General features: G+C 39.1%; 4 protein-coding genes across 10 annotated transcripts; 3 read left to right on the top strand and 1 right to left on the bottom strand.

The window, feature by feature from the left end:
- Positions 1-18,303: 18,303 nt before the first annotated feature.
- On the bottom strand, positions 18,304-21,711 carry sub1b (SUB1 regulator of transcription b). Its single transcript, XM_027028944.3, has 5 exons — positions 21,561-21,711; positions 19,727-19,796; positions 19,440-19,559; positions 19,033-19,141; positions 18,304-18,733 (listed from the first exon to the last, which is right to left on the bottom strand). The coding sequence occupies exons 2-5, from the start codon at positions 19,793-19,795 to the stop codon at positions 18,654-18,656; spliced, it is 378 nt and encodes a 125-aa protein (XP_026884745.1). The 5' UTR covers position 19,796; positions 21,561-21,711; the 3' UTR covers positions 18,304-18,653.
- A 300-nt stretch (positions 21,712-22,011) lies between these two features.
- Positions 22,012-40,389, top strand: zfr (zinc finger RNA binding protein). Of its 5 annotated transcripts, XM_027028934.3 has the most exons (20): positions 22,013-22,113; positions 22,340-22,421; positions 27,149-27,431; positions 27,812-27,956; positions 28,206-28,445; positions 28,566-28,810; positions 28,988-29,188; positions 29,554-29,860; positions 30,195-30,388; positions 30,485-30,604; positions 31,049-31,194; positions 31,304-31,469; positions 31,744-31,946; positions 32,046-32,196; positions 32,522-32,663; positions 35,464-35,561; positions 36,452-36,547; positions 36,920-37,031; positions 38,403-38,500; positions 38,676-40,389. In XM_027028934.3, exons 1-20 carry the CDS (start codon positions 22,044-22,046, stop codon positions 38,856-38,858), a joined length of 3,282 nt encoding a protein of 1,093 aa, XP_026884735.2. In that variant the 5' UTR covers positions 22,013-22,043; the 3' UTR covers positions 38,859-40,389. The 5 variants fall into 5 exon arrangements, 2 of the variants coding, with proteins under 2 accessions (XP_026884735.2, XP_081570275.1); XR_014123751.1 differs by lacking the exon at positions 36,920-37,031 and having other exon boundaries at positions 22,012-22,113; positions 38,676-38,814; XR_014123753.1 differs by lacking the exons at positions 35,464-35,561; positions 36,920-37,031; positions 38,676-40,389 and having other exon boundaries at positions 38,403-38,420.
- Positions 40,390-41,266: 877 nt separating this feature from the next.
- On the top strand, positions 41,267-56,535 carry mtmr12 (myotubularin related protein 12). Of its 2 annotated transcripts, XM_027029744.3 has the most exons (16): positions 41,267-41,538; positions 42,713-42,770; positions 43,246-43,385; positions 46,376-46,448; positions 46,650-46,786; positions 46,863-46,950; positions 48,971-49,094; positions 50,977-51,052; positions 51,618-51,715; positions 52,130-52,254; positions 52,379-52,457; positions 52,557-52,627; positions 52,732-52,901; positions 53,046-53,222; positions 53,654-53,812; positions 54,047-56,535. In XM_027029744.3, exons 1-16 carry the CDS (start codon positions 41,470-41,472, stop codon positions 54,635-54,637), a joined length of 2,235 nt encoding a protein of 744 aa, XP_026885545.1. In that variant the 5' UTR covers positions 41,267-41,469; the 3' UTR covers positions 54,638-56,535. The 2 variants fall into 2 exon arrangements, with proteins under 2 accessions (XP_026885545.1, XP_081570274.1); XM_081714148.1 differs by lacking the exons at positions 41,267-41,538; positions 42,713-42,770 and having other exon boundaries at positions 43,264-43,395.
- A 2,803-nt stretch (positions 56,536-59,338) lies between these two features.
- On the top strand, positions 59,339-68,415 carry golph3a (golgi phosphoprotein 3a). Of its 2 annotated transcripts, XM_027029058.3 has the most exons (5): positions 59,339-59,428; positions 59,534-59,804; positions 63,156-63,287; positions 63,836-63,950; positions 65,625-68,415. In XM_027029058.3, exons 2-5 carry the CDS (start codon positions 59,595-59,597, stop codon positions 66,047-66,049), a joined length of 882 nt encoding a protein of 293 aa, XP_026884859.1. In that variant the 5' UTR covers positions 59,339-59,428; positions 59,534-59,594; the 3' UTR covers positions 66,050-68,415. The 2 variants fall into 2 exon arrangements, with proteins under 2 accessions (XP_026884859.1, XP_035385755.1); XM_035529862.2 differs by having other exon boundaries at positions 59,351-59,804.
- The last annotated feature ends 2,939 nt before the right edge of the window (positions 68,416-71,354 follow it).

Here is a 71,354-nt window from a genome sequence, read left to right as displayed (position 1 = left end):
CTTGTGTTTATTTGTTATTTGTGATTTTTGTTATTGATATTCTATATTGTATCTCTAAGGAACTGTGGTATTAGGAAATGCCTGGTAATGTTGCGTTTTTATTGTGTTGACAGCTCTACTGTAGAAATAGGAAAATTAGAAACTGTGTTTAATGTATATTTTGAAACACATTGAAATTTTAACTTATATTTATTACTGAGTACAAGTTGACGGTTAAGGTTTTTGCTTAGGGGCACAGCAGTGGCAACTTGAACTGGCAACCTACTGACTTCTAGGCATGTACTTTAATAACCAAGCTACCACTGCCCCTCTTAAAATGTTTATAATCACTGAGCTACCATCCCCCCTTTAAACAAAAAAAAAAAAAAAAAAAAAAAAAAATATATATATATATATATATATATATATATATATATATATATATATATATATATATATATATAAAATTTTGTTTGTGTCTTTAGATTTTTTTGTAATTAATATTATTAGACACTGAAAGTTTCTTTTTCTTCTTTCAGAAAAACATTTTCCCCTCATGATGTTTTCTCAGTCATAATGTCAACACATACATAGGGCAACTCATTTCCCAGCACTTAGAGGCAAAGTGTGTGCATGAGGGGACGGAAAAGACCCCTATTCAAGAGTCTTATCTCAATTGCTTCCTGAAAACATGCCTGTAGACTAGTCACTATGGAGCTAGGAGGCCAGCTTGTTACCATTTAATATAGGAAGCACATACATAACAAAAGCCTAGGACCAAACAGCTTTAGACTGCATCCTCAGTGCACAGGTTTCCTCAGCATTCCCATGTGCAATGAGCCAACAATCCATTAGCTCCATCACAATCTCACTTCCTCTTTGACGTTCAGGACAAATCCTGTTGTTTTAACACAACAAAGAAGCATTGATCATGGAACGGTATTGTATGATAGAATCTTTAGCAAAGGACTTACCATTATGCAAGATTTCTGATGTTAAATGAACAGAGGCCATGGGAGAGTCAAAGCATAAAAAATAAAAACAGAGGAAATAATCTTGTCCTGAACCAATATATACTTTTCCTCTCAGCATCTGTAGTTTGTTTTGTATTCCTTTGACCTCTCTGTGATGTTCTTTGAGGGAGCATCTCACCACAAACTACTGATCTTTCAAAAAGTGAATATTGGCAGTGACATCGGAAATAACAACATTATTTCACAGAAAACAACATTTCTTGTCTGGTCACAAGTTCCAGCTGGGAAGCTGTAGAGAAATGAATTTTTACATGTCTGCCAAGAAATAACAAGCAGATGAAATACAGGAGTAATTCTGCAGGTACTTGGCCTGTATCCACACCAGCAGTACTCATGTTTAATTTACAGCCTCTGCCAGCTTTTTTCAAATACAGTCAGATTGCAAGTACTCAAACTCGCTTTGCAAATTAATTCAGCTCTGAGTGCCCTCCAGATTCAAAAGTGGTAGCTAGTTCCAGGAAACGTTGGTGATTACATATGGTGCTGAAATGCTCTTCTGAAGTTTTATTCAAAACATATAGGAGCCCTTTAAATCTTTTTGTTTACATATTATAAACTGGTGGAAAAACATGGCATTGACAGAATTATGAAAATTAGAGAAAGAAGTAAGTATTTGCAAATGAAATGTCAAACTAGTCTCCTGGGACTCTACTGGGAATTGTTTAAAATATATTTTATAAAAGATTTTTCTGTGAAGATGGGTTTTTATAATTTAATCAAATTATAATACTTTGTTTTAATCAGTAAATGTCTAATAAGTATTGTATAGGACACAAACATGTTATCTGTGAAAATAGAAAAGAGTAAATTTGTGTGACTTCATAAATGACTCTCATTGATGTAGTAAAAAAAGATATTGCAGCATGAAACACTGCAGCATGCAAATTAACTATTTACCTCGTAGTATCACTTGGCACAATCAAACAATTTTTATAAAACCATCACAACACTTGGACTGACAGGTTTGTGTGAAACCTGTTATATTTAAATGGGTATAGACACTGAATAACACTAAAGGATAGACACTATAAATAACACTAAAGGACTGACACTATGAATAACACTAAAGCTGCAGGTTCCAGGTTATGCTCCCTTTAAAAAATGATTGATATTGATATTTACCATCAAAATGGGAAACATATTGCATAAATACGGACAACATATACAAAATATAGTAAATAGTATTTATGTAGTAATACAATAGTATAGTAATACAGTATAGTAAGTTTTTTAAGCCATAAGTGTATTTAAGCCATAACTGTCTTTTGCCCATGAAATTACTGATCACCAGTTTTATTTGCTTATTTGAGTAATGATTAACTACTATAGTAGATGTCTCTCATTAGAATGCTTAATATTATCTGTGAATTTATAGGGAATTTGAATTTTGGCACTGTGAAGATTGGATAGTGATTGGATTTCTGACTACAAATATATTTGGAAAGAAAAAACAATTTGTTTATGAAATAAAGTAGTAACATGTTACGAGTAAGATAATGCCATACATTTCATATCCAGTCACAAATCAAGATTAATAATCCTCCAGCATGAAAATGTGTAGTTTTTGGACACAGCCCATAATGCCCTCAGCAACAAAGGAACTTTGATTTCTTTGACATGAACACCCTGAGCCATCTGCAGAATGTCAAGTGGTCACACTTCATCAGCAACGAGACCATGTGGCAGCTCAGCAACCAGACTCAGAGTTCCGGTTCCTGCCACACAGTAATGTCTCAACTTGTCCAACCATGCTGTTCAGCTGGCACCTGGCACTACTAAGGGCTCTTCCACTTCCACCCTCAGACCAGCAAAAGAAAACACAGAAATAACCACACTGTTGAAATCACTCACCATGCACAGCAAAAAAAGTTCAATGTTAAATTAACACCTATGGTGTTTATATGGGTCTATGGGGCTCAAAGAAAGACTGGACTCTAGGCTTTTTGCAGTGTGGCCTACTTAGGTCAGTAATGTTGTATGCAGATATATGAAACGTCTTTATCCACATGATAGGAAGTGGAGTTATAATCCAGAACTGTTTATATTGAGCTTGTCTTGTTTAGCCCTGAGTCTTGTCATGCAGTTACTTAAGAATTAAGATTTCTTAATTTTTGGAGCCATGTCCCCCAGTTGGAACACTTAGATTTAATTTTATTTTAAATGGACATTATTGTGAATAGTCCTTTTTCTATAACAGGAGATTATGTCCTTTAACTATTGAGACAATCTTATGTATTACATAAAAAATCCACTTACATATGTTGTTGAACATCAAGAACAAACACTATGGGTATATTGTCTGTGTACTAAAACAAGAATCCATTTCCTTCATCACAGGACAAATGTGTACGGCCAGCATTAAAGCTAACTCCAAAACTATAATTTAAACTCTTTTTTATTTATATGTGCCCTGATTTTTTGTTCATGGTTTTCACATCACCCTTAGAGTTATTACATGAAGTAGAGGAGCCTAGTCAATGGAATAGTTTTGTTATTCTCTTCTAAGAGAACTGATTGCATACCAGGTTGCTGCTAATAAGATGTAAGAAAACAAATTATTTTTCTTATGCCTATAGCCATGTAAGGTATGTGGCTCAAGGACCACTTAATTCTTGTCTATGTAATCACAATATGAGAGGCAGAAACAGATACTAGCACTTTTATTCTGAGAAGTGACATATTCTAGGTCATATTTTGTCAATCATGCATTGCGCATTAAATTCATAAGTGGTTAAGTTGTATAAGTTGTAATTAAAGAATTTTATTTTTCGTAGTGGACATGGAAGAAATGGCAAAATTCTTATAATTCTTTTTGCAGTGTCACAAAAATCACATTTATGGTTTTCAACATTCCAAAAGGTGACTGCTACTTTGAAGAGTTCCTTTACTGCTCTCTTCTCTGTCTGTTGCCAAGGATACAGTAGAGAATGTTAAAATGCTGAGCTTTACTCTGCTGACTGGTTACCTAGTCAACAAGAAAGACAATTATCTGTGAACTGACAAAGAGTCCAGTAATGGTCTAAGATTTTTAACCTTTGACAATTTACTTAACTTAATTCCAGTAATATTATATTGGCCAGATTAATGTATCTAATTTATTTTAATTAATGTAAGATTTAATTAAGATTCATTTAACTAAAACTAATACTGATGGGAATACTTTTTCATTACTATTCAAGCCTTTCTTGAATATGGTTTCCTAGGAACATATTACTATGGCCATGGTATGTGTATCCTTCTGTAATAAACCAGCAGGTGATTGATTATGTATGCTTGAAGAATGATGTTAGGAACTAATCAACCTGGGAAATCTCAAGAATCCTCTCAATTATGGGAAACACGCATATGAGAGTCTGAACTGTTTAGTTAAGGTACTTCATCTTTCAAAAATGAGATCAAGCCATAAAAATTTCAAAGCATTTCTATCCACTATATTTATAATCACCATCTGATTGGATGATGTGAGATGCAGATTCAGAGCCAAAGCATATGTCCTTGTTTCAAAAAACTTGCTTCCCATAAAACCACAGGGAGCTTTGAATGAGTGCTGTGCTATGGAGCATCTACTGTGTCCCATAAAAAGGAATACTCTGGTGTCTATTAGATGATTTAAAGGGTAAACTTGGGAAGTGGACATGAGACCTTATGAGACTTTATGACCCTTTTGCAAACATTATTCCTTTATATGGGCCACTTACTGATCCTCAGCCACATTAGATCACAGGTGGATGAGAGAAGCGTCAGAGTGATGTTATCGCAGTCGTGGATCAGTTCCAGGTGGGCACACTTTGCCTATATAAATGGCCTGCGGGCAAACTTGCATTATTATACTGATGATCTCCATGAGGAAGTAATTTGTATCCCCAATAATTAGTTAGAAACAGTAATTATCAAAACAAATAACAGCAACATAGGTAGCAACAGAAAGTGTTTATGCTTAAGCCCCCCCCCCCCCCCCGACTTGCAGTACTGTGCTGCGTGTATAAAATATTTGCGGCAAGCTCTATGGTCAGCTATCAGCTGAAGCCACATGTTTCTGCTAGATTGTAGCCCAGGTTGCCAAAGACTTTCTTCAATAAAACACTTGACTAGATGCAAAATAACAGAATGTGTTAGTACCACACTTACTACATTGTTTTGTTTTGTTTTTTGCTTGGTTTTTGAATGTTCCAAAGGGTGCTGTACTAAGGCACATGGCCCCATTAGGTAAGCCAATGCTGGCCGTTGCCCTGCCTTTACCTCATCAAGAAAATCATGACCACATGTTTATAATTTTTATTTTTATTATCCATTGAACATAGGGATATAAAAGAGAATACTGAAAGATTACCATCACCATCTCACATAGAGGCCTGTCATGCTTGCATGTGCAAGCCCTGCTATTCTACACAAGTACAGTGCACAGCTGGAACTACTGAACAGCCTCAAAGAAACCTCAAACAGATCAAGGAGGTAACTAAAGGATAGAAGAGTAACAAGCATTAAAGGAAGCTAGCACCAGTTACTATGTTAGGCAAACAAACTGGGGCTTTGTCCCTTTCTTGCAACGGATGGTAAACATTCAGGCAAAGTAATTGATGTTGGAAGACAGAGGACTAGACAGTCAATTACCACATGTAACTGTGGAATTGCATGGCATTCGATTGACATCAAGCAACAGTACAGGTGCTGTTGGGGTTAGCTGAATAGTGTGCATTTGTTGCATGCCAAAAGCATGCATGGTCACCAAGGAAATAAACAACTGAAAATACTGATTTGATGGCATTACCTGTTTTAAGAAGTCATATGAATTTTATTAAAGGTCCTTTGAAAGGAAATAATAACAATAATTATAATCAAAAAAAGATGTTTGCTGCCCTATGGTGCGTCATTCACACTGAAAGCTGAAACAATCTGCTTTCTGCAAAGCTCTTGAAAGTCAAGGCTGGTCATAACTTTCCTTTATAATGAAACTTACATGACATTCCTTAAGGGAAACCTCTGGCTGTACTTGTGCTTGGGATGGTAGGGTTCCTCATACTCTCTTGGTGTTAGTGATACAAAAGACAATCTAGACAACAAGCCATGTAGTCAGTTCCAAGTTGAATAACAAAACTCTTGAAACATCACCTCTTAAAAAAGTTCATTTTACTTACTTAATTTTACCACAATATTTGCATGAATTTAAAGGATGCGATGTATGTGTATTATGTTTTTTCTTTCTACGGAAGCAGCAAAAGTGGCAAGCAAACACAAACACAAAAGATTTCACTTTATTCTAAAGTCCCCCCATGCAGACTGTTGCCAGGAACTTTATTTATGTTCCAATTTCCTACAATAGTCCTGTTGCTTCTTTTCTCAGGAGTCTTTCCCACAGTTTATGTCTGGGGGGTGAGGGTGTCAAAGTGTGAGCATTTTCTTCTTTTTCCCCTACTTTAAAACAGAAATGAAATTTCTGAAAGAACAACAAAAGAAAAAAAACATAAAACCTTTAAGGATCCTCTTCAGTATTATCTTAGCTAATGGGGTACCATTTAACAAAAAGGCAACCAAACCGTTGTACCAAGTCTTGCACTGTGACTGACTGTATAAATGAGCACAAGGTGAATTTTACAAGATGCATTATCCTTTGATGCCCTTCTACGTGGACCATAAAATGACAACATTCTTCTTTGATTAAGCATGTTAAAACATCCTAATACTGTTACAAAGTGAATATGGAAATTGTTATCTGATAAACTATGTATTATGTACTGCAGATTTTTTTTTTTTGCATATTTTGCATCTCAATGGCAGATTTACTGCTACATTTTATAATTCAATTTGAATTTTGGAAAACAGTGACGAACCCTTTTTTGTATATTCATAACATCCCTGGCCTAAAATTCACCTTTTGTCATTAAAGTAAAAAATTTAAACTGTTCCGCTCCGTCATCCATTTCATGGAGGTACCTGCTTCTAATCCATCGACATGTTCAGACTGCTCAGGGTGGAGGGTTCTTGGACTTGGCAGAGTCAGTGAGTGCATTTATCAGGCACATTCCTGGCCTTTGGCAACAGCAGACACTGTCCAGTGGGTGAGCTGAAAATAGTTTGTTTTCATAGTAAATGTTTGGGGATATACCAAATCACAGAAGCCCAGTAATGGCAGTTTTTGTTTGTTTGATGCATTTGTTTGAATCTGAGGAGTTCATGAGAAAAAAAATAATTCTGTTTCAAGAGATGTGTAGATAGTGAGATTCTTTAGCATGTGTTTGGTAAAAAATGTTACATGGTTCAAAGTTTCAGAATTTAATAAAGTGTCTTAATGAGACATTTAATTCACATGTGCGTAAGTTATGGCTCTAAGTTATCATATATCAGGTTTTCAGTCATGTAAACCTCATGATCATGTAATTGAAATGTAATGCACACCTATAATAATCATTTAAAAAGAAGTCCATGGTCAAAATTAGCTCAACATAGTTGAAATTATTTATCATGAATCAACTAGATGAATGCAGAATAAAGAACATTATGCAAAGGGTTGGTTACTCAGAGGAGAATGCTCTAGTTGTAAGGTGTCTGGCTAATAATACAAAGACAGGACTGATTCAAGGAGACATTTGTTCTTAGTGAATCATCCAGGTTGCGGCACTTTTATTTGCCTGTCCAGTAGATGATACATTTACTTCAACTATGATTAATATAGAACAAATCGTTGGATGCATCCAATGAAGGTTTACAGGGAAATGTGCAAAAATGAGTGTGCAACAGCTGTTTTTTGTTTTTTTTTGTCAACAACTTGCTGAGTTTCTCTTTTAAGTGATGTTTAGCCAAAACTCCCACACGCCTGGCATACTGAGTTTTTCTAAAAAGGATACCTCATTAAATCTGTGCAGTGATGCTCAGATGTTGGCAATGGTTACTTCCCTCTTTAATTAATTCCATCTTATTTGAAACATAAAGAAAGAAAGCTGAAACTCCTGGCAGTTATCAACAAGGGAAACCCATGTTTTTAGTAATGGTTAACTCCTCAAGGTATTGACTAACATGACAGACAATCAGAGTCTAAACCTGAAGGGAATTTTCTTTGAACTTAAAATTTTCTTTCTTGGTTTCTCTCACATGCTGATACCCAGAAAAAAGATCCACATTTTATATCAAAGTAGATATGTGTTCTACTGGCATACAAATAATTGCTCTACTACTCTCAAACTGACTACCTAGAAATATTTTATAAACTTTGAAGATAAGTAAATAAAGAAGTAAAAATGTGTTATAAACAGAAAAAAGCATTAGATCACATTGTTAGCTTTGCCTGTTCAACCTGGCAAAAGATGAATAGCATGAATGTTGATTTAGTGACTGTAAATAGAGATTACCACTTCTAGAACTTCAACTTTTGAAGCACCAATGAAATCAAATCACCACCTACTAATGGACACCAAGAGTCTTGTCTGGTTTTCGTACCTTTATTGGACAAGCACTGCCTCGCATACATCCCACAAAGTAAAAGTGTGGGAAATGTCAACAAACACTGGACTTCTCACTGGTTTCTGGAAAGACCACCACTAAAGAGACAAGGCCAGGCGTTTCAATGTGTCAGTGTCACACTTCGCAGCTAAGCACTTTCAAAATATTCTGGTCTCAACAGCCAAATACCAGTCTTGTGTAATGGGTAAATACTGAGAGGAAAGGTTTGCTGGCTGAAATAAAAAGAAGATACATTACTATCATGATATTTGTAAAGCACTTTATTTTTAAGTTGTTTTTTTTCTTATTCTTATTTTTTTCTTATTTTTCTTATTCTTTCTTATTCTTTTTTCTTTTTAACACCATTTTGATTTTAAAAGGTAATGAAAGAACAGAGGCTTAATTTTAACTCAGCTGGAAACAGATGTTGACTTGAGACCATGACAGCTAAGTACACCACTTTCTGAAACTTACTGGGTACATTGTTTTGACAACAAAGAGTCATATAACATTGCATGTGAAATGGATTCGATTTGTACTTGCTTGACTGCTATCAGAAGCAACTGAATGCTGGCTCATTGGTAGTTGGTAAGATCATTTTTACATGTGGGTCAAACAAACAATAGGTTGCCATGATGGCCTGACATGTTTCCTGAATGCCAAGAGCACTGATGAAACTTTTTTGCTTTTGACACCATCTGATTCACACCCTGTCTCTGGACTTAGTGAGGAAATTGGGCAAAATAAATGAGCAATGGCCAATAACATTTATTAATAATTTCGTTTCACCAATTACCTTTTTTTTTTCTTTGCTCCTTTATAATAATTGATTAAAAATGTAATTAATTTCATTACAGTTACTATGTTCTTTAGTATTCAAAACATTTCCTCTTCTTACATCCTTGTTTTTGGGCAGTTAATAATATTACATTGTTTAAATTCTTATTTTTAAAAAATTCAAACCTAGTTGGTGTTGAATGACTAACTGGTTTCAGTTGAGATATGTCATGTCAATTACAGCATGTCTGTAAAATTGCACATGTCCTTTGTTTTCCCAAGCGCTGTTTTGCTGGCAGAATACCCCTATTGTCAGACCCTTCTGGAGATAAACCAAGTATATGAGATTCACTCTTTCTGATTCACATTCCTCATTTTATAACAAATACTGCAGATAAGAGGATCCCCCATTATTCTAGTGCAGGTTGAACCATGAAAAGCCCATTAGTGAAACACTAGTATTTCCAGTGCTCCAAATCGTTGACTGAGGTAGCTTTTGAGGTAGCTATTCTCCCAGGGTAATGTGATAGCAAAATATTTATACAGTGCCTTGGTCTGTCTGAACTGATTTTCTTATCAAATATAGTCCCAGAAAGCATTTGCCCCCACTTATCATATTATCATGTGTTTGTGTCAGTTGAATGTTTATTGACAAATATATTCCCCTGGGTAGCTAAGATCAAAATCATAGTTTTAATAGTTTAAATAGGATGATGCAAAAACTTGAAGTTGGGTTTTTATCTAACTCTCTGATGAATTATTAATAGTGCAGTATATAATGGATTAAACTTTGTTTTGGAGAATTTACTTCTAATTTAAAAATGTTAGTCTTTAAAGTGTTAATTGCATGGACAATAAGATAAGAGTAATTGAAATAATCCCCATTCTTAAATCCCCCACCCAGTAATGCCCTGTTCTTGGGACAACATCGTGTTCTCTCCAAATCCCCGATCTGCACTGTATCAGTAATGTTTGTTTCAGTCACTCAACGCTGTTTATATTCCAAGATGGGTCCAAAGAAATCAAATCTCCACTCATTAGACAACAGGCAACTACATCTCTTCTCCAAAGAAAACAGTATGAAGATAGTTTGTAGCAGTCATATACAGTTATCCCTGTGGCCTCTCTAAGTATGTTTTGTTGTGTCACTGTATGACAGGAAAAATACATTTGCCTTGTGTATGACAGACAGAAGAAAATACACCTGGTCCAATTTGAAATGGTACATTTACTGTTGTCAGATACCATTAACCAAATGAGATACACAGTGTGCATGCTTAGACATTCAACAAAGGATGCCTTAAGATTATATCTGATGTAAACATTCGTTTATTAGTGAGCATTATTGATCAATAACAAGTGAGAATTAGTGAGCGTTGGTGATCAATAAACACTTAACACCTTTGTCTAACCCCCAAAATCACATTTGTCAACAGCCATAGGCTAAATAAAAGGTGTCACCACAGTTAGGTCAGCAGATTTTTTTTTTGTCATTTCAGAACTATCATGAGATACATGCATACCTACATACTTATGCATGTTTATATATTCAGTGACATACACAAGGTTTTCAGAGAAACAGGATGTTTCAGTCAGAGGTTCCTACTCCCTAGAATTTTCTTCATATACAAGCAGTTAGTGTGTAGTGTGCCTGTGTCTGTCAAAGAGACAACGCTGTCGAACAACAAATCCAAGAAACAGATTGTATAGTCTAGAGGGGCTATTTAGTCTTCCTTTGGTATTTCAAACAATTGAAATCTGATTGATTGAGACCTACAGCTGTTAATGGTTGCACAGTAGGGAGTATTTTTTGATGAAAACCCTCCTGAGGTTGACTGTTTGGACTGAACGACATTCCACCAAGTTGTTTTTCCCTGCAACAACACTGCCTTTGAAACACTGGGCCAGTTTATGTAGCCAAATGTCCTTGACATATGTGGATTCCATCTGTGACAGAATCCTGTAAATGTAAAACTACTGCAGTTGGAAAGAGTAGAGATTAAATTTGAGTTTCCCCCACCAGCACACCCTGTGCATGCTTTCTGTTTGACATCTTAGGGCCCAAGTCATTATCCCAATGTCAGCATTATGTTTCTCCTTCCACACTTCACAGCCTTGAAAGTAATCACACTTTGCTTTTTCATTGTTGTAGCTTTCACAGACTGGTAAAGCAAACATACAGCACAGTCATTCCCTAATATGAACAGAATGCATGATAGGACAGGTACCAGAGTGACAGAGCCAACAATGTTCAAAAGGGTTGTGCTTTGTGTTTTGAATCTTTAAGCTTGCAAAGTGCATATTTGAATATGCCCCTAACAGCACTGGATGTTTTGCCTTGTTGTTCAGCAGACACCCCCTGTTGGTTTTCCTTTTCCATTTTGGTGCAACTCTTTTGGCAGCAGCATACCTCTTACCTTTTAAAAGAGGCCATGGCAGTGAACGCGTAGGCATGTAAAAACAAACTCTCAGGGACAGGTTAATAGGACCCAGGGGAGGGGGAGGTTGGTCCTGGTGCTCTCAGGCCTGGGGAGTCAAGGTAACCTGCATTCCCCAGGAGCCTACCTTACAGTTATGTGCAGTTGACCCACCCTCACCAAACACTTCCTTTTCCACCACAATGGATCATGGTACCGAGGCAATAAGATTCAGAAGAGACACCGCCTTTAGATAATGTGAAGCTGCCGGAACTGGTGATGATAATGCCTATAAAACTCAAGATTTTTTAAACAGAGCCAAGATGACTGTTTCCTCTTTGCATTGTCATCTTTCAGCAGTGTTGATATGTAATTCGATAAGGAGTGGAAAAATGCCTCAGAACTATTCTACAAGTCCACCATTGACCAAATAAAAAGAAGAATGTGACACCATAAAAGTAATGATTTTCGGAACAAAATAATGATACAGGCAGACATTACTCCAAACTGCACTGCAGACATTCCAGTTAACTTTCCTTAACCTCTGAAGTGCAGACACTGCCTCTGCTCCCTTTAGAACACATTAAAAACCTCTCCTTGTCATTAGAGGTTTGTTTAAATCCAAAATATTGCATTTATTAAACCTTTTAAATGAGATGGAAACATGAACTGTAGAATAACATTGTAAATGAGGCTTGTGACTTAATTAGTAAAGTGATGCTCGCCTGGGGGCAAACACTGAATGAATGATTTAACAGCCCAGCATGAGTGTGTGACCACGTAAATTTTTTCTCACCACTAATTCAATTAGACAGTCTGCGTTATTGGAACACTAATAGACCTAGTGCTTGAATATCACATCTTTGTTTTTAGATCCAGAGCTTATGGGTTACTTTAAATGTCCACTAGGTTGCTTTATCTCAGGCACTGAATTGGATTATGGAGAGCCATCCTTCAGATAAACTGCACTACATTTCATTAGGCCCTAAAAGAAGATCACTTCACAAGCCAAAATCAACTACAGTAACTACATCATTCTTATAACATATAAGCATATTTCACATACAACAGCTAAACAATAAAAGTTGTAATTTTCACATTATAAGCTGACGCATGTTAAACCATTCCAGTTAAAACAAGAAAAAAGAAAATGCCAGGCTGAGGCTGGTCCTAACAAGGTTTCACACAGGAATGCGTGTGGTTCTAACAGCAGATAGCATTTAGCAGAGCTACAAAGAGATGTGCAGGTCTCTGTTTATACATCCTCCAAATGGCACGCTTTGACGTCCCTCTGTCAAAGAGAAACACTACATGTTGACATTCTGTGTGTGGTAGACATTTTTACGTCAGAGATTCTCCAGTTTTTTTTTTTCCCTTCCCTTTGCAAACCCCAGTTTATTTGAATGGTGTATTACTGCTTTTCATTGTCTGGTACTGTCTACATTCTGCTCTTGTGACAAATGGTGGGAAGATAGTGGGTAGACAGGGTGTGAGGTTTTTTTAAAAAAACAAAAACCAACAGACAGAGGCCTTGGTTCAGGGAACTAAGGAAAAAGTCAGCTTTTGTCAACTGAGACGTCATGAGCCTAACTAAATAACCAACTCTGAATGCTTTCATATGATGGCAAAAAGAGAGAAATTATGTCTGAATACAGAGAAGTGAAAGCATTAGTTTCTCTGTCCTCTTGCTGATGTGTCTGTAATACTGAATCTATGCCATATTTGTTTAATAATGAAGGAATGAATTAATACATTCTGTTGCACAAATGCAATATCAACATGTAAATTATAGTTACAGAAAATGATGAATACGGTGCTGTTAAAATGAACTAATATTCAAGTCTCTTTTCTGAGTTTCAAACATCTCTATGGATTCAGGAGGGAAAAAAAGGAGGGAAAAGTTCTTAACAAAGCCAAGTGGAAAACCCTCAATCCTGTTGTACTTCCACATAACCTCAAACAGAACCACAAGCACAAACAAGGCAAACACGTCCACGAATACTTAATGACTGCCCTATTCCAGAATGGTCTTTTTCCATTAATCATGGTAAATTTTCCTTCACTGTTACCTGGATTCATATGGTTGAACGTATTTTCCACTATTATCCTAATTGAGAGATGTGCGATATTATTACCCAATGTCTGTGCAGTTTGCTTAATAATGCAATCAAATTATTCATTCTAAGGATTTTCCCCTTGATAAGATATTCCACTGAGAATGCACAAAGCCATAACAAAATTATTTGCTACAGAGACTGCATTGTATGTAGTAGATAAATGCACCCTCTGTTTTGGCATTGGGTTTTGCCATCTCAAAGTGAAGATAGTGAGAGCTACTTTTCACTTTTGGAGCATTGCATTAAATTTACAAGCATGACTATCTTAATTGTGTCCCTCAGGAATATGTGGAATTAAAGTATGGTTCAGGCTGTTTGGAATGCCACATGGAACTCCTTGCATAATGCTTTGCCACACAGGCAATCAGTGCTACAAGGCACAGAGGATATGCGGTGAGTTTCCAGGCTGTGTCATCTTGGGCAGCTGGGCTCCTTCATGCCATCTTGTTGAATAGTTGATGATGGGCCAAAGGTGAAGAAAATCTGGCCTAGTAGGTGACGAACCCCAGAGCCCTGGGGCAGACTTCCACTCTCTAAACTGGTCAAGTGACACGACCTGGCTGTGAAAAACTGGCCTGAACAAGCCTCTTCTATCAGTATGAACGATCAGTGTGCAGCCCCAGGGACTTTTTCAAACAAGCGTGGACGGTTGAACAGGCCAGGGGCACCCCTAGCTGACCCTGAGTAGGTTCAGCTCAGTGGGGTTCTGTAGCCGGCGGGGTCTCAGCTCCGGCAGGGGAGGGCGGGGGGTGGGGGAAGCGGCCGTCAACAGGGGCTGCCGCATTCCTCAGCGGGCTCCGGCCAACGTCAACAGCCTGTGGGCAGCACCAAGCCCCCGCTTTCGCTTACCTTGCCCGGCAGCTCGACAGCATGCTGACAGCCAAACCCTCCCGGCAAGAGAGGCCATGCTGAGTCTGAGGCTTCCACCAATCAGCATGTGTTCCACTAGACTCCAAGGCGAGAGTGAGGAAACAACTACAGTTTTAATGGCTGACACTGGATAAATTAAACGAAATATGAGCGGTCAGTTGAATATGTTAGCACTAAAATTGTTTTGTAACTTGAGACTGAAGAGGTGCATGTGTGTGTGTAAAATGCTGTCTGAGGCAGTTTAACAGTCCATCATATCAAATTACCTCAGACATTCCACATGCAGTATGTGCCAGTGTGGCCTTACATATATCACTGACCCCTTTTCAATAAACCAATTAACAAGTCCAGGACAAGCTAAGACAACAAATTAAGAAGTTGTGACAAGCAAGAGCTGTTTTGAGTCAAACTGTTACTTCAGTTTTAATTAAAAATTTTCTCTGAAGCATGTGGTCTGTTCAAAAACAATCTACTGCCTCTGAACTGACTAATAATGGTCAGGTCTAAAGACAATCCCAAGTAGTATTTCACCCATTCCCAATGGTTACCTCTCCAACAGCAGTTGCAGGGCACTCATTAATCATGAAAGATGGCCCTTTTTGATTTGGATTCACATTTATGACAGCTCCACTGAACTGGCCTCTCTAGGAATCAATGCATAGCTAGTCTCCCTCTTTATTTGCCAAAAGTAATTGGAGCAGTCATTAAACTGACACTGGCTGGATATTTGCTTGAAACAGCCATGGGACAAACTACCTCAACACGTGGTGTTTTTTTTTGTTTGTTGTTGTTTGTTTGTTTTTTTAAATCCTACAGGTCATACATATAGAACAGAAGTAGGTCTAGCCAAGAAATGTACCACAACAGGAGCATTTCCACCAGAGTTGACCTGATTGGCCAACCGTGTGGAATTTCTCCCACTCCAACATTCAACTGGATTCCTCAAGTTATACTCAAGTTTACTTGTTTTTCTTATGATGTGTGAAATATGAATGATTTCATCCCTCAAGAGGGTCAAACATGGGGATTCTGGCCTGTAAACCTATCAATATCATTTGTGCATTGTAAAGATAATTAAAGTGTAGAGAAATTGGCAAGGTCCAGCTGTACTTCACAGCCAAAACCATCCCCATCACGGACAGGAAACTCAAGGCGCCCTGTAATCAATATGCATTTCACATCTCCATGGAAGAGCAAATTCCTTCCAAGAAACAAGATCCATTATATTAGCCACCATGGAGTAAAACAACAGAGACAGAGACATCCATCAAAAAGTAGGCTCAGAGGGTTTCCTCATACCCCACCCCATTTCAAACAATTGTTAGTTTGATATTAGCCCAAAGATGAGCTAAGGTTCTCTTGCATGTTCCCATATCCTGATGTAAACAGAACCTAAAGTGCCGAAACCTGCAATACAATCCCCCAGGTTCCAATGACACAAGCAATAGTCGAACAACCACAGCCGCTGATGTTCAATCACTGGGCTTATTGCAGACCCTTCAAATGGAAGCAGATGTTGGACTTCAGAGGCGTCTGTGACCTGAACTAGTGGAGCACACCCATTCCACTGCCCCCCCCCCCATCTCTCTTTTCCAGGATACTCTTCCCTCGATCAATCATAAAACCATCAAAGTATAGCGTAAAGTACGGGAAGAAAGGCGGCGTTTCCTGAGCAGCCAAGTCTCGGTCTATCCCTGCCTAGTCTCCAGGTGCAGGTTGAATGGGCACTCCAAAACACTTACAGCAGTTGGGGAGCGTGTGCCTTTTAGCGGGCGGATGGGAGAGGACTTGCCTTGCGTGCGTGTATGTGATGGAGGACATTTTTCCACTAAAATGTGTGCAGACCACAATGCAACCTTGGACAGCCATCATATGAACAAGCCCTTGTTCATGAATGATTCTACAGATGGTACTCCCAAGAACTAATATCCATATTGGCCATTTAGATATTAATCATAAATCACATTGCCGCACTAAAAAGGTATCAAAATTCCTCTTGTATTAGTGACACTGACAGTCAAGGCAATTCCTCATTAAGACAAATAGGTATTACTCACATTTGCAACAAGAATTATTTCCTTTTGCTTTGGAAAATGAAATATATTACCAATACTAATCACAATAACAATGATAATAAATATAGTACAGGAGCAAGTATGGGAAAAAGCAATCTTCTTTTTACATTTGCATAACCAAAGGAATGTCAGTAGCACTAATGCAGTATGCAAAAATCAGAGCAATATTAGCATTTAATAGTAATAAAAAGTAGAGTACTAAAATTAAAAACATACCAAGTGAACAATGAAAGCTAAAATGGAGCACTAGCACCATCTAGTGATTCACTGCCCCAAAATTGGTCATTGTGTCTGAACTGCTCTGTGTATTATCTGCGTGCATTTGCTGCATTGCAAATGTGATCATCTTCAACCTGATCAGCAGCTGCCTAACTTGGCACATATATGATTATATCATGGGGGTGGACTGTGGAAGCCTGCTTTGTACACTGATGTGTAGTGAGCACATCATCCTCATGTTCCGAGGGCACTACTGATGTAGGCGTGGGTGTGCATACACATTCTCGTGCTCGCAGTGTTTTCTGCTGAACTTCAGGCCTACAATCGAGCACTCCAGCATGATGAGAGTGAGAGCAGATGCATGCGCTCTACCTGTACAGAAATAGGACCTGAAACCTAAGTCCCCCACTCTTCAGCTAGACAATAGCATTAATGATAATCACCTCCTTTCTAGAACTAGACCTCTATAGCAACAAAAGATCTCCATAGTAACTAGCACCTGTGCTGCCACTGGTGAAACGCAGAAATGTAATAATCATTCACCTTTGTCGTACTGCGGCATATCATGTTATAATATGAACACTTACATCGTGTGAAATTGCATGCCTGACCAGCAGCAAAGATGCAGAAAAGCAAGCCAAAGACTAGATGAAAAATCACATTTTTGATCAGATGATTATACCCTTTCAATGAAATCAATACTCTAAATCCATCTTTTATTTATTGAATTTAAATTGTCTTACTTTCTTTATATATATATATATATATATATATATATATATATATATATATTCACTCATTCACAGTGCAGAGTGGCATAAAAAAAAGGAAGAAATGGGGGGAAAAAAGCCATCACGTTTTCACACTGCATTTACCCCTTGGGTAATCTTAACTAATGGGCGCCTTTGCACGCAACATTATAAACCATGTTGTCTCAAATATTGGTGCTGGCAATACAGTGGCTACCGTGATTTAAGAGGCTGATTTAATTTGGTCAGCAAATGCAATTGGTGCAAGATGGCTTTTCTGAACAGTTAGCTGAAAGGGCTGTTGTTGCTCTGGAGTCTGGTCTGTGTCTGAGTGGGTGTATGGACAATTATAATTCCTGGTCCCACGCGAAGGCAAGCAAATTATACACAGGCACTTATCACTGAACGCAGCAAGCGTCACAGAGAGCCAAACACGGTCATTTTAGGTCACCCTTTTCACTGGCCTGTTAAATGTTAAAAGCATTCTACCACAAAGCTGTCCTCAATATGTGCTATGAAAAACTACCCGCTGAGCATCTGAGATTCATTCATTTGAAGCCAAGCTAGTAGGTGCCATTTATCTAGTGCATATTCAAACTGACAAGCCAGACCAAAAATATGACAAGCACATGTCAATGTGAAACCACTCAAGCAGCGACTGTGCTCTTTATTATGTAGACTAAATCTGAAGAAGAGTGTAGCCATTTTATTCGCAAAACAATGCTCCCCCATTACAGACTTACATTTCATCCATTGCAAACATCGAACAGCAGTTGTGAATTCTGAATTGCCAAACAAAAACACTCTGCTTGAACTAAACTGCAGCCACACTGAAACCGAGGGGGAAAGAAAAAAAGCAAAACAAAAAAAACAAAACAAAAACAAAATCTGTTGTTTAACAAAGTGCCCAGATGCCAAAGTATGGAATTCTAAAAACACTTTGCCACACACGACCCACCTGCTGAAATACATTTTACAAATTTTATACTCTTCTAATTGCATCATCAATGTCCGACATTTGTTCCTTCAGCTGGTTCCACTGCTCTGGGTTCAGTGAGATACCTAAGGGTGATTCAGTACAATTGATGGAACAAACATCAAGTTGGAGAGACAAACCATCCTAGAGCATTCATTTGAAGGCATACGTCACCCAAAATGAATCACCATTATAAAAATTATATCATGCAAACTGATCCCACCAGGATTTCTATAATCAGCTATGAAAGCATAATTTTTACCAAATTGACTGTCATGTCATGTAATTATGTAACTGATTTATTTGAGTTTTGCGATGATAAAGGCAGAAAGTGTCAGCTTTCAGAAACTTCTGGAAAACCAGGGACACCAGTTTTGATAATTACCTTTCTTCCCAGGCTTCATGTCACCAGCTTGGTCCATCCAGTATTCTCGAATGTCAATCAAAACCTTTCCTTTGAAGTCTCTGACACTAACGTATCTCATCTTCCCAATCTGAAAAGGACATATTATTTAGACTCCAGCATTATAAATTGCCCAAGCCAGCAATACAGCAATATTGTTTAGTATACACTTCTACACTTCTTCTCCCCGCCCCCCACCGCCATTTCAAACTTTCACCCAGGGCCTTTACTGTTTCTCTGCGAAGGGGATCGATCTACCTGCTTCCTCCTCCGGAACCTTCTGTCTGTGTGACTTACACTGCTTCCTGCAGTACTTATAGCTGAAGATGGCATCACACACAGCATACTAATCTAGTGTACTGAAAATGTCTAGGAAAGATGGTGTGAACCTGGAACATGTTGTCATCACTATTTCGATCACTCTTCGCTGAGCTGCTTGGTTTGGAGGACTCCCCACTCTTCTGCTTTTTAGCAGGTTTCTCTGGAGCACTCACCTTCTTCCTCTTAGCCTGTGACAAATGTGATAAATTGCTGCATTCAGGCCCATGAATTTTAATGAATATCAACTGAAATTTGGCCTATGTCCAAGCCAGTTTTCATATCCTGGACATAAAAGCAGGCAGGATCTACCAGCCTAGCGTGAACTGCGGTATTTTGAAAGTATTAATGACCATACCTTTGTTTCAGCTTCACTGTCGGAGTCACTGCCAGATGTAGAAGACAACACCTCTTTTGATTTGGGCATGCTGGTAAAGACAATGGCAAGACTGTTACTGTAAAACGTGAGCCAACACTGCCCCCACATGGTAATCATAACACCCAGCAGCACATGCTTTTAAAACCCAAACGCTCATCTACAGGGTGCAGAAACACTCACAGCATTTGTACTGATCATAAGCAGCCAGAGGTTCTCTGCTCAAGCAAATCTTACATCTGGACATTATGGTTAAATATTACATTTTGTACAGTAAGACAAAGTAAGCCTCAATTAAATCAAAAAGTCTGACGTGATAACTGTTCATCTTTACTTCAGCTACTTATCCTTTTTTTAATGAAAAAGGCCATATTACACAACAAATCTGCTACTAATGTATGTTTAAATAAGTGATGTGATATTATTTAATCCATACCTTATTAAAACGTTATATATTATTAAAATAATAATAATCATCAAATTATTGTGGGAAGCTCCTAGGGAGTGTTAAGTTTTTTGAGGCTAATGCTATTAGCTGATGAGTTTCTATTCACAATTAGAAATGATGGAACAAGTTTATTTATAATGCATTTGAAAATGTTAAATCCTATCCTTTATGGTAAACATGGATTTATGACCTGCTAATTATTATTTTTCAGAAACGATCACCTCTTATTCAGGACATCTAGATCACCCTGGATATAGGCTGAAGGCATTTATGCAAAAGACTACACATAAAGCCCTTCCTGAAATTTTATGTATTTTACATATTTCTGTATTTTCAATTTATGTCTCAAGGTCAAAATGGCTTGCTACCATCATATTCTAAATTAGATAGGGCACAAAATATATTGAAAATTGGGCAATTAAAGTTACTGATCAGCCTAACAAATCTTTCATGATTTGAAATGATTGTGCAGGTAAAACACGAAAGGTAAGCACTAAAGGGGCTTCATTTTTACTAACTACACAATGATACATCAGACATGCTGACACCAAATATCCATGCAGAAGTGGGCTAAACAGGTGTCACCAGTCCCGTAGCAACTACAGGGTTTCACACCATCATCAACACTGAGTGTAACATGACATGTAGTGAGAAACAAAGATCTCACACACCCATTTCCACTGAACTACTGCCAAGAGTTGGAAGGGCTGACAGGTGAAACATAAACTTACTACGCCATTTCCATCAAGGATCAGGAAACACCCCAGCCCTTCTAATCCTAACCCTAAGGTAGGACAGTGGCTGACCACAGCACCATTGATAGCTTCTCTCTGGCCTGTTGAACCTTTGGAAATTTAGGGAAGACAAGTTAGTGTTGTGGCCTATCTTGCACTGCACCATCAGCGCCAAGACAAGTGTTTAGGAGGGCCCGCATTTACGTACATTATGACTCTATCACACCTAATCATTTAACAAAGCAGGTAAAGGCTATTGTCTTATTTTATGTTGCACATGAATTAAGGAATTAGTAACTTAAATCAATGACTTAAGGCAATGAAATCATCATTGAGCAGATCTGCTAAATCGGCCAGCTTGTAGTTTTTGTTAGCTACATTTCCCACTTTAAACAGTAGCTTGCTACATTCAGGACGCACACTGACGAATAAGTTGCACAGCTATCTCACGCCTCGCAGGTCAAACGTGGGTAGCAAGGCCTGGGATAAGACCCTATCGCAGAACCACTTTGTTATCGCACTGATAGCACCCTGAATTCGCTTTCTGGTGTTGATATACATATTTACATTCAAAAGTGCAGTTAAAATACATTTATTGTCATGCTATTAAAGACGGATGATGATGATGACTTACATTGAACGATGCAGTTAGCAGGATGCTCTCTCAACAGGCAAGTTACATATAGCGGCGGGAAGTCTGGGTACCAAGACCGCTGACCGACCATTAGCTACGTTGAATAGCGTGGAGATTTCTGGGAAATGTATTTTTCTAATCATTTATTTGCAGGGCCTTTCGTAGTATGTAGTAAAGGATACATAAAATAAACATAACCCGAATTTATTTCAAAAGGAAATTAGCGCAAGAAAGATACACGATGTATTCAGTCCTCTTCGGCGATACCACATTTTCTGAAGTACTGAAGTTAAAATTTGCTCTCGTAAATGTTAACATATACTGGAAATTATGTATTTCATATGACGTCTGAACATGTAAGAAATAAAAGAAAACAACAATAATAATAATTTTGCAGAACTACTATTCCCAGTTTTCTCTATGTGCGACGCACATGTATAACACGGACCACTTCCTGGTACCATGTTATAAATCCAGCGTGTTATGAGTCAGAGTTCGTCAGAGAAGAGGAACCCAATGATTCCCATATGTCCTGTTGTCTCCTTCACCTATCGTGAGTAAAACGGGATAAAACATAACACACCGATTTTATGTAGTGGTATATACATGTTGGGTATTGTTGTAAGCATGTAATATGTGGTTACATTAGGGTACATTAATGTTTGATTTCGATATGCATATCATTAGGCCTGTGACTGATGCGGGTTTTTTTGTTGCTAGCGTTAGCGTAGCTAACGTTCACTAGCCTGCGCTCACCTCGGTGAATCTCCCTTCTGCAGTGCCCAGCCGGCTAGGTGAAGATGCCAAAATGGCTACCGGCAACTATTTTGGATTTACCCATGGTGCTGCTGCCCAGTACAGGTAAGGACTTAACGGCATTGTTATTCCCACGTATGACTCCCATAACTGGAGCTTTGCGTTTCAGTGTTCGCCGTTGCCGTTAACGTTTATCCCGTTAGCCATTGTTCAACAGTGGGGGAGGGGGAGAACTGAGAGGCGCTTTGCAGGGTGTGCAGCGTCGCTTTACATGAGTTAACGTTACATGCAGGCTTTATTCTCCATATTGCGTGTTATTTGCTTTAAACAGAAATTTAAGCTAGCTACTCGTTGTATAGTGCTTGGACTTGAGCTAATGGCTGTTAGTGGCAGTCACGGGGCGTTGAAGGCGAACACTGTTTTTTGGAAGGTGTCTGTCTTGCTAGTTAGCTTGCTGGCGATAAATGACATTCATCGTTGTCCTGTTCACAAAAACACGAGACCTTCTCGACCACTCATAGTTGGCGGAGTTATTGTTAAATAATTTCACAGAAGGCGCATCAACAGTAATGCCAACAGCATTTATTTAGCTTTCTTTTCGAATGCATTTTCCGAACTAGGCCTTGAAGCCATTGCTGTACTGCCGGGCGCGCCGTTGTTTCTTTGGTCAGCTGTCAGGGTGAAGCCAGTTGAAGCAGCTAGCAAGCTAACCTAGCTCATTTTATTTAAACTACACAGTCCAAAAATAATGTATGGGATAGTTGCAGGTGATTGTTTATTACATAAGTAACTGGATGTTGCTATCCACAAGTTAATCAATCTAGTGCCTCTACAATAACAAGTTTGACGTTTTCTTACAACGAATTGGCGACTCTTCTGATTCGCTTAGACTTTGCTAAGCTAGCTAGTAGCTTTCAAGGACTCGCTAAATGTCACTAGGTCTGTTTCTATACCCAAGCATTTAAGATACAAAGTATATTTACAATAATTGATGGTTTTCTTGATATGGCTATGAAAAAGTAATTAATTTTGGGTTTTTTGTTGTTTAACATGTTTTACAGTTTTGGACCTTCATTTATAGGTTAGTTTGAACTCGTGTTAACATGCATGAAGGTAAAACGATTGGTTGGTAATATCTGTATTGGCCACAAGGTGCTAATAATGGTTTATTGTTTTGGCTCAAGAAATTCAGTATTATCTCGCTATAAAGTGGATTTTATGTTTTGGCTGATGGTTACATTTATAATACTAATTAAGTATTGCATAGCCTGATATGGTAGAGCCTGACTGATGACAAAGGCATGGAACATGCTTTTAATGTTAAAATAAAATAAACTAGTAATTATCTGCCAGTATAGTTTTGTGACTGTCAAGATGGCAGTGCCATGTTGTATGACAAACCATCTGTTTAAAAGAAAGCATCAAGTAGCTAATAAAATCTGTGCCAAGATCTGTGCTGCTCTGAAATGTGGTGATGACTAACTTTGTGTGCTCTAAACAAAACTCAACTGCAGGGATTCACATTGAACATTAGCATGTTTAGTGTGAAGACTCTTCTTCCCTAATATAATCATATTAAGAGGTTTATTGATTTTCTGCCTCCAACAGTGTCGGAAGAATTCAGATGTAGATCGTCACCAATTAAGTGTTTTGCAGTGTAATGTCCATTCTCCTGAAACTAAGTTTGCTCAATTCAGCAACACTGAATTATATGGTGCAATTTAAAAATGAGATGCCATAAAAATAAGATGTTTTACACCAGCAGTATGTCCTGATGGAGCTGTGTTCACATAAGGGTGATGCAACGCACAAGGCAGTTTAGCTCGAGTATTATTTGCATGTTTTTATTTGAATGAAGCATATGCTGTTTGCAGTATCCAAGGTGCAGAGTCTTGCGCCTTCTGTGTGAATTACAGAATGCAAAACATTCATTTTTAAACGGGGATTGTCAGAAAATGAGAACCTCTTTTTTGCCTTTTTTGTATGTGCATTTAAAGTAAAACTCCCATCACCTGCTTGGTATTTAAAATATAAATAAGATATTACTATGCTAGAATAAATAGTTATTTTTGCCTATTGTGACCTTGGTAGAAATATGGTGGTGGTTGACTCCAAAAAATAATTGCTAGCTAAAATCATCCAAGTGCAAGAGATGTCTTGGCATTGTTGCACATTGGATTTGGCTTTAATGCCATTTGACAACTTTTTAAATGGATGTGTACACTTATTTGGTGGTAAATTGGAAGTCTGTATAAATCCTTCTCTAAAGTGTGCAATGATGGTCTTGTGGGTGGGTTCATTGCAAGTTATTGTACTAGATATCACCAAGACTATCACTTGCATTCACATGTGCTCTGTGTCCAATAAACTGAAGATATTTTAAGGGTGGGCCTCTGATGCAATAAAATTAGACATGTATTGTGATGGCAGTAAGATTCAAAGATTTTGGTCCACAGATTTGGACCTAGTCATAATTTTGGCATTGGCTGGCTATGGTTGCAAAGGCACCAAGTTGAGCGTCAGTGATCAGGTGTTGAGTCCACTGGTTTAACCATAGAAATGTTTCACTGGCAGTGGGATTAATACAGATATTCATACTCCCGAACAAGTGCATATACTACATTAGCACACCTGTCTTAAGAAAAACTATTGACTATTAATTTGTGCACATATAATGAAAGTGGGTACCAGTGCATAACAGTACTTGCAAAAATTTTCTGAGAAATGCAAGTTGGGGGCGATGATGCATCTGGCCAACATGCAGCCTGAACTACAACTGTGAATACCAAAGTAATTACCTTGTTTAAAATACCAGAGATTATTAAGGATGCAGTTTAAATGCAACCTTTCAGTCCACGGAAACTTCATACGCTACTTTTATTTAGCACTAGTATGTTGTAATGGTATCAGATGGAAGTTTAGTAATTGAGGTGGCTAAATGGCTCGGAGAGCTGTTGTGTAACAGTAGCAAATGTTGGCTAGTTAATTACTGTTGATGTACAACTATACTATGGTGCTCAACAAGGAATGCCTAAAGATGATATCCAAGGATTTTGTTTTTTGGGGGCAAGAATTGTTTCTAGCCACAAATTGCAGTTCCTGATGTGGGCAACGTTGCTCATGTAGCCTTTGAGACATTTCCATGAATACAGAAATGCTTCTCTATGCTCCATGTTTAAGAAATGCTTGGGGAATTTGTCAAAGTGCAAAAGAGACACTTGTTTTGGCCAGTATGCAAGCAATGCTGTGCAATATCCTTTCTTGTAGGTAGCCAGACTGATTTACACATGATTTCTCTCTGCAAAAACATATGAATCAAGTATGATTAAGTAAAATGAATTCATAGAACACTTGGATGCAACTTTGTCTAAGGTGTGAGATGATCATAGGAAGTGCCATCTGCTGTTGTAGAGGGCAAATTGCACAACATTTGTTGGAATTTTAAATTGGCTAGTGGTGGGAAGGAGACTGCACCCAAAATGGACAAGTTCTGATTTTAAATAGCTTGTAATTCATCACAGCACTATTGCCAAGCCATCCTTATAATTTCCAACATGTGAAAGGATTGGAATCATCAGGAAGGTGAAAGTAGACTACCTCCTAAACTGTGGCTGTTTAAATGTACATTTATGGCACTTGGCATCCTCCTATCCAGAGTGTATTGCATGCATCAGTATGACTGAAAACGTGCTCTCTGGGAATCAAGCTCATGACCCTGGTGTGTCTAGCACCATGTTCTACCAGCTGAACTACAGCCGTTGATTATTTTTTGCAAGATTCACTGCTTTTGTCAATACCTGATCTAATGCCATTTTGTCCTGTCTGGAAATGCCACATGCACCCTGATTAGTCAAAGTTTAAACAGTATTTTGTCTTTAAGAATTTAGAAGCAGCTATAAACAATTTATTATATAAACACAATTTTAAACTTTCACTAAAAAGATGCTTTTGAATTGGTCTCTGGCTGCATGATTGACTAGGGGTCTAGATGTCCTAGTCTTTGAAAGCAACTGTTCTCATCAAGGAGATGAGCATGTTTTAATGGTAAATAAACTAAAGTACTACATCTCTGCTTGTTTCTTAGGGATGACTCAACAGGCTTTGCTGGCCCTACAGTATAACCTCAGTGGGCAACATTGAGTTAATTATTGCTATTCTAAATTTTTAAGCTCTTCTGTGCTTAAGGTGGCATAATTTACTCCTATATTGAGCCTTTTCAGTTTTGGCTATTGTGATAACTTCTGCATGGAACAGATTAATTTAATTCCAGGCCACGTGTTTTGAAATCAGACGTTGCAAGTGCTAAGCGAGCTGACTAATCTTGGACGACCTTATTGATGTGAATGTTGGTTGTCTGAGTTCATGTGTACTGATGTTCGTGTTCCCTCCTGCAATGTGCAATCATACTAAATGATCAATCATAGGATAAGTAAATGTACCTTTTATTTTCTATTTAAGTAAATGTCTTAATTTTTTTCTACATTTAATTTAATCTTTTGTTCCATCAGTAATATGCAAGTTCAAAAGTGAAAAATCCAGCAGGCTTTTGTTATCCAATCCAGATGGTCTGAACATCTTGAAGAGGATCCAGACCCACTATACATCGATTTTGTATACATCTGATCTAAAGATTTATTTTTTTAAACTGTCATGAGAACTTGAAGGATTGATTAAAGGAAACAAGGTGTCTTCTGTGTGTAATACAAAAGCATGACATGCTGTCCAGATGTGAGTGTAGACCGAAATATAGATTAAGCATGTATTTAATGTTTTGGACCAACATGCTACATTTTAAAACCTGTTAACTTATCATTTTTATCCACCCTTTTCAGCCAGCAGCCGACCGCTGGGGTAGGTTACACCCACCCCACCACGGTGGCCAGCTACACTGTGCACCAGGCACCAGTGGCAGCGCACACTGTGGCCGCTGCCTACGCCCCCACCGCTGCCACTGTTGCTGTAGCCAGGCCCGCGCCAGTTGCCGTGGCAGCAGCAGCCACCGCTGCCGCATACGGAGGATACCAGCCTGCACACGCTGCTACAGACTATGGATATGCCCAGCGACAGCCAGAGGTGCCCCCGCCGCCACCTCCTGTCACCTCCCAAAACTACCAGGTAAAGTACTTTTTTTAAAATGGTGCATAAAGATTAACTGCTTGTAGGCCAGTTATTCATTTGACCTTCTGGTTAGAAGGTGGGTAGGTTTTCCTCTCATCTTTGCCTGAACCTTTTTTTTAAATCTCAATGCCAGTTTACTTTTCACTCTGGTCTCCAGATGTGTTTTTATAAAATGCCATTCTATAAAGCAGCAGCCAAAATACTGTTGTGCAATTGTCCATTTTTGGGCTTTTAAACTTGGTGGAAATGCAGGCACATGGAGACTTCTGAACTTCCCTTTTAACTACAAATTGCATTAGCTAATCACTGCTTTGCACCTGACTTTGTGACTGTGCATACCAGCTTGTATGTAACTAGTCTTCCCATCACCCTTGCAGGATTCCTATTCTTATGTGCGGTCATCAGCTCCGGCAGTGGCTTATGACAGCAAACAGTACTACCAGCAGCCTACAGCGACAGCAGCTGTAGCCGCTGCAGCGGCCCAGCCACAGCCTACTGTAGCGGAGACCTACTACCAGACAGGTTTGTACAAGTGATGCATGAACACTTTCCAAGGATGTTGGCTAATTATTCTTACACAAGGCAGCTAATTTGTTTAATATTGAATATAAGATATAAAAAAAATTAAAGCCCTCATTCTGTTGAGCCATTAGGCAGTATTCTAAAAATGCAGTCTGAGAAATGCTGCACTTCTCTCAGCCTTCCAGACGGGAACTTCAAAATGGCTTTGATGCACAACCTGGACAACCCTATTGTCCTTTTCCCTTGTAGCTCCCAAAACTGGATACAGCCAAGGTGCCACCCCATACACTCAGGCACAGCAGACACGTCAGGTTACAGCCATAAAGCCCGCCACGCCCAGCCCGGCCACCTCCACTTTCTCCATCTACCCCGTGTCTTCGGCCGTGCAGCCAGTGGCAGCGGTGGCGGCGGCGGCTGCGGCTGCAGCCTCTGTAGTGCCGTCTTATTCGCAGAGCCCCACCTACAGCACCAATGCAGTCACGTATTCCGGTAAGCCTGCCTCCCTTAACTATTTTGTCCAATCAAGTGGGCCTGAAGATTACGTCCCTGTCGAGATGGGGAGGGGCTAGTAGGCACAAGGTTGTAGCTTCTGCTCTTGCCCGCGGTCAGGCACGTCATACTCGGGCTACGAGGCTGCTGTGTATTCGGCTGCCTCCTCCTACTACCAACAGCAGCAGCAGCAACAGCAGCAGAAGCAAGCTGTGGCAGCCGCCGCCGCCACAGCCGCCTGGACGGGCAGCACCTTTACCAAGAAGACGCCCTTCCAGAACAAAACCCTCAAGCCCAAACAGCCACCCAAGCCACCGCAGATACACTACTGTGACGTCTGCAAGATCAGCTGTGCCGGCCCACAGGTGAGCAGGCCCAGCTTTTGGTGCATCCTTGTTGTTGGATGGGTGCATGTGTGTTAAATTGCATTGATTTCTGTGGTGTCCCGAATAAGTTTTACACAATCGCCTTCCATTAATGAGGTCTGGGTCTAGAACATCAGTGTATTGAGCCTGCCTATGCTTAGCGTTGTTTACTTGTAGACTTACAAAGAGCATCTGGAGGGTCAGAAGCACAAGAAAAAGGAGGCAGCACTGAAGGTGTCACAGAGCAGCAGCACCACCAGTGGGAGCAGCAGTTCGGCACGTGGCACCCAGAACCAGCTGCGCTGCGAGCTGTGTGATGTGGCCTGCACCGGCGCTGATGCCTACGCAGCACACATCCGTGGTGCTAAACACCAGAAGGTGAGTGACTTATCCCCGTGCCACAACCGCAATGTAATGGTTTGAAAAGGGGAAGGTGGTTGTGTGCCTGGTTTTTAAAGTCTTAGACTGACCTTATTTGGTGAAGTACATTAAACTAAAATGTACATTTTGTAAGTCATGTTGGCTTGACTTGCAAAGCAGCAGCTAAATATTGATGAATGGATGACCATTATGGAGGACTGCAATTCAAGATCTGTTGGGCTGACTTAAGTGGGCATTAGACAAATGTTGGATGAATTGGTTGATGTCTGTCAATAAAAATAAACAACTTGTGATGCCAAGAAGTGTAGTTTGAAACATGTATTTTTGTTCTGTTGATAAATGCTCTTCCCTCTCCTTGCCAGGTTGTAAAACTACACACCAAACTGGGGAAGCCCATCCCTTCCACAGAGCCTAGCGTGGTGACTCAGTCATCCACTTCCACCACATCGGCCCCAAGCAAGACAGCCAGTGCCGTCAACAGCTCCACCAGCAGCACAGTCTCTGCTGTGCCTGCCTCCTCCCCCACTCTCTCTAACTCGTCCTACCTGAAGCCCGTCGGCCTGGTCAACAACATTTCCACGTCAGCTGCACAGTGCAAGAGCCTGGCACCAAGCAGCATCTCTACAGCTGCAGTCAAGAAGGTCAACGCGCCCAAGATAAACTTTGTTGGCAAGTGCTGTTCTGAGTAAATGTGTTGTCATGTGCACATGTGTTCTGTCGCTTTGTGAAATTTCAGCCAGCACACCCATTGACAGTTAAACTATTTCTCAGGTTTAAACTGCTTAAGCTACTTGGTTACAGCTAGACATGTATAATGCCAGTTAAACTGCCTTTTGTTCTCCAATTAAATTTGTATTAATTTGAGGATTCGATAAGTTCCGTCAATGTAACGTTTAGAATTTATAGGGTTTTTTAATCTATCTACAGTTAGTCTGACGCACATTAAAAATCATAAATGCTCACACGATATGCTCTACCTAAAACATTATATTGCTATTCACAGGGGGAAATAAGTTGCAGACTACTGGCATTAAGACAGATGACTCTAAGGTTGAGGCAGCTAAACTTGCGCAGTCCTCATTGGCCATACCATCACAGGAAGTTAAAAATGATGCACCTGATTCGTTGTCACCACAATCAGCTCTGGCAGCCTTGCAGAGTGATGTGCAGCCTGTTGGGCATGACTATGTTGAAGAGGTATATTGGCACCAGTACAGAATGTGAACATTTGTCTATTTACTAAAACATTGTTTTTCATTTGCAATTATGCATAACAGAGGTTGGGCTTTACAGGTTCGGAATGATGAAGGAAAAGTCATCAGGTTCCACTGCAAACTGTGTGAATGTAGCTTTAACGATCCCAATGCAAAGGAAATGCATCTAAAAGGAAGAAGACATCGCTTGCAGTATAAGGTTGGTGGGTGGTGTTTATGTTGTAAAACCAGGTTAGACTATCAAGGTTCATCTATAGTTGGCAAGTCACAGCCAGTCCTAATTTTCAGACTGACAGTGTGAATTCATTATTGTAGTGCAAAATTTTCATCCTTCTGCTTGGATATTTTATCAAAAGATAGACATGCACCACAGTGTTCTGCTACTTGTACTTTTCTCTTTTGAATTTGAATCTGCTTTTAAAAACCTCTTCTGTTCAGCAGTTTTTCTAGCAGGAAACTATTTGGGGGGGGTGCAATAATTCATGCAGCCAGAAATGTCATGCAGACCCCACTGCATTGTTCAATAATGTAATCTCAAACAGGATTTTATTATTGATTTATTTCATGGTGGTCAAAAAAGGTGGTCTCTGTCAATTTGTTGGATAAAGCAGTTCATACTAAAATCTTTCCCTCCCTAACATAGAAAAAGGTTAACCCAGACCTCCAGGTGGAAGTGAAGCCAAGCATCAGAGCACGGAAGATTCAGGAGGAGAAGATGAGGAAGCAGATGCAGAAAGAGGAGTATTGGAGGAGGCGTGAGGAAGAGGAGCGTTGGCGAATGGAGATGAGGTGTGGAGGATCCTCTACGTCTGGATCAGATCTTTATCAAAATGCTGCTATGCTGGAACAAATAAAAGATGGTGTTTGAGCTCACATCCCTGTCCCTCTTGCTATCTAGGCGCTATGAGGAGGATATGTACTGGCGTCGAATGGAGGAAGAGCAGCACCACTGGGAGGAGAGGCGCAGGATGCCTGATGGTGGTTATCCACAGGGTCCACCTGGACCCCCAGGGCTCCTTGGTGTGAGGCCTGGCATGCCCATCCCACAGCCGCAAGGACCTGTGGTTAGTCTTCAGCCAGGCTTTTTTTTTTTTTTTCTCTTTCTCCATGCAGTCCTCAATGACCTCTCTTGGTAGTCCAATCTCTCAGTATTGATTTGATTCCTCATTAAGTACAGTTAGGATCAAAGTGGTGTATATAGACAAAGCAACTCATGTTGCGTTATGGTCACTTACAGATTAAGGAAAAATTTCCTGTTTTGTATACATGTTACATGCATAAATTGAGCAATATCATTACCCTTCATGATTTGCTTGTTGTGACCTGCTTTTGTTTCAGCCCCCACGTCGCCCTGATTCCTCTGATGATCGCTATGTGATGACCAAACATGCAGCTATTTACCCATCTGAAGATGAGCTGCAGGCCATCCAGAAGATTGTGTCCATCACTGAGCGTGCCCTCAAACTCGTGTCAGATATCATTACGGATCAAGACAAAGGCAAAGAAGACGACAAAGAAAAGAAGGAACCTTCCAAAGACAGGCAAGTTGATGGTTGCTTCTCAGTTAATCTCCTGTAAACTCAGCCCACAAGCAAAGCAGTAGATAAAATAAAGATTTGCACATACGTTCTTCATTACAGAGCTTTGAAGGGTGTAATGAGGGTTGGTGTACTGGCAAAAGGGCTCCTCCTGCGTGGAGACAAGAATGTCAACTTGGTTCTCCTTTGTTCCGAGAAGCCCACCAAGAGTCTGCTATCACGCATTGTAGAACACCTCCCTAAACAGCTCACGGTACCAATCTTGTGCAAATTTGTTTTATTTATCTAATGAGCCTCTATCTTTTTGTCCTTTGCCCAACCCAAGCCAGAAACTTGAAGATGATATCTTTTGCCTACTGTAGCCATTCTATTCTATTGTATTTGTTATATTATAAACTTGCTGAATGTTACTTGCCAGGTTCTGTTTGGTCCAGAATTGGCAACAGGGCATTTGTGTTGGGCTGCAGAAGAAACCTGTAAATCCAGTAGCTCATGTGCAGTAGGTTGTTGCAACTAGGTAGTGTCAGATTCCTACTTTGGTACCATCTATAGTGTCAACTAATCTATTTCCTTCTCAGCTGGTGACACCAGAGAAATATGAGGTAAAGGGCTCTGTTCAAGAAGCTGCCATCATCCTGACTTCCTCTACTGAGCCCAAGATGCAGGTGACCATCACGCTGACCTCACCAGTCATCCGGGAAGAGAACACCCGGGATGGAGGTTGGAAAAGATGTTGCTCCCTTAACTCGACCACCTATGAAATTAATTTGACATGATTTGATACCCTAAAGAGCCCATCTGCTGGCACAACAGATGGTACCAGATTTGAATAGCATTGCATCATTTGTATCGTCCTCTGAAACTGAGCAACTTTGCTCCTTTCCTTTTGAAGAAGTAGGATATGTTCTGTGTATGCATAAAACCTGGTATGTGCTTGAGCTTGGTCAAAATGTTATAAATGGAAAGCAAATTGCAATAGAAAGGGAAATCCCCCATTGAGTGCCTTCAAAAGTCCTAGACGTTTAAATTCTCTTAACTCATTTAAATTTAGGAAGAAATATTTATTTTTAAAAAGATTGTTAATGAATGATTAAGAGCTTACTACTAAAAAAAAAACCTGTGAACATGTCAATGTTTTGAAGGCCGATATTTTTAACAACGTGAAATTCTAAGTTTAGCTTTATCAAATGTTGCCTATTTGTATAGGGTGGACATTCTGATTTGATGTCCTATCGCTTGTCTTGTCTTTTGACAGCTACCTTCACCACTACCAGGTTTTATTTAACTTGACCTGTAGTTAATTGCCAGCAGTGTTGCTCAGGGCTCTGTCTTTGTAACACCTCTTCAGTGCTCTTGAAGCTCTCCCCCCAAAAAAACAAGCATGATTAAGTGTTTTGCATTGTGTAAGTCTAGTTAGTCCTGAGTAAGATTCAATTTTGTTTCCTGTGTTCCAGGGGATTCTATTCTGCATATCCAAAGGGCCAAGGGTTAATATTTTTAAATAAGAACAGGGATTACTAAAGTAAACATCAGAAGTACTGCAGGAAATGGTGAAATACCTTGGAGATGTTGGGAAGTTGTGGGAAAGTATGTAATGTCCCCACAGGAAACAAATCTTATTTTGTCTGGTGGTGAGAAGATTCACCGTTCTCAGGTCCCCCGTTATAAAATAAGTGCTCCCCTGAGTGAATCAATCCACCATACAGTAAAAGATGAGATTGGTGTTTAGAACATCTTGTTTAATAATACGTTTTCACACTCTAGAAACCCTTTACCTAGGTGGGAAAAATAATTTGGCTCAAACATATGCGACAACCCTTCCTTTGTCTCATTTCTTTGACAACGGAGTTTTTTTAAGTAGGTAAGAAGCTACTGAAATGATTGTAAATGTGGCCGGCAAATCTGTACTGTCACCGTTGCTGTTTGGATCCTTAGGGGAGTATCATTTAATCTTTTGGGTTAAAGGCTTTGTTAGGCCAATCTTTGATCGGGCATCGGTTTTACAGCCTTTGGTCAACAATGACCTTTGGGGGTTTCCAAACCCACTCATGACAGGTATGCATGCAGTGATGTTCTAACCCCTCTTGCTGGGAGCTTCATGTTTTCTTTCCAGCACGCATTGCTGCCTTCATGTATCCAAAGCTTTACAAGTCCAGGCCAAAGCCTCCTTGCATTCTGAGTAACTTGTTTCCCCATCTGAGGCTACGTCTACCAGCTCCGGAAGGATTTTTGACCAAGGTCCCCCTCCCAAAAAACCTCAAACACTTTGCCACACCTACTGTTGCCATGCCACTGTAGTGGATCACACCAAGCACTCGTCTTTTAGCAAGCCTTCAACCTTTATGTATCATCATGAATTATAAATGCAAAGACATAAATGTAGCCCCCTCTGTTATTCTACACTAGAAATATTTTACTGTACTGTGGAATTACTTATAGGTGGGGGGGAGAGTCTCAATTTCATAAATTTCTTTTTTTCATGCATGAAATCTGCCTATAAGCAGTTTTGGGTGGGTTTTCTTTTGTTTTTTAAAGCATTTGAATCATTCAGAAGATGAAGTGGGCTAGAGAATGGAACTAGCATCTAACGCCAAGTCTGTGGTTGGAGAAAACTGCAAGAGAATCAGTATAATGACACATTTTGGGTATATACTTATTTTCAGTTGGAAGAGCAATAAATTCTGTACTTTTTTTTTTTCTATAATTCTGAACTTTATATACCCATTTATAATTCATAATTATTGAAGCGCATAAGAGCATTAAACTGTACAAAGTTGCAGTTACAACTGAGCTTTATATGCTGCAAAATAGTGTTGTGCATTAGCACACTTGATGTCCACTGAAACAGTAAAAGTAGTCAGGGTTTATAGGCCTGTTGGCATTTGATGCTAATTCTTTGAGTTCTCAAATGTATAGGTATTGGAATGTAGCATATTCTGCAATTTTTTCACATGGAAAAATTGTGAAATTCTCCCCCCCCCCCCTTTTTTTTTTTTTTTTAAATTTATTTATTTATTTTTTTATTAAATAAAACCCCTGCAAAAACTAACTACAGGCCTAGTTGCAAGAAACGATACTCCCCTTTATTATGGACATAATAGAACACCACATTGAAACCAAACCACTGGAGCTGCATTCAGCGATAAATTGGTAACCAAGACTGTTCATAGAATGTACTATATAAAGTTCTCCAGTCTATAGTTCCCTAGTGCTACGTTTTAGACTGTTCAGGACTTTGAGAACTTTTCTCATGTTTTCGTCCTACTTACTTCACCACCCGCAATGTGTCAGCACTGTGCCCCCATCAGTGCTAGTCATTTCCTTTTGCAGTATAACTAGGCACACCAAAGTTATTGAGCCGCATAACACACCGGACAAGGTAAAAATGTGCGGGTTAAAGTAGCCACATGAGTGATCACGGGAACAACTTGGTATGTGTGGCAATGTGTTCTTGGCAGTCTCTCTGACCTGGTCAAACACCCGTTCCTCACCGCCACTTGACAATTCGATCCATTTTTAGATGTAACCTCGGGTATGGTGAAAGACCCAGCGGACGTCTTGGACAGGCAAAAATGCCTTGACGCTCTGGCTGCCCTACGCCACGCTAAGTGGTTCCAGGTTCGGAACATCATTTTTCTTTCTTCATGTAGCCTTATGCGATGTATTCTTTTCATTTACTTATTTAATTTCTTAATTTAATTTATTGAAATTGTGAACCTTAAATATATTTGTAGGAAGCAAAAACAAGGATGCCTGCAGTAATTACTCTTGCATGACCAGGAATCACAAAAGTTGTAACTGTTTTGCTTTCTGTGAGCTTTTTTTTTTCCTGGTCCAAACAAACTAAGCATCCTTGAATACAGGTTAATTTTCTTAATGTGATTCTTTAGAAAATGATTCCATAAGGCTGCAGAATACCTTTGCATAGAAAGATCATCAATAAGAGCTTTCATGTTGACTGTTCTTTGTGATTTGTTTTTTTTTTTTGGGGGGGTTTTTTTGGTTTTGTTTTTTTATTTATTTTTAAATCTTTTTATCTTTGAAATGGGGATTGAGAGACAAGGAATATCTGATTAGTTTACTGTGACATTGCTATCTCAGCAAACACACAGGCAAAGTAAAGCAGATTTCCTTGACTGTTTCAGTTCCTATGCTGCTCTTTCAAACTGATCTTTTGTAAATGAGGTTTTTTTTTTGTTTTTTTTGTTTTTTTTGTTTTTTTGATTGTGAAGTATTTGGGAAAAAAAAACTGAGGTCAGGGTTTACAAGATGACCAGGGAGATGTTCTAAGTGCATCTTGCAAACTTTGAACTCCCATACTAACGACGAGGTAAAATACTGCTGGGAATGGCAGCTTAACTCGTAAGCACTGACTGAAGGGTCTGTAAACTAAGTACAAGCTTCCATTGTGAACAGTAGTGTTGCACCTCTTTCGGAGCCCCCACCATGTCGTATGACTTCGTGTTTCTGTCCCCATGTCAACTAAACTTGACTTTATTGCGCTGAAGGCTAGGGCCAATGGTCTCCAGTCCTGTGTGATTGTAATTCGTATCCTGCGTGACCTTTGTCAGCGAGTACCGACCTGGTCTGCTTTTCCAAGCTGGGTGAGTAAGAACCACAAAATTGAGTTTAAAAAAAAAATGCCGTATGTAATTTCTGCTCGTGCTAAAGAGCTTGGGGTTGTCAGTAAAGATGGGGGGTGGTTGATGTCCATTTAAAGCTTATTCAGTTCAGAATACCTGATTGGTCAAAACAGGAGTCCAAATGCAATGGTTTATGAATTGACCTTCAGAGTCTTTGTAGCTGTGTGCAGCTCCTACCACCCCCCACCCCCACCTGGTGTCTGTTTATTTCGGAACCTGATGTCCTTTTGAAGGACATGGAGAGATGACTCGGTGCTGGGCTTTAGTGCTTCTTTATGTAGTACTTTGCCTATAGGACACGAAGTTTTACAGTAACTGATCTCTCTGTCCAAGGCCATGGAGCTGCTTGTGGAGAAGGCGATCAGCAGTGCCTCTGGACCCATGAGCCCTGGGGATGCACTGCGGCGAGTGTTTGAATGTATTGCTTCTGGCATTCTGCTCCCCGGTAAGACTGGGCCTGCAGACCATGCAGCTTTGTAGTTAGTAAACAAACTTTTGCGCAGATTTTAATTCCCTGTCCATCCCCTGCAAAGCTTTTTCATTCATTGGATGTCTTAGGTTTTGTCATTAGACTTTCTTGTAAACAGTAAAAAAAAAAAAGCATGCAAATTGCTTCTGCCAAATTGATCTACAGTAGCTGTGGGAGGCAAGGATGCTGTTACCTTTGCAGCACCAGAATCTTTAGATCCATCTTTTTCTGTCAGCATTTCGGATAGACATTTAGCTAGGGTTATTGACATGCATTCAATATTCCGATTATAGGAAGAAAGCAGACTTTAACCTGATTAATGTGCTAATATGCACGCAAGTAATCAGATCACAAAACTACGAGTCTGGCAGTAATCTGATTTTAAAGGCCCACACTGTTTTACTGAAATGTACCATTTAAAAAAAAAAAAAAAAAAAAAGTTATATGCAAAACTTCCTTTCCTTGGAGGTTTTTGTTTGGTTAGTTTTGGCTGTTAATCACTTGCAGTTTCTGGTACAGATTTGTGTCTCCAGCGATGTTGTAACACATGCACAATCTAGTCGGAAAAGTCAGATTATATGGATATATGCACTGATAAACCTGATTACTGAGCTAAAATCCACCTCTATCAGATTTCAGGAAATATAATTATGGACTTAATCCCACCGTAGAAATCTAAGTATCCTGTTATGAGCACTTGAGTTATCAGAACTGCATGAATCTGATCATCAAATGTAAATGATCCTTGTAAATGTGCTCAGACATTTTTCTAAAACTGTTTATTTTTAAGGCTCGTCGGAAGGGTTGATGGCTTTTTGCTATAGATCACACTTCAGATGTTCCATTTGTCTGTGCTTTTAGAATCTTGATGGGTGGCTTCATGTTCTGCAGAATTAAAATGTTAAATGAAATGCTGTATCGAACTACTCAAGCCCTGAATCATCCAAGCAACACCAAACCACACTTCCCACCACCGTTTTTACTGATCTGCTTATGAAAGCTAGTGTTTAATTTGCACTAATATTAAGGGGGGTGGTTTTTAAATGAGCACTTGAATTCCTCAGGAACCACAGCTACTCTTTAATAGCTCAGTATTGATGGGTATGGTATTTTTGCTTTTGGAATTGTCTCAATTTGTAGATAACACAGGCTGTTGTGCGTTAAGTGAAGTTATCCCTTTCCAGATTTTTGGGTATCAGCAGTTTCTCAGTTTCTACAACATAACCACACAGTTGTGAGGCAACAATAGAATAAGGTCAAAATAGAATACAAACTAACTCATCGTAGACTGCAGTAAAATGTAAAAAGAATGCACTGAATGTTTAAGGACTAATGTTTTTGATGCAGGTGGACCAGGGTTGATAGACCCATGTGAGAAAAATCCGACAGACACGCTGTCCACCATGGAGGAGCAGCAGAGAGAAGATACAACATCGAGTGCTCAGGTAATCTTAAAATTTGTCCAATGATCGCTGTAGATGTCAGACTGGCAATAAGCATTAGAGGGAGCTGTCAATAATGAACAAGAGATTTTATTTTGTAACTTTTACCTCTGTATAGTTGGATCTTTTGACCAGAGTAAGACATGTCCTCATTGTTGACATGGTGCTGTCCCCACAGTTTGCCCTGAGGCTCCTGGCATTCCGTCAGATCCACAAAGTTCTGGGAATGGACCCTTTGCCTCAGCTCAACCCACGCTTCAATGTGCGGAACAATCGGAAGAGGCGGCGCGACAACAGCGACTGCACCGATGGTTTTGAGGGTGAGGGGAAGAAGGACAAGAAGGACTATGATGGCTTCTGAATTTCAACAAGCTACACAGGACTTCTGACACTCAGCCATTTCCTATTCTGTGTATTCCAGTGGTGCGAAAAATCGATTCTTCTAGGTCTCCGTGCATGCCAGTTCCTGCTTTCCTGAAATAATTTGGAGACTTGTAAAAAGCCATTTGCTAAACACCACCTTATTGGCTTCCAGTTTTGTTACTAGTGCCCTGCAAAGGCCTACTATGCCAGCTGAAGAAATGCTGAACTTCATTTCCTTAATGCACCATGATTTACTAAAGCATTCATATTAGGCAGAATTGTTTTGCTGACAAAAATGGAGTAAAATGGCCTGTGACTAACACTTATTCATTTAGACTGTGTAAAGCTTATAGGTTTTGTTTGTGCTGAGGGTCAGTGTAGTTGTTTCTGTATTCTGGAGACACAGGCTATCTAGGCTTTGGTTGCTTTTCGATGGGAGGAAATGGACATATAAGCGTACTTGTACAGATACCGTTAAAGGTCATGCTGTATGCAGCAGTTTCAAGGTTATGCTAACCATCCCTATCCGGCAACAAAATGGAGCCATGCTGAGGTTCCTGCTAAATCATAAAATCATAATCATACATTTTCAATTCTCTCTGTCCCCACTGGTCTGTTTGCTTAGTATGTGCTAAGCTGGGCATTTTTAGGAACAGGTTCCGACGTGGTTGCTATTTTGGGTTTAAATGTGGGGATTATTATTATTTTTTTTTTTTTAAATTTAAGCTTTGCTTAATCTGCTTTTTGGTTTGGGTTTTGTTTTTGTTTTTTTGTGGGGGGGGGGTCATTTGTGTTTTGGATGGATACATTCCATTTAACCACAAAACGTAAGCTAAACATGACCTAGTTGTACATTTGTCATGTGATTGTGACGGTGCTGGCTGAAGAATGTCTAGATGCACATTTTATGTAGTGCTAATGCAGCCAGAGAGGTGGCTGTCTTCTAATTGAGGATCTTTTGACTAAATATAACACAACCTCAAACGCACACAATTTCGTGAACATATTCTAATGTGTGCAATTGGTGTGAAGCTGAGCTTGTTCAAAGGGTAGTCTGAAAATGTTCTAATGTTCACAGACTTCTGTTAAGCAGATGTATTGCATTTCTGGACAGATGCTGTTTCCTGCATGTAGACTTGGGTCACGTACATGAATGAGCTGCCCCTTTTGTTCATTTACATGCTAGACTTTAACAAAAATGTCTGGACCTTGTTCTTGACCTTGCCTTCCTCTTGTAGTTTTCACACAGGGGTGTGGTCCTCTAGGCTAGCTTCTCTACTACGTTTGTGAAGGAAATTGTGCATATTGACACCGTTGTTCCTGACAGAGCAATGATCACAAATTTGTAGCTGACCCAAGTCTGATCTTTTGCGTTCTAGTGTTGTAATCCTTAAATGTATCTCTGTGTACATATACATATGATCATATAAAGCTGTGTGTAGCCCATGTATGATCTCTAATATATGACGTCAATAAGCCTATATCTAACCTTGCAATAGATCTTAATAAAAGTGTGTAATTTTATGAAAGCATGGCAGTGTTAAAGTTTTGTTAATGTTTTATAGTTTTTTGTTTTCAGTTTATAGATGAGCATCTGCTTGCCCTCTACCTTCTTGGTTTTACAGTTCTTAGTTTGCTGAAAAATATGTTTTTGGGTTTGTTTGTTTTTTTTGGGGGGGGGGGTAATTGCAAATGTAGTTCTATCCCTTCATTCACCTGTCATTTGCTCTCATAGTACTACTGCATAACAATAGACATAATAAACCTTTACAGAATAAGTAAGTTTCTTTTGGTAATCCATTTAACATGCATGTTGGTGTAGAATGCATTCTATTCAGGTGTCTTATGAATTGCAAAGTATCCTTATCCTCAACTCCCACCCCCTCATGTGAGTCTAATGGAACTCAGTGTGTTCAAGGAGAGGAAGGATGTGTGGAGGGTCTCTCCTGTGTTTGCACTGGCAATAGTCAGGAAGTGACCATGTCACTACCTTTTCTGAAATGGAAAATATCCTCTGTAACCTTATGAGGGCATGAGTACATGTGTGGTTCATCCTTGGGTGAGGTATATATCTCAACAATGTTGGGTCATTGTGTGCTTCTGTTTTCTCAAGATAAACGCCATTGCCCTTAGGATAGTTAGTGTTCATGAATATAAGAATATATTTTTTTACAATAATTATTCATGAGCTATCAAGGCTGTAGAACAGTGCATTGAGAAATTGACATAAATAGTAAGATAAGGTCAAATTAGGCTGAAATGTAATCACTACAACGCTCCCAGAAAACGGCTGTTCCAATTAAGGGCGTAGTCGGCTACGCCGTATGACGTCTACGCTCGTCATTCAGGAAGTAGAAGCGTATGGAAGATAACATTTGATTGGCAGCTACATAATACAATAACATTCAGTGGCTCTACGCACACTACAAATGAATAGTTCATTAGAAGAAACCCAATAATGTAGGACGGGCGCGGTTTACTGCCAAACAGGTTAATCTTCAACCACGAACATTGGAATACTGCCTTCAAAACCGATAGAAGGAAGCTGTGCTCGAGCTCTCCCGGATTTCCACCTGGTTGGTTGGGAATTGGGATTACGGAGTGCAGAAATGTTGAGTTTGGGAAGCGGGGGAGCGAAATCTACCAAACCATCATTCGTATCTTATGTTACGCCGGAGGTACGTCTTATATGGTTGTTATTGTTTCGAGTGGAATAGAAAGTGCAAGAAGAAACAAGAAGCTCTAAGCAGTAGTAGACTATGTACTGGGAGGGGTTTGGCTGGGTTGCAGCTCAGTTTGACATTGTTGAGTGCCTTGCTCAAGTTTAGGGGAACCTGGAAGTCTCTAAATACAAGCTTCAGTTTTTATTGTTGAAAATATAGAAATGGTTTTGGCAACGTAATTTAAAGATCGCTTTAGTAATTTGTTCACAAGAACAATTCTTAAACCTGCTTATAGCATTTTAAAAAGCTAAGAAGTTTCGGATTTGTGGGTTCGTCGGGTAGTACATCGATGAGTTTATCGAAATAGTTTTTATTATTTACTAGTGACAGTTTATGTAATACAAAATTCAATAATGCTAACACAACATCGCTGCATGTGGTTTTCATGCTGACATTCACTGACATGCGTGCTGCGCGTGCGCCCGCGCGGGCGTGGGTCGACATTGGAGTGGGATATTTCATTTCTTGTCTGTATTTGTTTTCCACAATAAAGCGCTGAAAGACATATCAGAGCACAAGTAGACCACTCAGGATTTTCTCCACTCAACTCGATGTAAATAACGATAGTAAATAAGTTGTTTTCTTCCTTTTCTAAATTCTTTAATTCTGTGTGAAAAGCTTGTTGGCATTCTGTATATCACAGAAAATATGAGTGAGTTAAGCAAACTTTAATGGATCATTTAGGTTAATAACCCGCGAATCCAGTAATGACTTCTGATCTTAAGTATTGACTTCTGCGTTTAAGATGAAGTCTTCTTTCATTTGTTTCCATCTGTGAGACTCCTATTCAGTACTGTTTTCACTACTGATGTCAACAACGAATAACAACCAGGTCATTCATTCAAGACCTGATTCAGGTCTTTGGAGGATTGCAGCCTCTTCGGATTAATGTTGTTGTTGATGTAAGCCATCATGCATGCATCATGCATTAATTATTTGGAATACTATTAATGTGTAGTTGGGTACTAATTCAGCCACCGTTTGGTTTTTCAGCCTTATGTAAAAAGTGAATGACAGTGTATATGACTTGACAGTAAACATGAAATTTTGTTTCCTGTACTTGTCAGAATATAATACACTTATTTGAAATGCATTCTTATTTGAAAAAAAAAAATGTATTTCTGAACAGGAAATAAAATCTGAGAAAGAACCACAAAAGAAAGAGAGGCATCCCAACTTGCTGCCAGGTATTGGGAAATTGCTATAATTTTTTTTTTTTTTTCCATAATTGTTTGTCTTTTATTACAAATGATTTATTACTAAATAGTCATTGCTTACATCATTTCAGTCTGGTGGTGTTTGTGTGCTTTACGCAAGCCTGTGCATTACTTTTAATGAGAGGTTTTGTTAGTTCCTCTTACTCAGAGGACCTCTACTTCCTCCCATGGGGAACATGTTTAGTTCCCATATAACAAACATTAGAAAGAAAAAAAAAACACTTTTTCTTTTTTTTTTCGTTAATTAAATGATAAAGTATAATATCTTTTTGAATACTGGGACTTCCAGCCCTAATCAGTCTGAACTTTGCTTTGAAAATAATTTTAAAAATGTGTTGGTTACTGTTGTGGTTTGTTTGTCACCATCTTCCTCATGAAATATCGTGAGCTATGTTGGATGGTCACTGTGTGTTAAGTGATGTCACTAACTGGTACCAATCCCCAGGTGAAGTCGTGTTCTGCAGTACAAACCCCATCCTCAAGTACACGCAAGATGACATTTCTCAGCGGGGCATCTTTGGCACACTTCTCTGCACCAACTTCCGTGTCTCTTTCATCAGTGATGAAACTCCGCAGGAGGAGCCAGTAAGGACCAGTGAGAAGGCTAGGAATGAATAAAGCCCCATTACACACAATGCTTTTGGAATTGGTATAGGTCCAACATAATTTTTTGAGATAGATATATGATTGCTTTTATGGCATAACTGTTGGACAAATTTAATATGATACATTTTGGCCTCTGGCCAGCATTAGGAATTAATCAATACTGTTTTTGCTTGATCATAGATAAGGATAATAACACCCTCTTTGAATTCAGTGGTTTTATGTATCAGGACATAATAAAAAATAATCTAGTCCTCAGCAGGTCTTAAAATTAGATAAATAGAAGATCTTAAATAGCAGACAGGTGCTGCAAATTAAATGCTCTTGATTTATTGATCATCAGCAAGTGTGACCATATATAATATCTCTATAAAAGCAGAGTTTTTCTTGGTTTGCTGGTCTGTAGCATTCAGGTGTGTGTTAACACAGTGCCAAGGAGGAAAGACATCAGCAATGATCTTAGAGAAGGAATTGATGCTGCCCATCAATCTGGGAAGGGTAATAAGACAATTTCCAAACAAGTTGAAGTCTATTTTTCTACAGTGAGAAAGATTATTCATAATTGGAAAACATTCAAGACAGTTGCCAAACTTCCGAAGAGTGGTCCCAGCCTCAGTATGTTAAACGTTCATGTTCATGACAGCACAATTAGAAAAAAGACTGAAGGGTTGCCAGAAGAAAGCTTTTTCTTTCTATAAAGATGTACTTCAGTATGCCTGCAGTACATCTTAAGCTTGCCAAGTTGCCTCTGAACAAACCACAAGACTTCTGGAACAATGTCCTATAGACAGAGGAGACTAAGGTGGAGATGTTTGGCCATAATTCACATTTGGTGAAAACCAAACAGCATATCAGCAAACACCACATACTGTCAAGCATGATTTGGGAATGTTTTTCAGCCAGAGAACCTGGGCATCTTGCAGTCATTGGATTGACCATGAACTTCTCTGTATAACAAAGTATTTGAGAATTGAATGTTAACTAAAGCTTGGTTGAAATCGGGACATGCAACAGGCACAACAGCAACAACAACAAGCACAACAGCAAATCTAAAACAGAATGTCTGAAAAAGAAAAGACTCAAGCTGTTGTGATGGCCCAAAGTCCAGACCTCAATCCAGTTGAAATGCTGTGGAAGGCTAACCTTAACAGAGCTGTGCATAAGCGAATGCCCACAAACCTCAATGAACTAAAGCAATAAAGAAGAGTGTAAAATACATAAAGAATAAAGAACAGTTGTAAAGAAGAGTGGACTAAACTTCCTCCTGAATGATGTGAGAGACTGATACAGGAAATTACTTCAGGTTATTGCTGCAAAAGGTGGTTCTACACGCTATTTGTTTCATGGGGTGTAGTTTTTCACACATGGCGTCTCCATTTTGGCTTCATTCATCTTAAATAAATAAATAATTACATGGTGGAATCTGTTGTGTTTTTGTTCATCTGAGGATGTATTTACCTAATTTTTAGACCTGCTAAGGACCAGATGATTTTTTATGTGCTGATACATAAAACTATAGAATTCAAAGAGAGTGTACTTTGTATTTCACATAACTGCATAATTTCAGTGCAATATATTTCCTTTGCAAGTAGCTTACCTTTTATTGAGTTGAATTAACTCACAAAATGTGAAACCTTTGAGCCTCTTGCAGCTTTGAGGTAGGAAATAACAGTTAAATGGCAAAGCTTTTGAGCTTCCAGTTTAACATTCAGAACATTTAAATTAGGAAGTAGTTTGATCCTTATTACAGTTCTAACATCCTAAAATATCAGCAAAAAGAATCAACTTTGTACCATCTTACTCCAGAAATTAAAGATATAATAGAAAACTATGATGGAATAATGACAACAGTGACAATATTAACTCACACTAATGTACAGTATTGTGCAAATGTATACAAATGTGTACATATTTCCTGTAGCTTCTGTTTAAATCTAACTGTATACAAATCTAAATCTAACTATACAGAACTGTATACAAATGTAACGTCTAGATATTGTAATGCGTTAAAAATAATGGATTCATTCAGTCAGCATTTCCATCAGATACAGATTTATTGTTTTAAAGTTGCAGTGGTTTTGTTTGTGAATCTGGTCTTCATGCCAGGTGACTGTCAAAGAGGAAGTGTAAATAGGGATTGCTTTCACTTTTAAGTGCCGTTTCAGGAACTTGAATTTCTGACTCAGTGACAGAGTAATTGTAGTGGGAACACAGCCACTATTAAATTGTGCATGAGTACAGTGAGACTGTACTCATCAAAAAATATCAGACAAGGAAGGTTATTGCTGTTTTACTCTTAATATTTATTGGTATTTGTTAATTCAATCAGGATTAAAGTAATACAACTGGATCCAACAACAGCATTTCTAAATATGCCTTCATATGTTATCACATGCAGTCTCACTGCTTGAATTACCCTTTTTAAAGGGCTAATTTGAACTTCGTTTTTTGTTTGTTTGTTTTTATAAAAAGTGTTTTTTCACAGTAGTGCCAAAGGTATAATGATTTAAATTCTGTTATTATTCTTTATTTATTTCTTTGTAGTTCTTAGAGAGTTAGTAGAGTGAGATGCACTGTTGCTGGTCGTTTGCACAGATGATCTTTAGATTGATATCATAGTGAGGCAAAAGCAGGAAGTAAAGTTTTGGTAGAGCAAATTTAGTGTGTATGTGTCAACAGTTGAGCGGTGTGAAAAAAGACACCATCTATCAGCAGGAAACGTCCACCCCACGTGCACACAATAGTATGAATTCCTTGTGCTGTTTTCACACTGGCTATATAATTTCTTCAACAAGAGCTCAGAAGCATTGCTTACCAGTGTATCTGTATCTTTAGTGCCTCTTACAGTACAACAGTGCAGTACTACAGCTCTTCCAAATGATTCTGTAAATAATAAATAAATACACACATACACCTCAGTTTAAATTGTTTATATTGTTACATTTAATGACCACTGTATGACACACTTGCAGACACAACACTTCAAGAATAAGCTGTATGGAGAAAATGACATTCCTCTGATGTGCGTGGACTGTCTTTATGGAGGTAACGCTTAAATTAATTGACATGCTGCAATATATAAACTTGCTACTATATAAAATTATATATAATTAACATGTTACTGGATCAGCAAGTTTTGGTTTATCAGACTGACCAACAGCTTTACTTGCCAGCATATCACTAAGGATTTACAACAGTTATGTCCTTGATGTGTAATACCTCTCTGAATATTCACTTGTTCCACAGTTTATGACGAAAAGAAAAAGTTGATAACTGGAGGCATGCTGAAGAATAAGTATCCATCAAAAATGATCATTCACTGTAAAGACCTGCGTGTCTTCCAGTTCTGTTTAACCTTCACCAAAGAAGAGGAAGCCAAAAAGGTGATTCAGCCTAATGTTAACTATACATGTATGTGGTACATTAAAGCCAAAGCTAACCTGTGCCTTTTTGCATTAGATATTTCAGGGAATTGTCCACCACTGCCTGGAGCCAAAGTCGCTGAAGTGTGTCTTTGCATTTTCCTATGCTAACACAAAAGGACCAGGTATCAAATTTCATAATTTGCCAATTATTATTCATTTATGTATTTTGTGTAATTGGTTCTGTCATATGTAAGTCTTTTTGATCAAGGATATATACTGTGCATGTGTGTGTAAAAATGTATCAATGAATGCCTATCTCACCCTTCCAGTGGGTGGTCATATCTTTTTTTACTCACATTAAGACCATTTATCAGAGAGTGAGACAACCTTGACGTTAACCTTCAATATTCTCTGTTTTTTTCATTACGTTTTCATATTCCTTCCTTTGGGTGTTTCCGTCATTTGGACTACAATAGCTATTTCCGCTGCTGTTTTCTGCATCTTATGTACTATCACAATGTACTGGTTGGTTCACCACTACTTGCTTATTTGTCTGGTTCTGGAGGTCCCAGAGGATCTTAAGGCTTGTTGTTTACCACCCATGTGAACTTTGGGGAGTTCAGCTTGTATGCTTTGCAAATGTTCCTGTATTTGATCCCTGCCACTTGCTTGTGCCTCTTAGTGTGTGCTTTTCCTGCCAGAATCTTGCATCCTGCTACTTTGTGAGGGATTGTCTCAGAGGCTCCTATGCGCAGAATACTCCTTGGGTCATATCTTCTATGTTACTGATTAGTGCCTCTGTGCTACTCTTCAGTCCTGCCTTTTCCAGCTAGTAATAAGATTGTTTATGTCAGCAACCTCTGCTATCTGTTGGTGATACATTCCATGGAGAGGCTTATCCTGCCATCTCCCCCATCTTTCTAAGGCACTCCCTCATTAGCTCATTGTTGGAGGCTATTACTGTTCATAGAAATTTCATGTCTCACCCTGGAGAGTGCATCTTACACTTTGTAGGCCCTTTCCCCTTGTGGCTGACATACAGCCTTTGGACACTGGATCTTGGGTGGAGTGTTTTGTGTGCATTGTGAGAAGTTTTCTGGTCTTGACGTCAGCAGCTTCTAGGTCTTCTCTTGGCCAGCTTATTGTGACTGCTGGGTGTCTTGATGGCTTTGATCTGATTATTCCCATTCACCTGACTCTTGAGAACATGCCGTACCATTCAATGGACATTATTGTCCTTCTTGACTCCAGTGTAACTGGAGAATCCACAGGTATTTGTAGCTGTGCTCCAGGTCAGTTATGACCTTTGGTAGTTCAGTTCCATCTGCCAGGATTACTTTTCCTTTTTATTTCTATTTCATCTGCCATCCACACTGTCAGCCTAAATGCCACTCCAGTGTTGTTGCTTTAGATCCTGGTTAGGTGGATCAGTGACTCAATGTCCCTTTCTGTTTGGGGTTACATCTTGATGTCACTCCAAGTGCAGGAGGTGGCTAATGGTAGTTCTACTCTTGAATCTGTACCCATACCCACATTTAGTGATGATCTGGCTGAGGAATCAGGCCTATGATAAACAGCAAACATACATGCATACACACACACACACACACACACACACACACACACACACACACACACACACACACACACACACGATTAAATACGCTGTATATGTTACACTGTATATGCTCACCTGGCAATTGTCATTGTGTAGGCTTCTAAAGGTGGTGTCCTCCAGAGTTTTCAATGTGTAAGGATATATACCTATGGATAATCAAATAACAATCAAATAAAAATGATTGTTTAACATTTTAAACATACATAATTTATTAAAAACTTAGTTTAAATGTGTATAGTTAAATCTCTGTGGCTGAACTATATATGTTGGATCTGAGGTGCCAATCTCAACTAATGTGGTTTTTGTCATAGTCTACTACATCTCAGTAATCTGAACAGCAGTCAGCTTTTTTGGTATTCTTTCCCCCAACACTTCTTTATGGTCCCAGTTACGTAAGTCAATATGATATGCTTCAGTTTACCTACTTAAGCACCTCATATTAAAATTAATAAATATTTTAAATAGGAGATTCCCTGTGTTCGATAGCTGAAATTCCCTTGCTTATTTGAAAAACCTGGTTTTATTGTCAATGTTAATGAATTAATGTGGGACTGAATATCTCAATTCTATTGATGTCTGTGCAGAAATGCAGAGGACACAGAGGACTCTTATGTTTGACTCACAAGAAGACTGGAGCCAAGAAATGAAAAGGACCAAGGGAAACTGTAGAATAGTCACTGAAAATCAGAACTTTGAACTCTCTGAAAGGTAAGCTATGACTTCTGAATGAAGTTGAGCAACAGAGTGCACACACTTCTAGAGTATTATAGAACATTATAAAGTGTTAAGATGTGTTGTTCAGATATATTTAATCTCAACTTTGAGGTTTGAACTTTTGCTCTTGTGTAGACTCTAGATAATCCTTGGTGCATGATGATCAAAACTGTTTGCCACCAATGATACATTCATCACTCCATTTAAAACTATGAACATGTTTCATTTAAGTCGAGGTTTGTACTGTCCTCTCACTCCGCGCCATGGTTCACTCTGATGTCCTGCCTTTAAAGTAACTGGTCTCTGCCTTGCGCACCTCTATAAATTAACTTTACCATTCATTCTTTACTTTGACTTGCTACAATGCATTCGCATTTAATACAGTTCACCATAATGTACTTCTCTCTTACCTTTCAGCTATTATTATCACAGTTTTTTCTAGTTTACCTCTTATGCCACTGATGCTCATGTGCAAAACCACAACTTAAAACTGTTCTGAAGGTTTTGCTGCCTTGGAGACAGAACAAATGTACTTGGTTAACAGTCAGTGGGTGAAGATTAATGTCATTGGTTAGCAATCAATGGGCTGAGAGTTTAAAATTCCGCATACTCAAAGATGCGGTTCCTCTGTTGTGACTATCAAATTATTTTAAGAGCAAGTGTGTAAGAACATACTGCAGCAAAAGTACTATGCTACATTGATTTTTGCCTCAGAGACAGCAGGGCATTTACATACCATTCTGTGGCTTCATCAGAGGGAACATTTACATGGGTGCACATGCCAGAAAGACATTTCCCAACGTCAACAAGTAAAAAGGGAGTATTGGATTTTAAAAAAACAGGAACATGCCCTCTCTCAGACACCGCACAACATCATGAGAGTGCCAACAAGACATCAAATTGCCATCATTTAGCTTGTTAGCTGGCTAACAAAAAAACAAATGGACTTTATATACCATAGACACACACACACACACACACACGTGTGTGTGTGTGTGTGTGTATGTATGTATATGTGTGTGTGTGTGTGTGTGTGTGTCTGTCTGTCTATGGTATATACAGTGTGCAGGCTGAAGCAATTGGGTTCATTTTACCTCCAAAGCAGAGCTGCCTCAGAACAGCTTTGAGCTGGCTTTTGCATGAGTCTCACTGATGGACATTTCATCTTTTTTTTAGAAACAGTACTTTGTTAGTGAGCGTGTCTCATGGGGATCTGTTCTCAGCACTTTCTTTTTCAGAATTCAAATGCTTCCCCTTTGTCAAATCATTAACCGTCATGGCTTCGGTTTTCAATGCTGTGCTGACTTGCAAACCAGTATCAGTTCCACAACAGAATTAACATTACCTTCATGCACATCTTGCATCAGTGGCATATGACACTAGATAAGCCCAGATAAATGTTAAAACACCATGTTAGCCATTTTAACTGGTCCCAGATTTTTCTCACTGTATCAGCTTCTACTGAACACTCTTGAAATGTCCATAATCTTTGGATTACTTTTGACTCATGACTCTCCTCAAGTAATTTCTCTTGTCAAGATTTGGATCTTTTTTTTTTTTTCACTTCTGCAAAATTGCTGTCTCCTACTCTGCATGACATGCAGAAACTTTGTTGAGTTAATTTGTTCAGTTGGCTATTTTAATTCCTTTTTTACTGATCTTTTTGCCAAAACCTTAGCCAGACTATAATACATACAATTGAGAGTTCTCATGTACACTAAACTCACATCAATCTCATACACCATTAACTGTGCATGCACTAAAACATGCTCATAAATAGCAATGAGAAAATATTTTCATAAAAAGATGGAAAATTAAAAAAATAGTCAAAATTCTGTCTTGATACCTGAACACTAATGTTCAGATGTTTTTCTAGGTTACCAAAGTACTTTATCATCCCGGCAGCTGTCAGTGATGATGATTTATCTAAATTCCCCGGAAAGGGATTACCTGTAAGTGTTTTATTATGCAACTAACAGCATTTGTTGAGGTGTTGGTCTAATGAGACTTGGCTAATACAACTTTGTTTTGAATGGGCTATGTATGTTAATTATAAAACATAATAAATTTGTGATGCATCAATGTGCATGATATACTAACTAGTTTAAAGTTGAAAGCCTATACTGTCAACAAAGGGAATTTGAGGTATTACTTCTAAAAGAATGTAGCTTTTTGCTCTTTTTTTATCTTTCACAAAGTATTCTACATAGGTCTTTTTGCTATAGTATAATTATGCATTACACTTGACAGTAATACATAATGCACATTCTTATCCTTTTGTATTTAGTAGAGAATGTATAGACACTAACTGTATTTATTCAGAAAAACCTGATGACAGGTTTTTATCTCTAATGAAGTTTTGAAAGCAATGTTTTTGATTAATTAGAAATGGATGGGTGGATGGATGGATGGATGGATGGATGGATGGATGGATGGATAGAAGAAAATGAGGCATGAATGCTTCCAGGGCATAAAATGATATAATAGCTGGCATTCTCTCTTTATTTTTTCTTCAAGATATGGTGTTGGTCCCATCATAGTGGCTGTGCTTTGTTCAAAGCCTCCTCTCTTCCTGTAACCCAGGAAGACGGTGTGGCACAGGCCTGGATGGAGAGGTAAACACAGTGAGATCCTCATTTTTTAGTATCATTGGCATATGGCTGATTAGTGGCTACTGGTTTGACTCATTATTACAAATCGAAGCATTTTAGGTTACGTAGGTATACTGTATACAGCTTGTGAATTTCATTACCATTTTGATTCTCTCTCTTAGAGAGAGGGCACATTGGTTCTAATGTAGGTCCAATACAAACTATACACAAACTATAACAACTATAAGTTCTAGAAGTTCTAAGTCAGTCTTTCTTTATCTGACCATGAAAAGTAGTCATCCTCCCTGCAGTGATTTCAGGGGTAAACACAAGTGACTATCTTGATATCTTGTGACATCCTACCTGATATGCATTGCGTACTTCAGGAGAAAAATAAAATATACCCTATTCTCATATTTTTTTTCTATTCTATTGCAGAATGCTGCATGCAGTGGCCCAAACCCACCTTTATTCTGTAAAAATAGAGGATCTATTGGAAACACTTCCAAACATTCAAGATATTCAGCAGTCTTACACCAAGTTCAAGCAGTTTTTTCTCATTGGTGAGTACTCAGGGGCCCACTTTGCTTTTGGTCTTGAGAAAGAGAAGATGTACTTAGACATATAGTCTTTCTTTGTATGTATTTTATAGGGATTTTTTAAATATAATCCCTTTCTTCTCTGTAGATAATTCAACTGATTTTTGGATGTCGGATGTAAAGTGGTTCTCTTCTCTTGAAAACACAGGCTGGCTGGACATTATCAGGTTCAGAAATACAGCTCTTTCTCCCAAAAAAAGATACAGTGGTACCTCCCAAACTGTTGTCACAGATGAGGGAAATCTCCATTGTTAAATCTTTTGCAGGCAGTGTCTCCAAAAAGCAGTTGAAGTGGTAGAATGTCTTGAAAAGGAAAACACAAATGTCCTTATCACGGGTACGTCAAAGGTGTTATTTTTGAACACAAAGCTCAGATGGTCTGAGCTCTTGGACCCATCTAAACATATTTTTTATTGCTATTGTGTCCCTGGCTGATTGCAGAGGAGGAAGGTTCAGATTTGTGCTGCGTAATTTCCAGCTTGGTTCAGATCATGATGGACCCTCACTGCAGAACACTGACAGGCTTCCAGAACCTGGTGCAGAAAGAATGGGTGGCTGGGTGCCATGCTTTCCTGGATCGATGTAATCACCTCCATCAGAAGGACAAGGAGGTAGTTGGCTCAACAGTTGGTTATTCAGTTCATTTTAGTCACCAAGCATGCCTGTAACTGTTTTCGTGCCCGATAAATTAGGTTCTTGCAGTGTACATATGACTTGCACTCAGTGCTTTATGACACAGTTTGTATATTCTACAGTGTCAGTCCCCAGTCTTCCTGCTCTTCCTGGAGTGTGTGTGGCAGTTGGTTCAGCAGCACAGCCCAGCCTTTCAGTTCTCCGAAACGTACCTGACTGTCCTGTCTGACAGCATCCATGTGCCAGCCTTTGGCACTTTCCTCTTCAACTCTGCCTTTCAGAGGGAGAGCTGCCTGAAGGTAGAGCTAGCACCCACTCATTACAACAGTGGAAAGGTGAATGGTTGCTTTTAATTGCAGTCAACTCCCTGTCCATTTCAAATGTTGTTGCATTATATAAGATAGTTCATACAAGGTGATACCTGATCATAAACCAGCCATATTTTGCCAGTGAATTCCACCTCTCCATACATAGAATAGGCTACATAATTTTTGTAATTGCAGTGAATAATCACTTTCACATTGCTTCAACATCTGAGAAGGATGTACTTAAAATTCCAGTTGTGCAGCAATACAGTAGGTACACAGTAACGCTGCTGTGGCATAGCCCCTTGGTCTGGCTAAAAGACCAACAGTTCCCTCTCTGTAATGTAAGGTGTGCGCCGATGTTCTCCATGGCCACTTCACAGGCATGCCTTGCGCTGACTAGTACTGCTTGACTGCCTTGGCAGGCTACCTTACAGCATTCACAAAGAGGTCCATTGAGCTGGCCTGCAGTGTGGGACTGGTCGATGCAGTTTGACTGCAAGGCCCAGGAACTCTTTATCAACCCTCTGTATGCTGAGAAGCTCAAGCAAGAGAAAGTGTTGCGCAAAGTTCCAAGAATCAAGGTAAAAGGGACATAGTTCTTTTGATTCAGACTTTGTAGTAGTTTTCTGTTAGCCATCAAATTACATTTTGTTACAATGTTGCATTGTTACATTTTAAAACATAATCTTTCATCTTTTATCTGTCTTAAGGGATTAATTGTCATGTTAGTGATGATAGTGATTTTTAATTTCTTTTTGTAATTCATATTTTTATACCAATAAAGCATATCAAAAGCTTATCATTTTATTCGGTAGCACCAGCGGCAGCTGTCTTTACCCAGCTCGGCCTTCAAAACCCCGCCGAAAAAGGGCTTCTTCAAAGACGAGGCAGAAAGCCTGAAGAAGATGCTCCGGGTCAAGCGTTTCAGCCGCTGGATGGTGCCTCCCGACTCTCCGGCGGTGGCCACACGCCAGTTTTACGAAGCCTGGCAGCAGAAACCACTGGATTACCACGGCTTGCTCCTGCCCTGCCTGGATGGGCCCGCCATGCGCCTCTGGATGCAGCGCTACCTCCGCTGGACCCCGGAGGCACAGATCTTGGGCGGGGGGTCAGTGGCCATCACCAGCAAGCTGGCTGAGCTCCTGGGTGAGGTGCGGGCGCTCCAGAGGGAGCTGGCCCAGAAAGGCTGGTGGGACAGCATGGGCGAGGGTCACCACCGGCCGCAGACCATGTCGCTCGCGCTGGTCCGCACCTCGCTGCGCCTCTCCTCCTACTTCCCCTTCGCCGCCAGCCGCAATTGGAGTTTCAAGCCAGTCATTCCCACAGGCCTACTGCAGAGCCTTATGGTGACCGACAAGCTAGCCAGCCAAGAGGATGAGACCAACGAGGTTATAAGCTTGGTTTAGGAATGTGATACCTCTGTTTTTGGACTTTGCTTAAAAGGATCTGTTTGGAAAATACACAGTTAGGCTAGCTTTTGGCAGCTAATACATTCAGCAGGAAATGCTAATGATGCTTAGAGCTACACTGGCTAAAGAAGTTGTTTTTGTATGTGTTTAGAGGCCTTATTCATACCAAGTGTTCCCTTAATAATGGCATGTTGTTCATTTATGTTTTTCTGTGTTTATTAAGTTTTCATATTGTTGCACAAACTCATTCTGATATGGATCAGTCTAGTCATGTCTATAATCACATATGTTATCACATCAGGGAGGGCTTATTTATATTTTAAGGTGTTGAAAGGATTCATAAGGGTCTTTGTAGGTATTATTTTTTGAAATGTTTCATTGTTGGATAACACTTCTAAATATAAAATATAAATCTCCAGTTTAAAATAATGTACAGAGTGTACCAAAGATTTTGTAAAAAAAAAAAAAAAAGTCATTCATTCATATAGTATTGTGGAGTTTTTTAAGAAATGTGTGGAAATATTTCAGAACATAATGCAAATAGATATGCTTTAGCCACTGGCTGTATGAGCTACTTTAAAGTAATGAAAGACTTGTCTTAAGATTCCAAAAAACAATTTTAAAAATCAAAACAGTCTATTAGATTTATTTACAGTTATAAGACACTGTTATGTCCTCCTTTTTATTTTTTGTTTTGCTTTAAACCACCATGTAAGTAACTTCACTGGAGATTTGAAACCTACAATTTAGACATTAGCTCAGCTTTATTCTGCATTCCTCACCTGGTGGAGTTCTATACACTCCCGTTATGAAAGGTATGCTAGCTCATGCCTTGAGCAGTAAAAATCAATGATAAAAACGGCCAGTATTACTTTTTTATATATGTACAGCTTAAATACACATATGGTTTATTTTTATTAAATAACCTGAAATTACAGATAGGAAGCATAGATATTTTCAACTACTTTTTTTCATGGGAATGCCAAGTCGTAAAATTTATGTTTCCTAAATCTGATTACTTCTGCTTTGGTGCCATCTGGTGGTTTTTAATTTTACAGCCTCAGCAAAAACAGGAAACCAAAATAAGGAAAGTCAGAAATATCCCATAAAATCAGAAATATGCCTGCTTTAAGGATTTGTTGTCATGGCTTTAGATTAAAGGATTTTATACTCTGATTTAATTGTATTTGCTGATGTAAACAACTTATAAAATAGGCTAAAGACACCAAATTTATTATATTCATCATTTTTGCACCAAAAAAAAAAATGTTTGTTTAGTTGGTTGGTTGGTCTTTGTTGTTGTTGGTATCCTCTTACAAACAAGAAGACACTTAAGAGTTGTGTAGCACAAATCTAATAGAATGTATAAGCTCACCATGCCAATATAAAACCAAATTGTCATGTTTTTCCAATTTTCAACATTTATAGTATACCAAAATAAGTGTGCCTTATGTTGTTACCACACTGATGTTGCAGTTTTAATTGTATCAGTATGCAGTCAGTTATACCAAGTGCCTAATGTTTAATTTTGTTCTGTGGTCTTTCTCAGTTGACAAAACACAACTATTTTAAGCTTTTTAAGGCACTTGTTCAAGAAGAATTTTTATGGGTTTTTTTATGCACAAAGTTTCTACCAATGCTGCTTTAAAAATGTTGATTGCACAAGTGCTCCTTTGCTCTCTGATATTGATGAAGTTACATAAAGCTGATCCAGTTTCAATGGGGTATTACTTAACAGAGTTCGTAGACTATATGTGGTGAATGTGAATATGCAAAATATCAGATGTGTCTATGTTTTTTGTATATTTGTCCTTAAATATGGCTTTATACTATTAGAAAAAGCAAATAAATATTAAGCATAGAGTAATAAAATAAATTACAATATTTCTACTGAACGACCTGTGCTTTTCTTACATAGAAAGTAACTCAAGTGTTTGTTAATCAGTGAATGGAGCATAATATGTCAGTATTTTGAACCACATCATTCTAATCTGACAGCAGAAAACACAACAAAAACAAAAAAATAAAACAAAATAAAAATCGCTGATATGACAAATGATGCGAAATTCATTAAGCAGGATGTGGCAAATGCCACAACGAACCAACACTTTATTATGCACACAGTGGAAGAGTCCAAAGCTTTGCAAAGAAACATATAATTAACCACAGAAAATTCAAAGTCAATGAGTAGAAGTACAAAGTAAGTGTAAAAAAAACTTATTAAATATTTTTAAAAACATATTCCTTATACTAGAATTTTGTTATTGGTAATCATTATTTGTTTGTTTGTTGCAGTGTTACTATAATGTTACACATTATGTTTCGGATTGACAGGATATTGCTGAGATATTTGAATCTGGGAGATTGTGGGCCAAATGGCAAGACAGGATATGACCAAATCTATCTAGCCCTAATCTTAAGTTCATCTTCAGCAACTCACCAGTTTGTGAGCCCAGTATGAACTAGGCCCGACATTCTCTTTAATGTATATATATGTGTGTGTGTGTTTATTTGCCTGAATCAAGAAAGCATATGTCTCCTTGTAATACTCCTTGAACATCCAGCCCTGTATAATGTCAATAAGACATTCCATTCCACAAGATATATTATATTCCCTACATACTATTCATGTGATGTGGGTCAAGGGAACTGCATTTGATTAAATCCTTTGATTCGGAATGCTCTGCAGTGTTATCATGCAGAAGACACTGGGCATGTTACATTTTGTTTCTCTTGACAGATTATTAGACAGGTACTTTGCTAATGTGGCTTGCAAACTACTGGACTGGATCATCACTCACAGGCCACTTTATTAGGTACACCCCCTCTAGGTGGTCTATTGGATTGAGATCCAGTGACTGAGAAGGCCATTTGAGTACAGTGAACTCATTGTCAAGTTCAAGGATCTAGATTGAGAAGATCGGAACTTTGTGACATGGCTTGTTATCCTGCTGGAAGTAGCCATTAGAAGATGGGTACCCTATAGTTGTAAAGGAATGGATATGTTCAGCAACAATATTGAGGTAGCCTGTGCCATTTAAAGGGTCTTTATTAAAGGGCCTAATGTCTTCCAAGAAAATATCCCCTACAGCATTATACCACTAGCAGCAGCAGCCTGATCTATTGATATAAGGCAAGATGAATCGATGCTTTCATGTTGTTTATGCCAAATTCTGAGCCTACCATCTGAATGTTACTGTAGAATCAAGACTCATTAGACCAGGCAACATATTTTAAATCTTATTTGTCCAATTTTGATGAGCCTGTGTGAACTGTAGCCACAGTGGCATGGTCTTAGGTAACAGGCATGGCACTTGGTATGCTTTTCTACTACTGTAGCCCATATGCTTCATGGTTTGAAGTGTTGTGTGTTCAGAGATGCTCTTCTGTATACCTCGGTTGTAAAAAGTGTTTATATGAGTTACTGTTGCTTTTCTAACAGCTCAAACCAGTCTGAACATTCTCCTCTAACCTTTGGCATCAACAAGGCATTTTTGCCCAGATAACTGCCACTCTCTCTATATTTTCTATTTTTCAGACTATTCAAACCCTAGAGATGGTTGTGCATGAAATTCCCAATAGATCAGCAGTTTCTGAAATATTCAGACCAGCCAATTTAACACTAACAAGAATGTCACGTACATCACCTTTCTTCCCCATTCTAATACTCGGTTTGAACTTCAGCAGATCATCTTGACCATGTCTACATGCCTAAATGCAATGGGTTTCTGCCATGTGATTGGTGGATTAGATATTTGCATTAACAAGCAGTTGAACAGGTGTACCTAAAAAAAAGTGGCCAGTGAGTATATAATTTGTATGCAAAATGAATATCTGCTTTCTGTTGGCTAAACAGCTAATGTAAAAGTTATGGTAAAAGGTTAAATCTAACAATCTAAAAAAAAAAAGGGGGGGGACAACTTTTCTGAACAGCTTACAGCTGATTGATGAACAGCTCATTGATTGTTTTCAACAAAGATTTATGAAATTTTAATAACACTCATATACATAAGGGATCTCTGACATGCTTCTGGTTATTTGCTGCTTTCAAATAATCAACCAGCCAACAGGCTCAACTTGCCAAATCTTGATGAAAATAACAATGATTGATGAATAAACTAGACACTTCCTGTCTAGTGATAAACCATTATACACTACTGTCTGTGCGGGTTAAAGTTCCACTAGAAGCAGAGGAGATGCCATAGTGCGATAAGCCCCTCCATTAAATGTATCATGGACAGAGAGCAGAGGTGGCTAACATAAGGCAAATGGCTGGAAAAGGTGGGATTGAAGGAGAGCACAGAAGCAAATGGCAGCACAAGATCAAGCACTAAGCACTAAGTCAGTCAAAGCAGGGGCATATCACACTAGGCATGACCCAAAATGCACACTGTGCAAAGGCGCCACAACCAAGTGGCAGGCATCATATACAGGAACATATCTGAAGAAGATTCCAGGGAGTAACTGCAGTGTGCTGAAGCAAAATATTCTATTTTTTAAATCTATATTATAAATAAATAAATATTTATATTTATATATAGTTGAAGTTAATAACATTTATAACTATTATTATTATCATGTTTTTTCCCCTGATTTTTTTTTTTTTTTTTCGGATTTCCCCCAGATATTTCCATGTAGTACATTTTTGTTAGACTTTAGATACCTGTGAAGCTCTGATGCCACATCCACTGATCACGTCATCCTTGGTCGCCATGTTAGACCTTCTTACCAACTCGGGAGAATTGCAAACTGTAGCTAATTTGATGAGGCTTAGCAAGGATTGAAGAAGTGAGATATATATATATACACACACACGTTCCGTTTGCTGTGGTTTGTTAACAGTCAGTTAAAGACCATTTATGTCTCGGACTAAATAAAATATTCCAATCTCAGACAGAAATTGTCTGGGAGGGTGGTGGTTCTGTCGTGTTTAGGACTTGTGTTACAGCTAGCGATGACTTCCTTGACCCAGCGGAGTTCAGGCCTTGTCCAGAGACGGACCGAGGCCTCTCGTGGTGCCGCGGCCGATAAGGATAAGGGGCTTGGGGAAGAAGAGTACGAGCTCCGAAAAGATGAACAAGACGAAGAGGACAGCGGCGATTCCAAAGAAACCAGATTGACCCTTATGGAAGAAGTTTTGCTTTTGGGGCTAAAGGACCGCGAGGTTTTATTTTTTTTCCTAATCAATTTTACTCATCCCATCAGCTAGCTAGCTAGTTAATTACCGTATGCTAGCTAGGTAACACGTTAGCGAGGTTTTGAACAACATGGTAGCTAGCTAGCTGAGTAGTCCATAACTGATCAGTAGTTTGTTTAGTTTTGATTTAACCATAATAACATCGCTACATAGCTAGCTAAGTTAGCTAGCTACTATTACCAGTAGCTCCTTAGCATCTTTACTTCCTACTAGATCGGTAAAAAATAAAAACATGTAAAAGGATGTCAGCTGTTATCATTGCAGCAATTGGCGGCTGCACATGTCGATGTTACCTCATTTGTAAACCTTGCTTTTTGTAGCTTATTGTTGGTAACTCAGTAACTAGCTAGGTGGCTAGCGTACAGTAGTCACCTAGCTAGCATGGTAGTTAGCTTTTTCTAGTCAATAGCATAAGGGTGCGCAAACACACTTGGATTCTTAGTGATTTGTCTTTTCCCTTTACGCATAATTGCATTGCAAAATACAACATCGAAATTAATCGTGTAGATAATTAGCAAAGTCGTACAGAAGAAAGAATATTATCAAAAATGTCTAGGCTCTCAAAGTAAATGTAAATGTGCCAGCATAATCTGTATCTATTATGGTTGAAAGTTGTTTGATTTGTTTATACCATTCAAAGCACAGGCTGCCTTAATGTATTTGAGTGAAGTTTACTTAATTTAGATGAATATTTTACATTTAAAAAAAACTGAAATTGATGTCTCTTTCTTTAAGAACATTTTAATTAAACAGACAAGTACACTAAGTCAAACTATGTTGAATACAGACGCAGCGTGATTTTCGAAGATGTACGTTAAGAGATTTCAGTATGTTAAAAGTTGGCTACAGCTATGTAGCTATGTATTTACAAGTTAGAACTTTCACAATGCATATAATTTGAGTAAAGTAAGTCCTGTGTGTTTAGACTGCTTAAATTGTTGAGGCTGGTGTGCTGCCAGGTTGTCTTTAATGGCTGGGTTTGTTCCTAAAAAAAAATCAGTCACTGAGGTCGGGTTTTCATTTTTTTAATAGTAGGAGCACAGTAAAAATGATGACATTGGAAATGATCAGGTTAAGATATCATAATATCTGCCAGTCGTGTCCTGGTTTCTTTGCTATGAAAGTATTAGCCAGTGTTAACAGTTGAGCAGGCACCTGAACAGTACAAAGGCTGATGATTTTTGTAAACATGCTTGTGCATGGTTTGGCAGTTTATTTCATTTGGAGATCTGCATTTAGTGGTGTTCTGCTTCAGATAAGGAAGGCTATTTGGTGTGATTCCGTCTGGTACGTGAAATGGACCTAACTGTTAGTTCTATGTGCTAGACTTGTATAAAGAACAATGTCTGCATGTTGAAACTACCTAGTACACTCACAAAGAAAAGGCAACTAAAAGATTCATATAACTGTCCATTGCAACTTCAGTTAAATCTTAAAGCTCTCAACATTTGTTGTGACTGAGAAGTTTTGAATCCTGCAACAATGTGTGTGTTCATTTTGACCTAATTACTGAGTATAATGGCCCTCTATGTGGCCTTTAAAAATGTTATACAGTCCTAAAATGTGAGGTGGAGAGATGTATGTGTGATTGCATCTTTGATTGTATCAATTTCTAAAACCTCCTCTATTAGGCTTGTACTACCAGCGTTGCTAAATATGTCAGTAATTAATTCATATTACAATACTGGTGTGTGCACTGCTGATAATAAAGAAGGCTGCAGTATTTATTATTTTGTGCTGTGAGCTTTCAGTGTAAAGTAATGAAGTGGGCTTTTTTTATGAAAAAATTAATGTGCATGGGGATTATGGCAAACTCAGAATATTACTGCAGTACATAAAATGCAGTATATGGAAATTTGGGTTCTATTTTTCTGTGTTGTCATCACTCTTCAGAATACTTTTGTACCTAATGTATCTTATCATTGCAGTGGTATGACATACATTCAAATGACCTGCTGAGTATAGACAGTTCCTGTAGGTGGCTATCTTGTACACCTTGTAGTTAATCACTGATGGCTTGTGCTTATATTGCTTCATGACAAAGAATGCAAAAGTACCTAGTAGTCCTGTGTGCACTGCTGGGAGTACCTGTTGATAACTAGGATCCATTGCAATATATTTGATCAGTAACAGTTTAAACATTGAAATGGCATTTGTATAAACCCCTTAGTGGCCCTACCATACAGGTTTATTTCTGCTCATTTGGAGAAATACTAAATGGGGAGATGGGTAGAAAAATTTCTGTGCCTATTTTTTTTTTAGTGATACAGCAAGTGTTGTATGACTTTCTAAGCAATTTCTGCAAGTATTCACCCTTTGTAGTAGTTTAATAGAACACACTAACTTATTCCAAACTCAAAAATGAAAAAGTAACAAAAAGGCACTTTATGTAGTCTTTCAAAGTAACTATTGTGCTACAGTTATTTGCAGTGTTTCAGATGCATTAATTGAAATGTAAAACATTTGCTGGATTGCAAAAGATTTTAATAAATCTTTTTTAGTAATTTTGCTGATGCAGAGACCCACAATACTATAGCTTGCAGACAAGCGCATGATTAGCAATGGTTAATGGATAAATAGTTTGGTAAATTTATAAGCTCACATTTTTCAGCAAAGTGTCCTCATACTCCACTAAGAACTCCACTCTATGTGCGAGGGGTCGGCTATGGTGCCAGCACCCTGAAAGAAGCCTGTTGTGCCAGCGTAACTTTCTCTGCACGAGCTGGCTAGGCCATTACAAAGCTAGCTTTGTTAAATACTAGATACCCCTCGCAAAGACCGCTGCTAAGCATGACGCTGCAGTTGTATCGTTAGAAACTAGTGGCACAAGACAAGCAAAGCTGCTTTGAAATAACATTATTTTCTTTCTTCTGATCCTGAGCTTTTAATTGTTGAAATAATGTTGACACATGAAATCCAAGTGAGTTTTGGAGTCTTGTGCAAAATGCTGTGCTGGCTCATCTTTTTCTGTTTCTTCATATTTAATGCTACATGCACAGTCATGTGTCTGTTACTGTGGAGTGCATACTTTTACCGTGAACGTGTAACATTTGAGTATTTGCCATTGTTTAGGCTTAGTCTTCCTGGCTTGTTTCAAATGAAGGCTAATGTAAAATGCCTCTTGATGGACCAATTATAGACCGCATGGTAGGAGTGACAGTTATTGAAGATATCAGTGAGTCTCTCTCTTTCTCACTATCTATCTCTTGCTTACTCTTTGTTCAGTAACTAATATGAAAATAATTCCACAAATACTTTTTTTTCACTGTTGTTAATTTCAGAACTTTTGTGACTCATTTGGTTTATGTCTCTGACCAGGGCTACACCTCATTCTGGAACGACTGCATCTCGTCGGGCTTGCGGGGATGCATGCTCATCGAGCTGGCCTTGCGAGGGAGGCTGCAGCTCGAGGCAAGTGGCATGAGAAGAAAGAGCCTGCTTGCCAGAAAGGTGGGACCACATCTATCACCTGAGAGCCTGTGGAAACAGAAAATCCTCTGTATTTGGCCCAAATCCAACTTTCAGGCTGGCTTCCTCTTGGCTTTTCTTGTTCACATATATTGACCCTCGAACAGTACAAGTTCATAATAGTTCCTGCCTTGTTACATTAACAAATATAGGTAGTTCTTCAGTTGTTTATGAAGGGGGGAGGTGGGACATTGTCAGGAGTGCGGTTTAAGACTTTCGGAAATCCTGGCTTTGATAACATGTCAGTGACGTTTGTGCAAAGACCTCAAGCTTTTTGAAGCAGATAGAGGCCAGTGGCCAATCCCATCTGGAGAATGTTTCAGTACATTGAGATGAAACATACATTAGGTAGTAATTTGACACAAGAGGGAGCGCTTCAATATATTTTTCACTCAATGTAGCCAGTTATACAAGTTATCATCATATGTTTGGTACTACAAGTAATCATTATTCTAATTTGAATTTGCTGTATTTTCTTCAAGCTGCTTAATTAACATAGTATTCATGTCTTTGGCACTGCATATTTACAGGTCATCTGTAAGTCTGATGCTGCAACAGGTGATGTGCTCTTGGATGAGGCTCTGAAACATATTAAAGAGACCCAGCCACCTGAGACTGTACAGAGCTGGATTGAGCTTCTTAGTGGTGAGTAGGAAGCGTATTACTTAATTTACTCATAACATTTACGTGCACTGATCTGTTTTCATGACATGGAAGAAAAAAAAACATTAAAAAATTGAAAAATAGGGGTGTGACTGTATGCAGAAGTCACAGTTCACTTAACTGCAACTTTGAACATCAGTGTCTGTTCTACAATATAGAAAAGCAACACAAAAAAACAAATGCATTGGGCTTAATTTTTGTTTCAATTTATTTCAAACAGACAGTAGGGCAAGTTAGTTTTTCACCTAATGTTGTATAACCCCCCCCCAATTAGGGTTAAGTTTGGTTTTTTGGGGTATTTTTGTGTGGTGGGGTGTTTTTTGTTTTGTTTATTTTGCCTAGATCTAGTGATTAGCTGGTTGGTATAGTGTAGTGGGTAACAACACTGCCTCTTCCATGGGGAACTGTTGTTCAATCCCCCATCTGGGCAAATGCCCCATGCTATACCAATAAGAATCCTTGGACACGACTCCTAACGCTACATTTGCCTACCTCTGTGTAACATGATTGAATGCCGGGGTGGTGATGTTGAATATGCATTGGCATGTTTGTGTGTTTCTGTATACATACCTTACAATGCTGTGCACCACTCAGATCACTGGGAAATTAGACATTTTCACACAGCAGATTTGAAAGAAGTAGGCAGATCTTATAGTTCTTACAAGTCATTTGCATTTGCTGTATTTCGGGGCTGGTCATTGATTCAGTCCAATGGCAATAAGCTTGATCTATGCATAGCATAGCATGTTACTGTTGGCTTACAGCTTAAGGTTCGCACTTGGGCTACCACACATTCTCTGTACGACTGCATGCATCAAACTAAAATGCATACCACAACTGTTTGGGATGAACACATGCACCATTATACTGCCATAATTAAACTCATTATTGGTTTGACTGAGGTTTTCTTTGGCCTGTGGCACAATTATCATAGTAAAGGGACTACTTTTGGAGACTATAGTCAAAGTTTTAGATTTATTTGGTAAAACAGGTTTAATACCTTATGATATGAGTTGGTAGACGTCAGGAGTGTTAAGAATGAAGTATAAGATTCAGACTTGCTCTCGTCTGAATCACTTATTTAGCGTTCTAGCCCTGACAGACAATATGGTTGTGAGCTCAGTAGGAAGTTACTCACCATGGGAAGCTAGGTGATGAAAGAGTGAGATCAAAGCATTAAACATGGAAGAAACTCCTTCTCCCTAGAGTGTTTTTAAACTATCTGCTCAGAATTAAACCAGAGCCCAAAAACTTCAGTAGATCCTGTATACCTTTAACAAAAAATTGCATAAAATTGCTGTCTGATCCTTATAATTGTCAAAGCAGTTACCAAATGCTTCTTTTTTTGCTGTTTGGTTGAGTGGTATATTTTATTATTGGAAAGTGTTTGTCAAGCAATAGTGACACATCTCTAGGGGTGCAGCTACATAAAATAGGAATTATGTGCAGTGGGATTCGTGGTCAAGACCCAGTCATGGTAGGTTTCATCATATGTCTATTACTTTAAAGCAAAGTAAAACACATGGCAGAGCATAGTGTGCAACTGCAAAGAATCTTCAGAAAGGTGGATAAGTGGTTGATGGGAAAAAAAAAATTAGCATTTCTTCCAGTTATATTAATTTTGTACTCAAGTAATTGGGATCTGTTCTCCTGAAGGTGAGACATGGAACCCCCTGAAGCTCCACTACCAGTTGCGGAATGTGCGCGAGCGCTTAGCCAAGAACCTTGTGGAAAAGGGCGTGCTCACCACCGAGAAGCAGAACTTCCTGCTCTTTGACATGACGACGCACCCACTCACCAACAGCAACATCAAGCAACGCCTCATCAAGAAAGTGCAGGAGGCCGTGCTGGACAAGTGGGTGAATGACCCGAATCGCATGGACAAGCGCCTGTTGGCCCTCATCTTCCTGGCGCATTCCTCAGATGTGCTGGAGAACGCATTTGCGCCACTCCTGGATGACCAGTACGATCTGGCCATGAAAAGGGTGCGGCAGTTGCTGGACCTGGAGCCGGAAGGCGAGAGCATGAAGGCCAATAGCAATGAGCTGCTCTGGGCCGTGGTGGCCGCTTTCACCAAATGAGGACTTGAGGGAATTAAATGGACTTCACACCGAGTAGTGAAACAAATGCGGAAAGGGTTGTCCTAGTTTGTCAGAAATGAACAATAACTCTGCAGAACTATCTATTTTTTGTTATTTTGTCTTTCCTTATGGATATGAACTTCCTTCCCTTCTGCATTCTCTACAGTGTTTGTCATTGGGTTTCACAGTCTCGATGAAGGTAAAGGAGAGCACGCCTACACCTTACTCCCCTTTGTGTTTTGTTTTTTGTGGTCTGTTACATGCATGGGGTTTCTTCTCAACCTGGACACTCTGTCTGAACATGAATTGCAGGAGCAATCTCTACCCTTTTATTTTTATGGACAAATGGGCTTTCTTCCTTTCTCAGTCCTGTACCATGAGAAACAGGGTTGGGTTCATATTGCTGACATGATTGAACAGGTCATGGATATTAAGATTAATTAATTTTAGAAATATATTATTTTTTGAATCAGTTTCTTATGCTCACAGGTTGAAACTAATTTTGTGTTACAAGATTTTGAGATAAACATGTACACTCATTAAGAACTGTAATCAAAACAAATTGGAGAATCTACATATTCAGAGACTGTGATTTATGAAAAACTCACTGTGTAGAATGATTTCAGATCACTATTCCATACCAGACTTGGTGGTCTCAGTTTATAAACATTCCCTTTAGGGACAAAGAATAGCTGGAGACCTATAGCTCAGCATCAGCGTGACAACAGTGGCTCTTTGTGTGTGGATGAATACAATTTACAGTACCAAGAACCAAGACTGTGTGTCATGGCTCATTGATGGTTGCCAGGTTTTGCCAGGTTTTGCAAATATCAGATGTGGCTGGTGTCTTCATTCGCTGGCAGGGGAACCCAAAGGCTGACTCCTCGGGTGGTGAAAATAAAAGGAATATTGAAATAACAAAGAAGCCCAATATAATTGTTTCCTGGGATTGACCCAATGAAACTGGAAGACCTTTGACCCAACTTTTATTTTCATGGAGTGGCATAAAAGGTTTATTGTTTGCTGTTCATGACTATTTCAGTAACACTATGTGCTCTACCTCTCAGACCTCACCCTCTTTCTTTTAATTGCCTCTCAATGGCTTTGTCACCTTAGTGCTATGACTCTACAGTTTCCACAAACATGCGGTAAAGCAGTACCACATCTGTAATTTTATGTGCCTGATACTGGTTACAAGATTTGTAACCTAAGTTACAATGTGTACTGTAGCTATTCCTCAACGTGACATGGCATTCCAGAACAACTGAGTGAACTAGTTTTTATGTTATTCAAAGAACTGTTCCTCAGTGGTACACTTGATCTCTGAAGGAAATTTAAGGGATTTCTTTTCCCATCCTTTAGTTTAAAATGGGAAAAATGGTTTAATAGCTTAGATGGCTCCAGATGGTGGCCCTCACCGCCATCATAATATACCTTTACAATAACACTGTCTTCCTTTAGACAGGCGCTCCAGCTGTCCATTGAGTCTATAGAGCGATATTGCATTGATGTTGGTAATGTTTCAGGCTTACAGCTCTGTAGCACCATGAAGAGGCGTTGTCCTAATGTGCCGGTTTTGGCAGTATGCAATGAAAAGTCTCGATGCAGGCTTGAATTTTGAAAGATGAAAACAGCTTGCAGTTTCCCCCAGTTTCCATATTTATGTGCTCCTCTTGGAATTTCATTCATAACTAATAAAATAAAATTCAAATGACCATTTTAAATGAGACTCACTTTCACAGTTTCCTTGTGTGTTTAACAGTTGTAAATTTGACTATTTTTGTACTTTTGTCAGGAATATGAGAACGAGGCAGATTGCACATAACAGAAGCAAGACATTACAGACTGCTTAACATTACATTCCAAATTTAATGAAAACATGGCTCCTTTTGTATGTATGTGGCCTGTCACCTAATTGGTGAATATCAGCTTTTTGGGTGGCATTGTATATTTTGAAAGAAACGTTTCGTATTCAGATTTGTTTTTTTGAAAATATATATATTTTTGGCGCCATCAAAGAAAACTTACCGAGGAGACCTTTATTTTGACCAGTAATTTTATTTTAATATGATTAAGTTAATGTCGCATGACTTTTATTTTGTTGCCAACCTTTACTCATTTAAGCAATAATTTGCTAATACATACTTTTTTCTGAATTTTGTTTTTTGTTTTGTTCATTATGATTAATGCTTGCCTCAAAGACTTGGCTATTTCTGTCCTTATATGTAGCAAAGGTTTTGGTAAAAAAAACAAAAAAAAAACATTGAAATTGTGTGTAGTTGTAGAACTCACTATGAAGGGACCCGTATCTGTACATTTCCTTCTTACCAAATAAACAAAGGTATTGGAAGTGCCTCAAAAACTCATTTATCTGTCATTTTATTTTACGTGAGACATAGGCTTGTGTGAGGCATGTCTTTTCCTGTATTCATTTTTCTCTCCCTTTTTTGATCTCCACAGAATCACCATGCACATGCAAGCTACCTTTTCCAATGTCAGTATTTTAGTTTATTTTGAAATATTCTGTTATGCCAGTTTTTGTTTGCTGGCAAGAGAGTTGTCTTTACACTGTTTCATTTTTAGCTTGGAGAGTGCACAGAGACTGATGCCTGTAAACTTAAATTTGTGCAAAGCTGTGAGCTATTTAGCCAGCAATTCAGGCTTACATGCCTGAAAGGTTGCTTGTTCCCCCAGGAATGTGCCCGTTGGATGGTTTGAGGTACCCTTGTTTTCTCTACGACTATAACTGTGCTGTGCTATGGCCAGTAGGAACAGCTGCTTTAGAACATGCCAGCGTATGACCCATCCGGCAGTACACAGTCTCTTCTGGATGACTGGTATGGAGCTTTGCAGCGCACCTGGAAATGGTTACTACTTTATGAACAGGCTCATGTGAGCCACTCTCAATGCTACAAGCTGGCTATAGTTGAGGTTGAGGCCACAGTCCCAGGGAACCTCAGCCAGTGTTGTTTCTGGATCAGGGTAGCACAGTACAGCACAAAGAGACAAAGATCACATAAACAGTAGGAAATCTGATCCTAGCTCACCTCTATCTCTCTGAAATACATAAATAATGGTAAATAATGGGGGTTTCAGATTATGGTTATTTACTTAGAGAAGTCTGCAGACTACAGGAAGTGACAGATGCAGTTCAAGGTTAGTGCTGCTCTTAGAAATGTAGGATACTTAAGCAAAGAAGCACTGCAGTGGGTCAGATTTAAAAATTCAGAGTCCTCACCATGTCATGCTTATAAGATGCATATTTTACAGGATTCATTTTATTGCTCAATATTAAACAATACATTATACAATTCTTATGAATGAAGTCTTGAAGATCTTCAAAACTGCTCTGTGTTGCTAAGCACCTTTGGTTCTTTATTTTAATAAACCTGCCTGTCAACCTTCACTTGCACCTTGCTTCTCTGTTGCTGCATTGTCACAGAATGCAGAGCCAGGTGAACCGAGCTCAGGGAGTGGTATGTATCCGGCCAAGGCACTGAGCCCGCAAATATCGAACTGGCAGAGCAGTAACTTGAGATCCACAAGCTTCGAGCCAGCATGGATCAGCTTGCCAACTGCGTGGAAGCTCTCTGCGAGTCCCACAGTCAGCACTGGGCAGGCCTGTAAACTCCTTATCTTCCAGGTTCCAATCCTACCATATACCCGTGAGGTTTAAAACAGGATCCTGGGGGTGTGAAGACTTCTTGGTTCAGTGCGAGGTGTACTTTGTGTTCCAGCTACTTATTCCTGACAACACCTAGGTGGCATCCGTTATAAGTCAGATGACAGGGAGAGCCAAAGCCTGGGGTATCGTGCTAGTGAGCACCGGTTCCCTGTTTGAAGCATTGCTATCCCATTTGTCCATTAGTGCCCTTCACTCTGAATACCTGTCCTTCCTCCTTATTGATTCTCCTGCACACCCTGTTACTTTAGGGCTTCTTCAGTTAGGCTCACATAATCCACTCATGTCCTGGCTTTATGACTAAATCCTCCACTGGTCCTTCTGTCAAACCCATTGCCCTACATCTGTGGCTCTGCTCCTCTGGTCCACCTCTATAGAGAGCCCAGACTCCAACTTCCCTATTACAACTCCATACAATGACTTTCGGTTCAATCAAGGCTACCCAGCTCCCACCTCACAGGAGCAACGACTATGCTATTAAGCTGGTGGTGAATGTCAGCAGTGTCTGTTCTGTCTCCCAAGAGGAGACTAGGGTCATGGAGCAGTATATCCAGGAGGCCCTATCTGCCCCCCCAGTGTGGCCCAGCTCCTTACAAATCCTCCACAGGGAAAACAGAACCAGCTTATGTAGACACCCATGGTGGAGAGTATGTTTGTGGTGCTCAAGATAGCCTTCACCACCGCCTCTGTCCTACAGCATTCCAAGGCCTCGAGGCCATTCACTGTTGAGTAGAGACCTCGGACATAGGACTGGTAGTGGTGGTGTACCAACGTTCCAGAGTAAACACCAAGTTGAAGCCTGTGGTGTCCTCCAAAAAGCTCTCTCCGGCTGAGAGGAACTGCGGAATGTGTGATGGAGAGCTGCTGGCGATCATGCTAGTATTGGAGGAATGGAGGCATTGCTTAGAAAGCACCCAGAATTCAGTCATCATCACGGACCATAAAATCCTCCAGACCACTTTCTCTTGACTGCATTTCACCATCATCTACTGATCCAGCTCCAACATTACCAAGGCAGATGCCCTCTCACGACAATTCGATCCTAAATCCTGACCCACCTGCCAGGAACCCATCTTGCATTTAGTCTGCTTTCTTTGTGGCCTTTAAGTGGGATGTCAAGCTCTGGTCAACACCCAATCCAGAAGACACACACACACACACACACTCCCACCAATCACACTCTCATGCCTCACCCTCTTTATCATCTACAAAACCTTCAAAACCCCTCTGCGTTGCTAAATGCCTTTTGTTTATTTGTATTAATAAACAAGCCTGTAAACCTCCACTTATTTCTTTGTATTAATAAACATGCCTGTAAACCTCCACTTGTTTCTTTGTATTAAGAAACATACCTGTCAACCTCCACTTGCTCCACTGGCTCCTCTGCTGCTGCCATGTCACACATGGTCTTTAAAGACACCTAGGCCAACATAGTAATTTGTAAGTAAACTACATGAAACTTCATGTAAATTAAGGAAACATATCTCTTAAAATTTTTAAACAAAATATAGACTTGCTGTATGGCATATGTCTGCCAAGGCTACAGTGTCTCAGGGCTATTCGGTTTCTAACTGTGTAGCCTAGAGCCTGCAGATAGCAGGACGACATTTCTGCGGTAAAAGT

Source organism: Electrophorus electricus, chromosome 5 (genome assembly GCF_041902795.1).
Source record: "Electrophorus electricus isolate QZ-2024a chromosome 5, ASM4190279v1, whole genome shotgun sequence".
Classification (NCBI taxonomy): domain Eukaryota; kingdom Metazoa; phylum Chordata; class Actinopteri; order Gymnotiformes; family Gymnotidae; genus Electrophorus; species Electrophorus electricus.
The sequence above is the reverse complement of the archived record's forward strand: the minus strand, read 5'-3'. Positions and strand labels throughout refer to the sequence as shown.

Coding starts and splice junctions, on each gene's coding strand:
- mtmr12 (XM_027029744.3), top strand. CDS start 41,470: ATGTTGAGTTTGGGAAGCGGGGGAGCGAAATCTACCAAACCATCATTC. Junction 42,771..43,245: donor GCATCCCAACTTGCTGCCAG/GTATTGGGAAAT, acceptor ACCAATCCCCAG/GTGAAGTCGTGTTCTGCAGT. Junction 51,053..51,617: donor TCCCCGGAAAGGGATTACCT/GTAAGTGTTTTA, acceptor TTTTTCTTCAAG/ATATGGTGTTGGTCCCATCA.
- zfr (XM_027028934.3), top strand. CDS start 22,044: ATGAGTCAGAGTTCGTCAGAGAAGAGGAACCCAATGATTCCCATATGT. Junction 28,811..28,987: donor TCAGCTGTGCCGGCCCACAG/GTGAGCAGGCCC, acceptor GTTTACTTGTAG/ACTTACAAAGAGCATCTGGA. Junction 38,501..38,675: donor ATACAACATCGAGTGCTCAG/GTAATCTTAAAA, acceptor CTGTCCCCACAG/TTTGCCCTGAGGCTCCTGGC.
- sub1b (XM_027028944.3), bottom strand. CDS start 19,795: ATGCCCAAATCAAAAGAGGTGTTGTCTTCTACATCTGGCAGTGACTCC. Junction 19,142..19,439: donor GTGATGACAACATGTTCCAG/GTTCACACCATC, acceptor TGTCCTTTTCAG/ATTGGGAAGATGAGATACGT. Junction 18,734..19,032: donor CATGAAGCCTGGGAAGAAAG/GTAATTATCAAA, acceptor AATCACCCTTAG/GTATCTCACTGAACCCAGAG.
- golph3a (XM_027029058.3), top strand. CDS start 59,595: ATGACTTCCTTGACCCAGCGGAGTTCAGGCCTTGTCCAGAGACGGACC. Junction 59,805..63,155: donor TGGGGCTAAAGGACCGCGAG/GTTTTATTTTTT, acceptor GTCTCTGACCAG/GGCTACACCTCATTCTGGAA. Junction 63,288..63,835: donor AGAGCCTGCTTGCCAGAAAG/GTGGGACCACAT, acceptor GCATATTTACAG/GTCATCTGTAAGTCTGATGC.